Here is a 70,602-nt window from a genome sequence, read left to right as displayed (position 1 = left end):
CACAGACTGAAGTGCACTGCCTCCTCCTCCTGCAACACGTCATTGTGGAAGTCAGACACATACGGTGGGCTGGTGTCCAGCTGGGGAGGGGCAAACACATCAGTATCTTGCTTTTGCCTAAGGACCTTTTCAAGAGCAGTCTTTTCTGGATACAGTTGTTTCTCGAGCCCACACTCTGGGAACAGATGGATGACTCCTGAAGTAGGGCTTTTTCTGGCGCCCATGTGCCAGTAGCAGTCTTTTTCTCCCTTAGACTGTCCATTGAGCAGAAGTGGTCTGTGGTTTGGGGGACTCTTCTGAAAGAGTGGGTCCTTTCTGCAGACCTCCTGGGTCCCTATAGGCCCCTGGGCTTGGCTGTCAGACCCCACATTTGCACATTCTCCCTCCGAATTCAGGTTGTGCATTGGGGGCCGCCTCCTTGAAGGTTCTTCAGGAAATGTTTCTAGAAACTCAGCCTGGGGCTCTCCGCAGCTTCCAGGAGTGTGGGAGCTGGCTTTGGCACTCGAGGGATCCAGTGCCAGCCTCTGAGAACAGATGGGGACTGTGCATCTGCAGGCAGACAGGTCACCACAGGTGTAGCTAAAGGAATAAGTGTCTGGCAATTGGTGACAGATGAGACAGTCATGAGGGATCTGGGCTGGCACCGAATCCAGGGACTCACCACAAAGTGACATGGTTCTCACAGAGACATTCTGGCACATCAGGGGCAGCTGGAGCTGGGAAAATTCCAACAGGGTGCTCCCAGCAGTGGCATCAGCAACCTCTGTGACCTTGAGCCCATCAGCGTACACAGCATAGCCAGTGACCTGGACTCCATTGGATGACCCAGCAGAGTCGATGGTTACAGGGAGCCAGCTGACCACCAGGAGGCCCGGTGAGGCATGGCGCTCCACCAGCACGTCCAGCGGAGGGTCAGGAGGTCCTGCCAGGGGTGTGTCAAAGGTGATGGTGGAGGACATTGTTTCCCAGTGCACCCGCAGCAAGTCCCACGGCAGCTGCACTTCCACTCGTGCCTGGTACCGCGTGCCAGGATGCAGGCTGTGGAAGGTGTAGCAGCTCACACCTGCTGGGGTCAGGGCATGCTCCTGGCCATTGAGGTATACCACGTAGGGGTGAGTGCTGCTGCCGTAGACCCAAGTAATCTTGGCTGAGGTGGCTGCAACACTCTGCAGGTGCAGTTGAATGGGAGCCATGCAAAAAACCCTTGTGGCCCCCAGAAGGGGTCTAGAGAAGCCCTTCTCCTCCCCACACTGCAGCGAGCCCAGCCAGCTGTCTTCTGTCTTGGCATCTGAGATCCCTATTGCCACCTCTGTCTTGGAGCCTGCCCTTACCGTCTGGCATGGTCCCTTGTCCATAGCTTCCTGGGCTTTCCCAGGCAACGAGCTGTGACTAGTGTCTTCCTTCAAAACCTTGCTGTTTCTACCTAGGAGTTGAGTAGGGCCGAAGTCAGGAGACTTGGGGGGCGGGCAGCCCAGGATGTCACTGTCTGGAATCTGCTCCACCAGGTTGGAGGGCACCAGCCCCCGCCGGCCGTCCTTAAGCTCCCCTTCATAAAAGCCATCTTCATCCATGTCCCCCAAAATATATACATAATCCCCAGCTGTGAGGGGCAGCTCACTCTCAGGGTGCTCATTAGGTCCCTTAAAAGGATTGTAGCTATACCGAGCCAGGAAGATCTTGCGCTTAGGGGTCAGGGGGGCCTCTGAGCCCCTTGCTTCCAAGGTAGAGGACACACTGTCAGGCTCCAGATCCTCCACCTCGCTGGCTGTGTCCATATCCAGAGTCGGGCAAGATGGCACTGTGGCCCATATGGACTCCACCTCAGAGGAAGAATTCGAAGGGGAGCTAGTTTTCCTGGCCTGGGACTTGGAGTCCAGAGGTCGGCTGTCTGGCACTCTGTCTGGCACTTGAGGGTCACTGGCTGGCTCCCTGATAGCAGCTGGACTTTCCAGCTGAGAAGCTTCCTGATTCACTTGTTTGTCTGTACTGGGCTGTGAAGATGCTTGGTCTTCAGGCATGGGCTGGAACTTGGTCCTTCCACTCTCTCTGACTTGAGCCTCCGGGCCTTGGGGGGCCTCCCGGAGTTTCTGGGGAAGGTGACCAGTCTGACACTGCAGCGCCAGCATCTCCTCCCTAGCAGCCTGGAGATCGCGCAGGGCCTTCTGCAGGTCGTGCTGCAGCTGTTGCTGCCTGTCCTGCCCGCGCGCCGCCTGCTGCAGCAGCTGCTCCGCCAGCATGCCGGCGGCGTCGCGCTCCTGGCACGCGCGCCCCAGCTGCCCGAGCACATCGTCGTTTTCCGCCGCCACTTGCCGCGTCCAGTCGGCCTGGGCCTGCAACCGCGCGTTCTCCTGCGCCAGCCAGGCCCCTTCGCGTAGCGCCACCTGCAGCCGCGCCTCAGCCTCCTCGCCGCGCCGCCTCGCCGCTACCGCCTGGGCGCCCAGCTCCTCACATTCGCTCCGCCGCGCGCCCAGCTCCAGCTCCAGTGCCTGCACCTGGCGCCGCGCCTCCTCGAAGGGTGAGCTCTGGCCGTCCGTCTCAGCTCGGGCGCAGCCGGTGGACTGCTGCATCGTCAACTGTCTCTGCAGGCGGAGCACCTCCCGCTGCGACTCGCGCTGCAGTCGGTCCAACTCGCTGATGTCGAGCCACTGGGCTTGGGCTTGGGCAGCACCTCCGCCAGGGTGCGGCACACTGCCCATGCCTGAGGCGAAGCGCGCTTGCAGCAAGTGGCACTCCTGCCGCAGCTCTTCGATCTGCTTGTCCTTGGCCAGCAGCGCGCTCGCCTGCTCCGACATATCCCGGGCGCGCTGGCGGGCAAAGGCCTGGCACAGCTCCAGGCCAGTGCTGCTCTCGCCCGGCACAGGCGCGCTCACAGCCCGCAGACTGGTTTCTTGCAGCTTTCGGGCCCGGTCCTCTAGGCGCCTCGCGAGGCCTGCAAGCTCCGCGTGCTTCACCTTGAGCCGCTTCACCTTCTCGTCTGACTTGTCCTGGAAACCTGCGCGCCGCAGCTGCATGTTCTCTTCCCGCAGTCCCGAGCAGCGGCGTGCCAGCATCTGCAACGCCTCTGACAGTTCCGAGTTCTGCTTCACCAGCTCCTGATAGTCCAGATCCGGCGGCAGGGGAATCAGGGCCTGGCAGGGCTGGCTCGAGGAGTCCTCTCCTGGAGGGTCACTAGGTCTCCTGTGCTCCGATGGCGGCGGTGGTGGCGGTGGCGGCGGCGGCGGCGGGGGACTCGAGGAGCCTAAGATGGAGGCGTCTGGAGAGGAGTCCCGCTCCTTGGATTCGGGGGCCTTGGGGCAACTGAGGGTGCTGTCAAGAGAGCGGGAACGCGCTGGTGCCAAGGAGTCAAGAGAGCAGGCGCGCGGTGTGTGGAGCAGGCTGTCTGGGGAGTTGGAGCTCCTGGTTGGCACCACATCTAGGGAGCGGGAGCGCAGGCGGACTCCATCGCTTAGGCTGTCAGCATTCAGGGATTCGAGTCTACAGACGGACTTTGGGGGCCCAGGGGTGTCGCCGGCGGTTTGGGGGGACGGCTCTTCCGAAGAATGCACGGCTTGGGGGTCGGGGGAGCCCGGCAAAGCGGGATGCCAGCGGAAATGCTCTAGGATGTACTTGAGGAAGAGCTGGCGCTCCACGTCGAGCGCCGCCTGCAGGTGTCGGATGCGCGAGGCCTGCTCGCCGTCGGTGTCCCAGCGAAGCTGTCCCAGCACTTCCTGCAGGCGACAGCGGCACTGAGCGGCAGCAACGTCGGGCGCCCCCGCGCGGCCACAGTGGCCACGGTTCATCAACTCCTCTGCCAGCTGGCGCTGCAGCTCCCGGGCCTGGCGTATGACGCCGTCGCGCTCGCGGTGCAGCAGCTGCCGCAGCTGCCGCATCTCGGCCTCCTTCCAGCGCAGCAGCTGCCGAATCTCGGCCTCACGCTCCCGCAGCATGTCCTCCTGCAGCTGCCGCAACTCCCGGTCGCGCTGAGCCTCCCACTTGGAGCGCAGATGGTCAACCAGCTGCTGCCTCTCCCGCTCGGCCGCTTCCCGCAGCTGGCGCGCCTGGGACGCGAAGCGCTGCCTCTCCGCCCGTCCGCGCGCCCGCTCCGCCTCCAGCTCCGCCCGCAGCTTCTCCAGCTCCCGCCTTTGCTCCTCCAGCACCGCCGCCGACGGACCCGGACTACCTGGCTTCTTGGGTGTCGCGCGGCCGCTGCCCGAAGGGCAGGGCGAGTCCTTGGTCATGGTGGCCCCGGCCGGGCCAGACGCCTGACTTCGCCTGGCCCAGGCCGCTGCTCTCCAACGGCCGCCGCCCCCGCTGCGGCCAACCGCCCCGCGCTCCCCTTCCGGTGCCCCATGGGGGTCTCCGCGTGCCCCTTCCGCCTCTGAGCGCGTTCCCCCACCCTCCGGCGCGGGTGCACTGGCCCTAGCTCCTCTCTTGGTTGCCTATCCCGCGACTGGGCTACAGACACCCCTGCTCAACGCAGCCCATGACCTTTCTGGGATGCCCAGGGGTCTCTGATTCCAGGTCTTTCCCTGTTCCTGGTGCCATGTCCTTTGGAACCCACCGGCGATACTCTCCCAGACACTGTACAATCTCTTTCGGGCCAACTGGCACTGTGGGGAGCCTGGGCTACTGCTCTGGCCTCCATGTATGGGTCATGGTCAGGATGGGGTGTGAGTAGATTCTGCCTGGCATGGGTTCAGGGGGCCTGTTTGGCCTAAGTGGCTGGGAACCATAAAAGAAACCCCCCAAACTTGGGGGTGAGCACTGAACCCCTACTGGGGAGTGCATCTGGTGTCTGCATCCCCAAGGCACCTACCCTTCCGAGGACCTCTGGAAGTGTTGGGCATTTGCATGCATTATCCATTTAAACTTCCTATGCCCGTTTTACAGCTGAAAAGTCTTGAGCCCATAGTCTGAGCATGGTGCCGGCTGAGATAGGGGAGAAGGCTTCCTTGGAGAACCAAAGCCCTGGCCTATGTATTCTTGGTTCACTTTTACAATCATCTTGCAAAGACTCTCTGAGAGATAAGGACTTCTCCATGGTTATGCTGCCCAGAAGTAGCTAAATAGGGAGTGAAACCTAGAAAATTCTGCCTCCAGAGTCCATGGGCACTCTTACTCCATCTGCCCAACCTCAGAGTTACAGCTACAAAGACCACTCCCCAGTCTTTCTTCCAGGGCAGGGTGTCGCACTTTGCATATGCAAAAGGAGAGCGGGTCAAGTAGAACCCAGAGTTGGGGGCCAGCTAGGGAGGAAGGTGAGAGAATGGGGATGCTATGGGGGCGCCACCTACCTTTTATCTGGTCCAGGAATGCCCAGGGCTTCCTGCTTCTCCAAAAGGTGAAGTCACAGATCCTTATGGGCTCAGCTCACTCCCTATACCTCCTCTTTGGATGCAGCAAGCCAGAGAATTTTCCATAGCTCTCCAAGGGGCAAAATGGTCAGATGGTTAGGATTGGCACACCTTTGGAGTCAAACAGTCCTACAGCTTCTTGTGCCACTTTCATGCCCTCATCTGTAAAATTGGCTAATAATGCAGCCCTTTTCTGTGTTGTGTGACCTCCCAGAGTTCCCTGATCTCTCTGAGCATCCATTTCTTCTGTTTGTGAGGATTCAATGAGACGAGAGCACACAATGCCTAGAACAGAGCAAGGCTCTGTTTGGTAGCTCACTGATTTTAATCCCAGTCCCTTTTTTGCAGCTAGAGAAACTGAAGCCTGCAAGCAAAGATTTGGCTGAAACCAGTCAGGGCTGCCACGATAGAGGCAGCACACATACTCTTTGTGCTCCCTAGGACTCACTCCGGATGGCTCATGGCAGATGGGAAGCCTCAGAGACATGGGTGTGCATCTAGGCTCTGCCACTTTTTGACTATGGCTGGCTACTTCACCTCTCCTGGCCTCTACACGTGATGTATTGATAACACCAATCTTCCCTGATTAGAGAGACACCAGGACTCTGTCAGCTGATGGCCAGGTCTGCAGGGAGCTGCGTCGAGTCTACGTAAGTTCCCATTGTCTCATCCATGGTTTGGCCCTGACCCTCGCAAGCTTCTTCCAGGAATCTAAAGAATCCCTCTGCCTCAAAGGCCTCTGGGCCTTTGCATGTGTTGTTCCCTCCACCTGGGATGCCTACATTGCCCGACACAAAAATAACAGCAATGCCCATTCCAGGCGAAGAACCTACTGTGGGCCATGCTCAGTGCTAAATGCTTGCTATTCATTATTTAAACCACCCATTTTACAGATGAGAAGTCTCAAGCTCCAGTGGATCGAGAGGGTTTTTTTTCTGTCCACTTACCTACTGGTAACCTTGTTTTGTCCTGTAGCCTCAGCTTAGCAGTTCCTCCTCCAGGAAGGCTTCCCTGACTCTCTGGGATGGGCCTGGACTCCCTAAAACTCTACAGCTCTGATCACCCTACTTGGTACCTCTCCATTTGGAGTAGGGATGTATCTGATATATATTAGTGTCCTTGCCCAGAGTGGTTTCAGAGAAGGAATAAGTGAAAAGTCCCTCCCCAGAAAAGAGGGATAGGGACCTAGGAATAAGCAGGCAGGAAGGGCACAAAGGGTACTGGCCAACCTGGCCACATACATGCAGGTACCACCTGGCATCAAGGGTTGAATCCCCAGGCTCTGGGCTGCCTATCGGGGCTCTGGGCAGATGTCTTCGGCTGGAGTGAGGATCAGGCCTCATTAGAGATGCTGATGGGGTCCAAAGGGGTGGGACACACATACTACACACGTTCATAGCCTCCTAGGCTGGGCCACCTGTGTGGCTTGGGAACTCAGGAACCCTGCTTAAATCTAGCTCCTCCATCCCTGTTCTTCCTGTCCCAGCACCAAGTGGCTCTGTCTATGCTGTCTGTGGCTTCTCTGTGTTTCAGACCCTCTCACTCATACAGTCATGTCCCCAGGTAGGTGGGCAGGTGATCTTAGCTCCATCTCACAGGTGGGAAGACAGAGGCTCAAAGAAGCACGTGTTGTGTTCATGTGGTTCTGTGGCCTCCACTCTTTTTGCTGTACTCAGGTTTTCCTTTTTCTTTTTTTTGTGGTTTTTTTTTTAATTTTTTTAAATGTTTTTTTTATTTATTTCTAGGAGAGAGAGAGACAGCGTGAGCAGGGGAGGGTCAGAGAGAGAGGGAGTCACAGACTGAAACAGGCTCCAGGCTCTGAGCTGGCAGTCAGCACAGAGCCCGACGCGGGGCTCGAACCCACGAACCGCGAGATCATGACCTAAGCGAAAGTCGGACGCTTAACCGACTAAGCCACCCAGGCGCCCCTCCTTTTTCTTTTTTAAATGTTTATTTACTTTGAGAGAGAGTGGGAGAGGGAGAAAGAATCCCAAGCAGGCTCCATGTTCAGTGAGAAGCCTGACACAGGGCTCAGTCTCAACCACGAGATCATGACCTGAACCAGATTGGTTGCTTAACTGACTGAGCCCTCAGGCGCCTCCATACTCATGTTTTCAAACATGGTTCCTCTGAACCACTGAGGTGCTGTGGGAGATAGATACCTTTGGGCAATGATATGTAGCAAGAACACTGAGAACAGAGATTCCAAATGTTCTCTTTGAGAAGCAAGGTGGATATAGGGTGTCAAGTGGGTAAGCAAGATGGAGGGACAGCCTTCCCCTTCAATTGGTGCTGGGCCTCTGGATGTGGTAGCCACAGGCAGAGTATCTTCATGGAATCCCCACTACAGTTCTGTTTGACAGAGGAGAATCTGAGGTTTGGTGGGAGCAGGTGGCTAGCCAGGGCACGTGGGCAGCTGAGGCAGAGCTGGATTGCCACTTCGGGGCAATGGGTGGGGCTTCACAGCCTGGATCTGATGCACCCTTGAGTGGGACCATCAGGTCAGGAAGGCAGTCTGCTGCCAAGGAGGAGGACCCTTGGGTGAGTCTCTGGGAACTCTACAGTCACCATCCAACTGCTGCCTGGGCTGGCACTACCTATGGTGCGTCAGAGGCATTCTGGAAAGTGGTTGAGTGTTTGAGCAAACCAGGGCTTCCCCAGTGCCGGGCTTCTGCCATCCCCATACCCATCACATTGTTCAGTGATTGTCCAGTGACCTGCCTGTCACCCCCATCAACTCTGAGCTCAGGGAGAGCATGGACATGTAGCTGCATGCTCTGGGTCTTGGCTTTCTTGCCTATAATATAAAAGAGATGGATTACATGGGTGGTTTTCAAACTGGGTTCCTTAGGTCCCCAAGGTTCCTGAGAAATACTGTAGGATTGTTAGTGCTGGGGGAATGTGCCCAGAGCTGAAGGGGAAACACTGCCCCTAGCTGTTTCAACAGAGCACATCCAACTGTTAGTATCATTCTTTAGGTTCTAAGGAAGAGTTTGGCTTAATAAAGAGGTACGCTGCTAGAAGCAAGTTTGAAAACTTCTGGGTTAGAGCCCCTCCTATCTATTAACTGCACACACATTGCTCTGACACCCAGTGATTTCACTGATCCAGAGAGAAGATACCTGTCCCCTCACTTTGGTTTGCCCTACATCACCAGCCTTGTGCTCCATGCTGCCTCTCCTCCCAGCACCAATCTGTGACCTTTGGACCATGTAGTCATGGTGTATGGGATCCTGGGCAATCTGGTTCACATCCCTCCTCTGCCAGCCTGGCCTGGCCCCGTTTCAGCTCTGCCACCCATGCCCAGAGTTTTGCAGAGCTTGCCTGGCCTTTGTGAGTGGCAAGGGCTCCATCTAGAGAGCTCACTGGAAGGTTTTAAGCTTCCGGACCACTGTAGCCCCAGCTTCCACTTCACGTCCCTTATTTTTGGGTCAGTAGGTTTTCTTTTTCCTTCCTTCCTTCCTTTTATTTTTTATTATGTTTTTATTTTATTTATTTTGAGAGAGAGAGAGCAAGAGATAGAGAGCAGGGAGAGCAGCAGAAAGAGGGGGAGAGAGAATCCCAAGAAGGCTCTGCCCTATCAGCACAGAGCCCGATGCAGGGCTTGATCTCATGAACTGCGAGATCATGACCTGAGCCAAAATCAAGAGTCGATGCTTAACCAACTGAACCACTCAGGTGCCCCATCTTATTTTTTTAATGTGTGTTTGTTTGTTTATTTTGAGAGAGAGAGTGAGTGAGCAAGATGGTGGGAAGCAGAGAGAGTGGGAGAGAGAGAAAATCTCAAGCAGGGTCCATGCTGAGCTTGGTGCTCCACATGTGGCTTGGTCCCACAACCCTGAGATCATGACCTGAGCTGAAATCAGGACTTAGACGCTTAACCAATTGAGCCACCCAGATGCTCCTCTCTCTCTCTCTTTTTTTTCAATAAAGAGTTTTCTTTACTTTTTCTTAAAGTTTATTTATTTAAATACTCTCTACATCCAACATAGGGCTTTAACTCATGACCTCGAGATCAAGTCACATGCTCTTCCAAATGAGCCAGCCAGGCACCCCTGGGTGAAAGTGTTTTCTATCTGTTCTCTGATGTCTCCTTAGTGTCTAGAACAGTGCTAGTACATAGTAGGTACTCAATAAGTACATGACTGAAGAAGACAGAGGCATATAGGCCAGGTGTGCTCTCTGTCCTCATGGAATTTATAGTCTAAGAGAGGACATTTAAGGTTAAACAGATATAGGGAAGGAGTAGTAAACTCTGATTGTGGGCAGGGACTGGGAGTGAGGGCTATGGTGCTAGTGGGGTGGAGAGCTCTGCCAGAGCAGGCTTCCCTAAGAGCCCAGGTAGGCAGCCTAGAGATCAGATTTCCAGCAGCAGGACCTTGCAAAGCAAAGCCCCCAGCCCTCTGTGGTCTGGCTGCCTTCACCTGCTCTCTCCCATGCCCACCCTGCCCAGGGCATGCCTATACCCGTTCTGGCATTGATCCTTGGCAATTGTGTCCCAGTCCTCAGTTACCTAGAGAGAAACTGGAGTCCAGAGAAGAAGGGTCACTCGGCAGAGGCTCAATCAGGTCTTCTTACTCTAAGTTGTGGGAAGGCCTGGAACCCCCAGGACTGCCCCTTCCTGGATGGGGCTGTGTATCTGGAGAGGGCCCATGCTGTTGTCTGCCTCCACTTCCCAGGCCATGAAGCCCATCTCTGGCCTGCTCCATGCCCTCCTGGGCGGGGAAGGACAAGTGTGTGCCAGCTTTTGGCTCTCCGGTTAGGGCTCCCTGGCATGCTGGGCTGGCCTTTCACCCTGGCAGCCCTGGTCCAGCTGCTTGGGCATGCCTCAGTGGGTGGCCAGCCTGCTCCTACCTACATGTTGCAGGCCTTGGCCCTGAGTCCTCACTAGCCACGGAGGCTGACCCCATCCTCTCCAGAGCAGGGTCACACAGGACTTGGACCTAGGCCTGTGTGACCCAAGTCTGGGCTCTGAACTGGTGCCAGTATAGCCTGGCCCATAAGCTCTGGCAGTCTGAACGTAATTGTAATCCCAAGTCTTCGGACAAATGGCTGCTCCTTCCCGAGGACCCTGTTACTGTTGGCAGCATCACTGTTTCCAGCCATCCACAGTTTCCAGGATAGATCTATCTTCTGTCTTCTGCTGTCTCCACTTCTCTCCCCTCTGGACCTATTCCATCTGCCCTCCCTCCTCTGCAGCCTGAAGCACAAGGCCTGATCTACTTCTTACTGACACCAGTGGCAAGACCCTTTGTCCAGTCATTTGGCCATTGCTCTAGGTCAGGGACAGTCCTTCAAATGTTTGCTGAGCCCCCAATATGGTCAGGACAGGGTGGCTGGGCACCATGTGAATTTCCTCATTCACTAAGCACAGAGTATCCCCAATAGGATTTACTGAAGGAAGGATGGAAAGAAAGATGCTGGGAGGGAGGGTAGAAGGGAAAGGAGGAAAGGGAAAAGACTTTTAGGTCAGCTGAGTCTCCCAGACCTTGGTTTCTCTCTCACAGTCCAAGAGCAGATTTGGACTTGACCCTCTGACCAGCCAGGTGGCTGAAAAGCTGACTGACCCCTTGAGACTCAGTTTCTTCATTTGTAAATGGGGCTTATAACAGCTCTGCCCTTGGAGGGCCATTGAGGGAGTCAATAGAACACTTGTGGGATGCTTGGGTGGTTCATTTGTTTGTGTGTCCAACTTCAGCTCAGGTCATGATCTCGTGGTTTGTGAGTTCGAGCCTCATGTTGGGCTCTGTGTTGACAGTTCAGAGCCTGGAGCCTGCTTTGGATTATGTATCCCCTCTCTCTGCTTTCCCCTGCTCATGGTCTGTCTGTCTCTCTCTCAAAAATAAATAAACATAAAAAAAAAGAATGCTTGCATATTTGCACTCTTGAGAGCCCAGCACACAGCAGGCTGTCAGGTCACCCAAGTAAGCCACCATGGTAAGCTGAATCCTTAAGAATAATCAGCACTTGCCAGATAGATAAGGTAGTATTGTGGGGAGGGAATGACAAAGGCATTGCAGAAAAGGGGAGCAGCAAGGGCAGAGGCAGGGGGTGTAGTGTGGCAGGACGTAGGAAGGGAGAAATGTAGGACATGAAGCCTTGGGCCAGCAGAAGGAGGTCAAGGCAAAGCCTCACCAGCATGAACCAGATCAGGCCCCCTCTTCCTCTGGGTGATGAAGGGCAAGCTACTACTCTCAGGGCATCAGTTTCCTCACCTGTGAAATAGAACATTTTAGAGCTGCTCTGTGGTGACAATGAACTCAATGGTGGGTATAAATGTTCAGGGCCCAGTGCTGGGCATACAGTCAGCCTACCCAGGAGCTGCTTCCATCCCTGGCCCCTCCCCTGGCCACTGTCAGCCCTCTCCTCTGGGCTCCCACACTTCACCAAACCATCACCACATTCTGTTGTTTTCCTTGGTGCAAGCTGGATGAGGGAAGGATGCTGCAAGCTGCTTGAGGGCAAGTGCCACCTTGGTATCTACCTCTCTGAACCCAGCAGGTGAGCATCCAGGACCCTGTGCTAATTGGGAGAAGAAGCAGCATGTGGTAAGTTCTATCTGAAAGTCCCAGGGTCCAGGAGGAGGAGGAGGAGGAGTGGAAGAAGAGGAGGAAGAGGCTACTTTTAATGGAAGGCTCAGGGAAGTGGAACACTAAGGCCAGGTCTGAACAAACACAAGTTAGCTCAGTGGAATGGAGCTGGCATGACCAAATTCCAGGCCTGCCATGGGGCACAATAAAGGTTTTAGAGCAGGAAAGGGGCCCCGAAGACCTGGTATCTTTTCCACTGGGACTAGGTAGATTTTTCTGTTTGTTTAACAGTGGTCCTCTGCTGCTTAGAGCCTTCGTTCCTCCCCTACAATGGGGTCGTCTTGGAAGGTGATGGTGAGGGAATAGGAAGATGCCATAGCAAAGGCTAGTTTTTGTCTCTTGCCCTCACTGAACCCTCCCCTTCTATTCCCAGCCTCACGTGTCCAGGTTGAGGGAATGCACTGTGTGTCTTTAACCACCTCGGAATTCTTCAGGGCAGAGCTCACAATAAAGCTGTGTTCTTTCTTTGACCTGGGGCAATGTATCACCAGGTTCAGTGTCCACAGTAAGATCATGGAGTCAGTCTCCAGGCCAGACTTCCAAGTCCCCCATGCCTCCAGGGAGCTAGCTAGTGGAGTCCCTCACATATTTGTTGAATGTTTATTGAACACCCACTGTGTGCCAGCTCTGGGGGGTGAGGGAGATAAAAGGCAAACAGAACCTTGATGGCATGAGGCTTGTCATCTAGTCCCTCCTAACCCATGTCAGACCTGGGCTCCCAGGACATTGTGAGGAAGGCTGGCTCTATCCAGGCTACATAATCCCCAGTTCTTTCTTTTTCTCCCCTTTCATGGGAAGCTCATTGCTCTTAGGATGAAGAAAAATACCTTCACAAGGCTAAATGTGTACCTTTCTCTTTGTCTACACTGCCACCCTAGGTCCCAACGACCATCACTTTTGCCTGATTGGCTACAACGGGCTTCCAAATGGTCCCTACTCATTTGCTTAACCCCCTCCATTCTCCATTCATAGTACTTTCCTTAAACATGTATATCTCACTATGTGGCTGCTACACACATCCATCAAAGGTCTCTCACAGAGCATAGAAGAAAAAGTCAAATCCCTAGTGTCCCAGTTTGTCACCTATCTCCCTTGCTCCCTCTAATACTTCTCACTCCATTCTGGCCATCCAGACAACCTCATGGCCTTTGCCAGCGCCTTTTCTCCTGCTTGAAATCATTTCCTCCCAGCCTCTCAACTGCACTATGCCATCTTTCAGTTTCCAGCATTGGCCCTGGAGCCAGAAGCTCAGCCTCTGCTCCTAGCTGGCTGCATCACCTGGGGCAAATCATTGGCCTTCTCTTGCTTCCGTTTACGGTGAATGGACTGTTAGTGGGGTAACCATATCACAGGGTGATTTCAAAGATTAAGGAAAATAAAGCACTGGAGGGGGGAGCAGCACTCTGTAGGTTCCAGCGTTAGCTGTTATTAATACTATTTCCTCAGTGAGGCTTTCATTGGAAAAGTAGGTCTCCACAGTCATTTTCTCATCACCTAGTTTCCTTCACAGCACTTATCAGTGTCCGAAATAATCTTTGTTATTCAATTATCTTATTTTATGCAGCCATTATTTGTTGTGCACCTACTATGTGCCAAGCTCCCTTTGTAATTGCCATCGGATTGGACGTCGGTAAAGGCAGGGTCTCCGCTAGACCCGTTCAACCTGTGTTCGCCCAGTACCGTGTCCAGCACACAGTAGGCACTTCGCACGTCGGGGCGTGCCCCGCCCGCCCCTCCCCCGGTCCAGGAAGTGCGGGGGCTCCAGTCGCCGGGCCGGCCGCGATGCATTCTGGGAAAGCAGCAGCACCAGATCCAAGATGGCGGCCAGCAGGAGGCTGATGAAGGTAAAAGCCATTCTCCGGCGCCGGCCGGGCAGGGGGGTGCGGCGTCCCGGGTCCAGGGTCCCCGCGGCGGGCCTGGGCTCCTCGGGGCGCCGCCGCTCGCTCTGCCGCTCCTACGTGGTCCCATTGCCCTCCCGGGCCGCGCGCGAGCTTAGGGAGCTAACGGGGCCGCCTAGGCCGCAGCCTGGGCGGGAGCGCCAGGCCGCGCTGGGAGCTGCCGCTGGCCCCTCCGCCCGGCCCGGGGCGTCCACGCCGCCCTCCGCCCGGAACCGGGCAGGGTCCTCCTCGCGGCGATGGTCTCCCGGACCCGGGGCGGCGTTGATCTGGGGGTCTGGCCCGGAGGTCCCGAACCGGGAGTCCGCGGGAAAGGCCCGAGCGCCGGAGCTCCGGCCGGGAGCCCGCGCCGCGGAGCCGCCCCGCCCTGGGCCGCAGCGCGCTGGGTTTGGTACCCCTCTCAGCGGGGACGCAGCTCCGGAGGCCGGGAGGCTCGGGCTGGGGCAGGAAAGAGGAGGTCGGGCGACAAAAGTTAGGTCAGTTTGTTCGTGGGTCGTTTGAAATTGCTTTGGGTCCTAGCAAACCGTCGCCTTGTGACTGCAGAGTCACACAGCGGGCAAGTTCCAACTCCAGGAAGGCGTGGGGTCGGCCGCATTTGCGGCGCGGTTCTCCTTCCCCGTCTCCTTTCAACCTACCACTTCTAGTTATCCGGATCTCCTTTATTTGCTGAAGCTAAAGTGCCATTTTTGCGGGGTGGGGGGTTGGCTTCAATCGTTCGAACTCAAACCGGCCAAAGTTTATAAAAATAACTTGGTACTTTGTATCTTGAATGCAGCGGGTGCCTCCTTGTTAAGTGGCTCCTTTGGTGAGGATTACCGATGCTAAACTGGTTCAGTTCTTTCCCGAGTATGTTTGCCAGCGCCCTCCGGACCCGACCTCGCCAAGATTTGTGAGCCGGCGCCCGGGTAGTGCTGCCGGGTTGCACCGGGCCGGAAATAAAAAGGCCCAGGAGCTGATTTCCTGAGAGGAGATAACGAGATGGGGTTCCTCTTGGGCAGAGCGGTGCTTGGTGGAACTAGACGTTGAACTTGGAGTTACAGCCTCTGGGCCCTCCCTCTCTGGGAACGTTTCCTTTCTTTTGTTCACTAAGGGCTGGAGACGACGTTTAACTTCATAAAACTGAATTGGAAGTGGGCAGAAAAGAACAGTCAGCAGATTCCAAACTTCTCATCACTTTTCTGCCGGTGACACCACCATTCACCCAGTCATCCAGATGAGAGGACTGTTATTCACTTATTTCTTTGCTCCCCAAATGTAGTCACCCATTAAGCCTTGTGGATTTTACTTTAGAGAGAATTCTTGAGGGTATGCCTTCCTTCGTAATCTTACCGAAATTACCTGAATCCATACCGTCATCTCTCAGATGCCTTTCCAAGTACGTACTGACCTTTTCTGACTCTCCTTCTTGGACACCAAAGTTTTTCTTCTAAAGCAAATATTTAATCCTTTCACTCTTATTGAAAACCTCTCTGATCTTATTGTTCTCAGCAGTTAATCCTGACTTCTTATTTGGCATGCAAGACCCTTCCTAGGCTAGCTGAAAGTAATCTATTTAACCTCACCTCCTGCCCTTTGTTTTCCCACTACCCTTGCAAATCACAAGAGCTACCCCCCTTTTTTTTTTTTTAAACCTTTTACTTTGTGCTGCCCTGTAATTCACATTCATGATCATGGTTAATTCTCACTGAAAAGTAGACATTATTATTCCCATTTTGTAGGTGAGGAAATGGAATGCTGAGGGATTCCTTGGGTTGCCCCAGTTTTCCTAGCTCGGGAGGGTGAGCTGTGAACTCACTCAAGTTGTGACTCCAGAGCCCCCTGTTCTTACTTACGAACTATGTGGTGTTCCTTTACATATGCAGTTTGATCTCCCTGAGAAAGGCTACCTTCCCCTTGCCTCTCCTCTCTTCCACTGAAGTCCTAGGCCCAATTCCAATGCCAGTTACTCTTTGAGGCCTTCTCCCCCATCCCCCTTCAGAACAAGTTGTTTCCTCCTTTATGTGACCACAGCACTTTGTTTTTCTTTGAGCACTTGTCCCAATCTCATTTGTGTTAGTTTTGCCTTTCCTACAGAGTTCTGAGTTCTTCAAGGACAGGAATCTTGACCTAATTCATCCTGGTATCCCCTACTCTGCCCAAGTTGACCCTACTCTACCCAAGTTGACCTAGTTTGGGGTTCCTAGACTTCCAGGGGTCTGAGAGGGAAGTTCCTATGGTTTGTAAATTATGTTTGTGTTTCCAAAAATTGGGGCTTAGAAAGAACATGTATGGGGCACCTGGGTGGCTCAGTTGGTTAAGCATCCGACTTCAGCTCAGGTCATGATCTCACAGTTTGAGGGTTCAAGCCCCACATCAGGCTCAGTGCTGATAGCTCAGAGCCTGGAGCCTGCTTCAGATTCTGTGTCTCCCTCTCTGCCTCTCCCCTACTTGTGCTCTGTCTCTCTCTCTCTCTCTCAAAATATAAACATTTAAAAAAATTAAAGAACATGTAATATTAAGTACTTTTATTAAAATATTTTTTTTTTAGTGTTTATTTTTGAGAGAGGGAGCAAGAGAGAGAGAGAGAGGGCAGAGGCAGAGAAAGAAGGAGAGAAATCCCAAGCAGGCTCTGCACTGTCAGCACACAGCTGGATGTGGGGCTTGAACTCACAAACTGCAAGATCATGACCTGAGCAAAAATCAAGAGTTAAACGCTTAGCCCAGGCGCCCCTAAGTACTTTTAAGTGCTAGGTTATTTACATAAAATCTTTTCCATAACACTTCAAGTTAGCGTATTATCAGCTATATTTTACAAATGAGAGAATTATGAGGCTTATATAGGTTGATTGTTACCAAAGGTGAAGTAGCAAGCAGACCAGGGTGGGGAGAGAGAGGATGTTAAATCTCCTTAGCATCAAATCCTAAGGTCTATGCCTCTTTCTTACTCCAAGGATGCATGGAGGACTGTGTAGTTTCTTGAGTTGTGGACGGAAATTCTTTCAATTCAGTAGAGGAATGCTGGCTACATGACTGAGATCACTGGCTCTGGGAGTCAGTGTTTAAGCTGATTAGTTAAAAACAACTACAACAACAAATTAATTGATGCATGTTGATCTGTACTTGGGGTGGAAATAAAGGGGGTTTTGATGATGAAAGAAACATGTTGAATAATCAAATGAATTACATCTTAGAGAACTTTAGATTTCCTCAAAAACTATTTTCCAGGACACTCAAGAGTCAAAGATTTCTTTGTAACAATGGACTGTCTGCTGATAGTATAAAATATATTATTGGAAGTAGAGGGATTTGCGTATATCGGCTAAGAAGTTATTTTAGGCAAAGTGAGTATGATAAAGTTTTTAATTTAAAAAGCATTTGCCAGGGGCACCTGGGTGGCTTAGTCGGTTAAGCGTCCGACTTTCGCTTAGGTCATGATCTCGCGGTTCGTGGGTTCGAGCCCCGCGTCGGGCTCTGTGCTGACTGCCAGCTCAGAGCCTGGAGCCTGTTTCAGTCTGTGACTCCCTCTCTCTCTGACCCTCCCCTGCTCACACTGTCTCTCTCACTCTCTCCTAGAAATAAATAAAAAAAAAATTAAAAATAAATAAAAAGCATTTGCCAAAAGAACTAGCCTTTTTTCAGAACCCTTTTTAGGAATTACAATGTTAATAAGACATTAAATACATTTTAATTTGCAAGCAGCAAATCCAGCATTGATGGCAACGACCAGATTGTAACCACTGCTTCTATCTGGAAGGGAAATAGCTACAAAAGTGAAACCTGTAGGTGTGGCTAAGGAAATTGATTGCAGTCTGATCATTTCTTTTCAGCCTCTCAATTGCACACATCTCTCCTAGGGGCCCTCCAGCTGAGTATCTTCCCAGAAGGGCTTTTCTCAGTGGGGAAAGTTGTGGATTTAAGAAGGGGGTGTGTGACATTTTACTTGTTATTATGGTGTAACTGTTGAGATGAGGAATTGAGATTTGTAGCAACCTTTTGATGCTACTTAAATGATGTTCAGTCAGAACTCCTTAATGGTATGCTCTCTCTCAGACCATAACTACAGGTGAATAAGGAGGAGTCACTAATAACAGTTCTTTCCTTGGAAAGAATAAGCAATAAACTGGTTTGCTTTTGAATACAAGTTTATGTTCTCTGAAGTTGGGTAATTAACATGAAAGAGCAGTGAATGTGTCTGGTACGTGTGTGTCAGAAAGTGAGGGGAGTTTTTCAGATGATGTTATACTGATATAAATGTCCTGAATCCATGGGGTTTTAGGGAATTGAGAAAAACATTGTATTTTTTTTAATCCTAAATGTAAAATCTCAGTACGTTGGGACTATTTCAGCTTCCCTTAATGCTTTTCATTGTAAATGTTTCCCTATTAAAAGAAAATTGGGACAGGCCCTGGGAAAGAGAATGGACTTGGTTGTTGTAACATCTGGGACCTTTTCTTAGGGTATATACTAGAACAAAAACATTCGTCTCAGGGTACTTGGTGGCCCTATTCTGTCTTTGTTATAACTGTAAAGAGTTTGTCAAATTAGCATCGTATTGTACCAAGTCACTTGGAAATATTCTCATTCCATTGAAAAGCATCACTAAATGTTCAAGAGTGATTTCTGTTTTCTTTACTGCAACAGTAAGTCAGGGATTAAAGCTTACAGGACCCCAAGATATCTCTCCTGAGCCCAGACTTTGTATCTAACAGCTTGGAGAGGTTCCCTTTGAATGGCACATAGACCTGTAGTCGTCTAAGCTTGTGCCCCCACCAGCCCTCATGCTTCTCCTGTCTTGCCATCTTCAGTTATGATCCACTTGTCTACTCAGCCACCCAGGGAAGAACCAGGGGAAGCCCACTTAGCCTCTTCCTTCCACACCTAGCCACTTGCCAGATTCTGCTGAACTAGGCCTTTATCTCTGGCCTCTGCCCATCTTTTCTCCACCCGCTCTACCATCCCCTTAGTTCAAGCCATCCATCTGTGGTGGGCCACCTGCACTGCACACCTTGGTAGTTTCTTCTTATTCCTCACCAGTCTATCCTCAGTCCCACATGATTCTTAAGTGAGTCCAAGAGAGGTGCACTCAGGCCATGCTCTCAGAGATTGGAGCTAAATTCAGGAGGTCAGAGCTCTGTAGTTTAAAACCTATATTCCTTAGCATGCTCTTTCAAAGTCTGATCTCACCAGTCTTTTCTCTCTGCACTTGCCCGTGGGATCCCCTAAACATGCTCTGCACCCCCGGGTCTCTTGATGGGTATCCCTGTCCCTTCTCTACATCAGGGTAATTTCTTGTCCTTTAAGACTCAACTCACAGGCACCTCCTCTTAGCCTTGAACTCAAGGAGCTCAGTGAGGGAGGAAAAATGGCATGCGCCTAGAACAAAAGAATCCTGGTCTGTCCACTGTGTGCTGGATGTCTGCCAGCTGAATAATGGAGTACAGGGGGAAAGATCCTCTGACATTGAGAAGAAGGTGGAACTTGGTTTGGGCCTTGAAGAATAGGCAAGGGTTTGGGCTGTTGAAGAGAGGAGGGGCCTGGCAGCCAGTGAAGTTGAGTAGCTCTCATCCCTCAGTGGATGTGGTCAGTGGCTAGGAGAGATGCCCTGGGGAACAGGAGTGACAGTTCACCTCCCCCAGTCCAGCTGCCTGCTTCTGACCTTGTGCAATCCCTTCCTTTGGTTTCAATTAGGCCAACCCCGAGGCGGTTTCCAGAAGCACTGGGTAAGTGGCCTGGTTTTACCCTTGGTTGGTACATCCAGTGCACCTGACCCTCCAGAACTATGAGCTTTCCCTCTCCCTCTTCCCTGTAGTGCTACATTCTCTGGCCAGCCACTGGAAGACTTGTCTCTCTATGAAGGGGTATTGTGGAGGGTGACGCTGGTGAGTGTAAGGACAGGTGGCAAAGAGATGTCTGGGCCTTTCAGTTGAGGGGGTCAGATGTATCCTCAGCTGTAGCATCCAGGAGAAGCAGCAGGCTGCTCACATGGGAGAGCCTTTGCCACTGGGTTTCCTCTAGCCAGTCTCGTCCTGCCTCTTCTTGAGGGCATAGGAGGAAAGGGTGTTTCCTTCAGGGCAAAGCTCTCTACTGGTTGAGAGCTCAGGTTCTGGAGGTTGTGTGCTGGGCCTGCCACATCTTAGTTGGAGGAACTTGGGCAAGTTACTTAATCTCTGTGCCTTAGTTACTTCATCTGTGTGTGAAAGTGAAATGAGTTAATATATGTCACATGCTCCAGAGAGGGCCTAGCATATCCTAAGTGTTAGATACACATAGATTGTTATTATCGAGAGTGATCAAGACGTGTCCCAGGGCAGTGACGAGAGCAGCCTGGCAGGAGGGTAGGGGCTTAGAGATGGTGCTAAAAAGGTGGGTTGGGCCGTGCCTGGACATGACCTCACTACCCAGGCAGAGCCCATTCTTTTTCCCACCCTGCTTTCTTGCCTCCTGTTCCATAGGGTTAGCAAGAAGTTTCTTGAGGAAGCTGTGTGAATGTATGTGTCTTTGTTCAAAAATGTGTGCTTTCTCCAACAAAATTAAAAAGCTCTTCAAAATTTTGTCTTTCTGGTATCTCTGAATCTCACGCTTATATTATCTCTTTGTGTCCTGCATGTATGCGCAGTGCAGTGACCATCACTGTGTCCAAAGATGAGCCCAGGTGCTGTGGAAGACACGACACAGAAATTTGCTGAGCTGGCAGGAAGGGGTGGGAGTTTGCAGGAAATACTTTGAAGAAGTAGTTGCAGTCCCAGAAATAAACTGTTGTTTTATTCTCTTCTCTTTTAGCCCTGAAGCAGAAAGTTAAGAAAGGTTGCTTCTGGTGGCTGATCCGTTTTTTCTCCTGGCCCTCGCCACAGTCTCTTTAGATTTCCAGAGCTGAGAGGAGCCCTCTTGACAGACAAGAGGCTGAGGCTTGCAGGGGAGGGGTACCACCCACAGGCTCGCAGTGGAGCCAGGCACACTCACTGCCCAGGCCTCCCTGTTCTCAGGGTCTTGCTCCTGCTCACATGGCTGCTTTTGGTTTTTAAGGAGACAGGGTGGAGAGCAGAGGAATTCATTTCAGGTCAGGTGATGGTTTGGGTTTTTTGTTCAGTTTGTAACAATTCCAGGTCTGTATCGATTATAGTTTTCTTTTACTTCATAATCTTGTCAGATTTTGTCTCTGTTTTTTGCCAACATAGTTCCGCAGCAGGGGGAAATGCTGTTTTGACTGCCCCTGAGCCCAGTAGGCACATTTGCAAGCAAAGCAGTCAATAATGTCAAATGCAGTGCTCATGGTGGTTCTCTGTCTTTCTGAGTGGTGACGGTGCCTGACTCTATCACAGGATCAGGGAGTGGGATACGCCTCAGAAGTTGAACAGCCTCTGAGTGCTTTCCGACATGGTGTGTAAAATATCTGCTTTGCAGCAGTGTGCGCCTTGTTAAGAAAGCTCAGCGCAGGAAAGCTAACCTTGCAGAAGGAGATCTGCCACGTGTTTGACACACGCAGTCCCCATTCTGGTCACTCGTGCTAAGATGCTGGACTCACGAATGCCATGCACAACCATGTTTAGATGGAGACAGAAACATATTCCAGGACCCAGGCTGACATCCGAAGCTGACCGTGTGTGGAGCTGGCATCAGAGCCTCCTCAGCTGGGGCTTGGGCCACGCTTGCCCGGAAGTGTGTGAGTAGTGCATTCTTATAAGCTTGTGCTGAGGGTTCTCTTCAGCCATGCCCTCTTAGAATGACCTCTTGATAAGTGGCCCACCATACTGGATCAGTGTGTGGTGGTTGAGTTCAGATCTTAACTTCTGCTGTGGACTCATTTGTGTCGTCACCTTGAGCCTCAGTGTCCTGATTTCTGGAGTGGGATGATGAAACGACTTCATAGAGTTATGATAGTAGTCAAATGTATTAGTTGTGTTAATAACTAAGGGTAAAATGGTATACTGCCGACCCATGGAAGGGGTGATGTGCTGTTGTGGGTCCTGCCTCCTTTGCTAACTATTAATTGAAATAGAATCATGTTTGCAGGACTCTGAAACCTTCTCTTTAGATTTACAGTATTTTGATAAAAAATTTTTAACTTTTATTCATTTTTGAGAGAGAGAGAGAGAGAGAGAACTGTGAGCAGGGGAGGGGCAGAGAGAGAGGGAGAGACAGAATCCAAAGCAGGCTCCAGGCTCCGAGTGGTCAGCACAAAGCCCGACATGGGCCTCAAATCCACAAGCCCCTAGATCATGACCTGAGCTGAAGTTGGATGTTCAACCAACTTAGTCACCCTGTCACCCCTACAGTATTTTGAATTAAAGTCATGATGTAATGTCCTTGCCCCTGATTGCTTTGTGCGAGCATGGAAAGCACATTTCTGTCAAAATTAGTTACTTGGCTACCATCACAACAAAAAAGCAGGAAGAGGCTTTTTCAAAGAACTAATGTCCTCCTAGTTATGTAGCTGATATTTGAGAGTGATACTGCATTTAGATTTTTTTTCTTAAAAGAGCTTATTTATTTGTTTTGAGAGACAGTGTATGTGTGAGCAGTAGGAGGGGTAGAGAAAGAGAGGGAAGGAGAGAATCCCAGGCAGGCTCTACACTTAGCTCGGTGCATGACTTGGGACTTGATCTCACGATCAAGCCAATATCAAGAGTTGGACACTTGGGGCGCCTGGGTGACTCGGTTGAGTGTCCGACTTTGGCTCAGGTCATGATCTCACCTTTGGTGAGTTTGAGCCCCATGTCGGGCTCTGTGCTGACAGCTCAGAGCCTGGAGCCTGCTTCAGATTCTGTGTCTTCCTCTTTCTCGGGCCCTCCCCCGTTGGTGTTCTTTCTCTGTTTCTCTGTCTCTGTCTCTCTTTCTCTCTCAAGTAAATTAAAAAAACATTAGGGGCGCCTGGGTGGCTTAGTCGGTTAAGCGTCCAAATTTGGCTCAGGTCATGATCTCATGGTTCGTGGGTTCAAGCCCCCCATCAGGTTCTTTGCTGGCAGCTCAGAGCCTGGAGCCTGTTTCAGATTCTGTGTCTCCCTCTCTCTCTGCCCCTCCTCCACTCATGCTCTGTCTCTCTCTGTCTCAAAAATAAGTAAACTATAAAAATTTTTTTTTTTTAACATTAAAAATTTTAAAAAAGACGGGGCGCCTGGGTGGCTTAGTCGGTTAAGCGTCCAAATTTGGCTCAGGTCATGATCTCAGTCTGTGAGTTTGAGCCCTGCACTGGGCTCTATGCTGACAGCTCAGAGCCTGGAGCCTGTTTCAGTCTGTGACTCCCTCTCTCTCTGCCCCTCCTCCACTCATGCTCTGTCTCTCTCTGTCTCAAAAATAAGTAAACTAAAAAAATTTTTTTTAAATCTAGTTTTATTTCATTTTTGAGAGAGAGAGAGCACAAGCAGGAGAGGGGCAGAGAGAGGGGGAGACACAGAATTTGAAGCTCCAGTCTCTGAGCTGTCAGCATAGAGCCCAATGCAGGGCTCAAACTCACAGACTGAGATCATGACCTGAGCTGAAGTGTGATGCTCAACTGACTGAGCCACCCAGGCACCCCGTCTTGTACTTAGATTTAAGGCAGGTTTGGGTAACTTCTCCTTAGACATACAGCTCCATCTACCAGGTTTTATTTTGCCTAGACAAACCTAGAAACGTTCCTTGCACAGCATAAACAACTTAACGACCAGCTGTGAAGGGCTAGGGCACGTGCTGTATATGTTCATGCCTTTGTCATTATAAATTTTGGGAAGCTAAGCTCTGCCAGGATCCTGTTGAAGAAATAGGAGCCCCTGCATTGCCTGTTTCCAGTGGAAGCCCTCGCCACCCTCACCCACTGCTTTGTGTGGCTGAGAGACATTCTAGGTTTGTCACTGGTCCTGGACGTACCCTGTAAAGGGTCTGTGATTTGGGCCTCTCTCAACTTCAGCTTTACCATCCGTAAGATGCAGCTAATATGCCTGACTTGCCCATCTCTGAGTGTCGTGAGCTTCCAGTCCTATTCTGTGTGCTGTTTATTGTAAACACTGCAGTGTTCTCATGACAGGCTTCGCTCTGCGTCTTGCTCTTGCTTTTCACATGGTTGCTTTTGGTGTATGCCACCTGCACCAAAGGTACACACCTTCCCTAACATCTTCATTTCTGGAGATTGTCCCCAGAAATAACTGGCTCTTTCTAGAAGACTACATCTTCTCTAGCATCTCTCCATTTGTTTATTGTTGGGATTTTGAAGGTGGTGACACTAAGCTATTGCCCTCCAAAGGGGAGTGTGGTGGTGATGGGTTCTTAGCAACTCCTCTGCCTTATGTTTCTTTCCTTTTCTTTTCTCTTCTCTTTCTCTTTCTTTTTTTTCTTTTTCTGAGAGAAAGAAAGAGAGCACAAGCCCGGGAGGGACAGTGAGTGGGGGAGACACAGAATCTAAAGCAGGCTCTAGGCTCTGAGCTCTCAGCACAGAGCCCGATGCCGGGCTGGAATGCACAAACTGTGAGATCATGACCTGAGCTGAAGTCAGATGCTTAACCGACTGAGCCACCTAGGCGCCCCTTTCCCCTCCTCCCCTCCCCTCTCTGTTGATCAGATTATTTCTGAAAAAGCTTTGTGCCAACAACTATAAACATTCTTTTTTTTTTTTTTAAGTTTATTTTTGAGAGTGAGAGGAAGTACAAACGGGAGGGGCAGAGGCAGAGGGAGAGAGAGAGAATCCCAATCAACACGGGGCTTGAATCCATGAACTGTGAGATCATGACCTGAGCTCAAGTTGGATACTTAACTGACTAAGCCTAAGCATATTCATTTCTAATTTAAGACCCCATGAGTTCTGGTCATAGGCTGTCAGCAACATATCATATCTGTTCCCTGTTATGTAGAGTGTCTTGACACTGTCTTGGATTTTTAAGAACTGTGGTGATACATTATGGAAGGGGGGAATGAACCTAATGTTAATTGACTTCCTAAGAGGGGTGTTAAATGTTGTATAAAGTTTCTTGTAATTCTCAGTAGTGCCCTGTGAAGTCGCTTTTCTATTTTTCAGGTAAGATAGTAGACTTGGAGCTTCAGGTAGTATGAAGAGTGGGGTCGGGCTTTAAGCCCAGGCCTGTCTGACTCCAGGGGCCTGTGCTCTTTCTAATCCACTGACAGTTTGACAGCTGTTGAAGCAACTACTTGCCCAGTCAAAACATTGTGTTTCTCTGTATAATGTATAAATTAGTGTTGAAGAGAATGTTGGGATTGCAATATCTGATTTTTTTGTCTATAAGTGTCTTCAGAATAGAGAACAGTAAAATAAGCAATGTAAGTCATAGTAAGCATTCACATTTCATTTATTTATTTATTTTTTAAAGTTTCATTTATTTAACCTGCATACCCAGTGTGAGGCTCGAACTCACAACCTGGAGATTGAGTCACGTACTTTCCCATGTGAACCAGCCAGGTGCCCAGCATTCACTTTTTTTTTTTTTTTAAAGTGCGTAAAGATTTCTGGGTTTCTGTTATCACAAACTTGTTGCAGCTAGAAGGATTCCTTACATTGCTTCTGTGTGCCTGGCTTAGTGGGAGGTGTTAGGTCTTTTAGGAGCTTATTTCTAGTCATGGAAATGACACTGAATTAATCAGGGCTTCAGTATCTTCCTTTCTAAAAGACAGGATTGGGTGGGCATGGTAGTTCGTGAGCAGGAGTGCAGCTCACGGTCACCAGGGGATCCCCTGGCACAGGTGACCAGCCTTACCGGAGACTGCTTCTGCAGGTTTAGAATGAGGCCTCAGCACAAATCAGGGTTTCTCCCTCCACCCTCCTCCCTCTCTGCCCCATCTATCTCTCTGCATGTGGGTGTTGAACAACTCCCCCTGGGCCTTTAGGCATGCTCTCTGATTGAGAGGCTCATAACATTAGTTAACACTCCAGCCAAACTTGGCTCCCAGCTGGTTCCCAGACACATGGGGTGATTTCTTACTTCCATGTGTTCGCATACATTTCTTGTTTTCTTATTATTTTTTATAGTTTTTATTTATTTTGAGAGAGAGAGTGCATGTGGAGGAGTGGCAGAGAGAGAGAGAAAGAGTCTCAGGCAGGCTTGGTGCTGCTGCCACAGAGCCCAACATGAGGCTTGAACTCAAAAAACCGTGAGGTCATAACCTGAGTTGAAATCAAGAGTGGGATGCTTAATCTCCTGAGCCACCCAGGCACCCCCATCTGTCTGCTGTCTGGATTTCTTAAGGAGGACCACAGCTAGTTGAGAATCACTGGCTTCTGAAGGGTTCTCCATCAGTGCTGCACGAGGGTTGCCCAGGGAGATTTTGAATGGCTGCTTTTCCAGGAACCATCATAGATCTCCACAGAAGAAGAAGAAAGGAAAAAAAGACTTTGTTAACTACTTTGCTCGAACTCAGATGCGTACACTGGAGTTACGTGACCAGAGCTCACTGTGTATAGCTGTCTCCTGCTGTCCTCGCAAGGATAAGCCGAGGTTTCTGTGCAGGATGTGGAGTAGTCCACTTCTGCTGGGGCCAGGACTGTCTCCTGTTAGTGCCTGTGAACTGTTAAGCAGCAGTCTGTTTCTAGAGTGTGCCACACTCCTGCCTGGCATGGGCATCAAGCTCGCTGGGCTACAGTCTGGGCAGTGGGCTTTTCCCGTTTTGAAGAGCTGGGCAGCACACCCAGGCTCTTTCAGTTTCCCTCAATACACTGAGATCCACCTCTGGGCTCAGAAATGGACCTCATTTTGAGAAGCATTGCTGTCTTTCTCCCTTATCACTTGCTCTGGCTGGGAAGCCTGCTCTGACCTACTGGGAGAAGGAATGAGCTCACTGGCTGGTTCTGCTTTCCCTCGCACTCTTCTCTTGGTTTGTCAGTACTGGCGCCATCAGCCTGGAGCAGCTGACCCAGGACAGCTTCTTGCTCCTAGCAGAACTGAAACAAACTTTTGTGGCCTTGTTTTGTAAGCTCCTGTCGTTCTTGGCTTTGGTCTTCCTGACTCTATTCTAGAGCTGGGCCACTCACAGTTTTCCTTTGTAAGGTCCCTTTTTCCCCCATTGTTTATAATAATATCCTTTTGAATTTGAACTTAAAAAATTTTTTAAGTTTATTTATTAGAGAGAGTGCGAGCACTCGGGGGAGGGGCAGCGAAGGCAGGGAGAGAGAATCCCAAGCAGGCTCTGGCACTGTCAGCATGGACCCTGACCCAGGGCTCAAACTCACAAACTTCAAGATCATGACAGAAGTCCAGATCAAAACCGACTGAGCCACTCAGGCACCCCATGCATTTGAACTTGGAATTTACATTGATTTCTTTAAATTCCTTCTCCAGTTCTTCCACCTCAGGATTATTTATTCTCAGTTATATGGGTGCACTTTTGCTTGAGGGTTTATTAAGCCTCTTGAACTATCTTGCGTTTTCCAATCTCAGACCTTCAGATGAGCCTGTCTTTTCTTTGAATGACTGGAATCTATCATCTCAAGTTGTTCCCCTTGGTAGAGGTGTGATTGGCATTTTGGGCAGAGCAGTTCTTATCTGGAAGACCTGCTTGTGCAATGCAGGACTTTTAGCATCCTGGCCACCAATGATGCCAGTGGTTCTCAGCAGCTGGGGCTCTAGAGGATGTTGGGAAATAGGGTGGGGTGGTGTCACAATGCTTGGCATGTAATGGGCAGGGCTCGAGATGGTCAAGTATAGAGTCCTGCCTGGATGCCTACGCTGCCCAGCATTCCCTGGAGATTACAGGACTTGCTTGCTTGTTTGTTTGTCTTGGTTTGTCTCACTTCTGCCTTATAATCAGTTCTTCCTCGTTGGTTAGAATTATGCAAAGGAGGTTGCCTCTTCTGCTCTTCGGTGAGCTTAACTTGACAGCAAGTTGAGAGTTTATCTGATAACTAGTAACTGATAAACCAAGCTTTGGATTTCTATGAGCCTCCCAGCTCAGCGACATTAGCCATTAGTGTCGCCCATTCTTCTCTGGCAGGGGGTGGGAGGGATGGCATCTTCCACCACAGTTTTTGTTTCATGTATCTCTTGAAATTAGAGCATTAGTATGTGCCCTTTCTGCACCCCTGCCCATAGTATCCACTCTTTGCTCCCCTTTTTCTTGAGCAAGATGCAAGTTTTCACTGTCATATTACAGTTGAGCCTCATCTTGCTGTATTTTTGTAATTCTTTTGAAATTTATCTTGTGTTTATTACTGATACTGCCTATTATTAGTAAGTGGATTTCTCAAGCCATAGAGTATATTTACAGATTATTATTTTAAAATTAATATTCTCCTATGAAAATTGAATATAATCTCATTTGTTGACCAATTTCAAAGTTCTGTCTGAAATTGTTTTCCTACTTGTATGTGGTTTAAAACATTTCTGATAGCTTGGTAGGATTCAGCTCTTAAGTGACATACGATATCTTCTGTCTTTAGCCAGGAATCTTAACTTCAGTTGTACCAGAGATCACAAAATCAAAGTACATGGAGAGCGTTTCCCATCCCAGAGCCTTTTCTTTTCTTCCCCAAGCCCCAGCTTCCCGTCCCTGCACTGTCCTGAAAATTAAGCAAGTGAGCATGACCATGAGCTCCCGAGGCTTTTGGATCTGTGCTCTCAAGCTTACCCTCATGGAACGTATATGCTTTTTGGGGAGTGGGGCAGAGTGATAGAGTAAGATTTATTTATTCCCCATCCTGAAGGCTTCATTGTCCCCAGGGAAGCATTTCTGATGAGTCCTGGGCATTAGAAGGAGGACCAGATGGCAGTTGGCAGGTGAGTGGTCTCTCAGGTTCCATGCTGTCCTTCCTGCAGGCTCAGGAAGACAAGCCAGGCCACACTTTCCCCACTGCAGTGGCCACAAATATTGCAACCAGCTTCCTTATGGGAAGCTGACCATGGCTTAGAAGTGGAGCTCATCTCCCGGTGGCAGTGGCTCTCCTCTCACTATGTGGTTTGTTAAAAATCCCCATTTCAGACTCCACCCCACAGTTGCTGGACCAGAATTTCCAGGGCTGGGGCCTAAGCCCAGATGGTTGTGGTGGGCAGCTAGGGTTGACAAGCAGCAGCACCCTGTAGAAGAAGCGTGGTCGGGTGTGTCACCTGCCATGAAGCACCAGCACATCCCGACTGCCTGTTCTGTGCCTTCATTTGACACAAACACTGTCCTTCTCCGCCTATTCCATGCCAGGCACACCATACATCCTCCAACTTAGAACCTGTAACACGGGCTCACTTCCTACTTTCTTTGGAATTGTTTTCCCATGGAGCCTTGTAAACTGTTGCCTATGTGATGGGAATGTGGGGTGCAGAGGATCTTTTGGGCTTATTCAGAGCCTCCGGTGCCAGCGTGAGCCACAGCACCACACATGGAGGGGGTTCTCAGTTCCAAAGGGATGCGTGGACTGGACCAACAAGGGAGGAAGCCAGGGGCTGTGAGGAAGCTGTTCTGCCTGCTCAGCAGAAGAGGCTGAGCTCAGCTAGGTGGTGCTCTGGGGATGCCGAAAAGCGATGTGGAGGAGGATTTTGTACCAAGGACAAGAGGCCAGGTTGAGACATTGGAGGGATTGTGTCACTCCAGGTACCTGAGAATGAAGAATATTGGGAACATGGGCAAGCCGGAGCAGTGGGTGGCTTGGGTCAAAATGCCTGTTGACGTTGACTGAGTTGTCAGAGAAGCAGTGGTGCACAGTTGAGAAAACGAGGAGCAGGCAATTGTAGACTGAAGACTTCTTAGGCAGGGCCCTGAAGTAGTCATGGTGGTTGTGCTTTCTGGACCAAATGGCATTTGCAGCATGGACTGTTTGTATAATCATAATCCCTCATTTGCAAAGGGTTCTGTTGCATACAATGTGGTTTGGTTTCCCCTTTGTTGTGTTCAATTCTGGGTCTTGCTGCTTCTGTTTTGAAGCCGAGGAAGTGAAGGCTCGGTGAAAGGCACATGTCCCCCTCCCCACCCCAGACTGGATAGTTGATCTCTTCTCTGTGTGTCCGTGCTGAGGCAGAGTTCTGAAATTACAGCTACGGCACTGGCTAGAAAACCTGGTAGGTATGTGTTTGGTCCTAGTCCCCAGTTTCGTTTATCTTTATATCCTCAGCACCTGACTCATAGCTTAATAAATCTTGGTTGGAAGAAATCAGGTCTGTAACACCTTTCTTGTGCCCCTGTCATGTGGCTGCCCCTTGCAGGGGTCTGAGGGTGTTCAAACAAAGATCTGGTGACCAGCCCAAAGAGGAGGCAGTATGTCTGCAGAAGAGTTATTTGTCCCACCGAGTTCCATGGGGTCACCAAGGTGGGGGTTTGTCTTGGTCTGGGGCAAGGGTTGAGGGGACCACTGTTGCTCTGGGCCTCTTAACCAGACCGGGCGCAGTCTAAGTCCGCACTTTGAAATTTTATCATCGGTGGTGTTGGCACTCGGTTTAATTTGAGGGAGTCAGGAGGGATCTTTAATGTGTGGTGCTTTCCCCTGTTTGACACCCCTTTATGCTTTGTTAATCAACAGGAGCTTGAAGAAATCCGCAAATGTGGAATGAAAAACTTCCGTAACATCCAGGTTGATGAAGCTAATTTATTGACTTGGCAAGGGCTTATTGTTCCTGTGAGTATTGAACACTTCCACTTCTTATCAGATTATTCTTCAAGGTGATGTGTGTGCCGGGCTTACCTCTCTGCTCCCAAGTAGGCTCTTAGGTGAGGCAGCCAATAGACGCATAGAGGCGGGCTGTCACTTGAGGGTACAATAAGGAAGGGACCTTAACTTCGGGTTCCTGAGTAGAATCCTGTCTTTGCACTGGTTTTGTAACATTCTGGGGGGCCTGAGCTTTCTACTTCTTTGGTTATAGGCCTGGGAAAGGAGTGTGTGTTTGTGCTCCTGTCTTCCCTGCCTTCTCTCTGTCTGGTCCCATTTGTTCAGACGGGGCTGCCTTCTCCGACCTCTCTTAGGAGATGGTGGCCATTCCCATCTAGATCTTTTCTTTGCTTCTCCACCTGGTTTTGCATCTGGATATCTAACCCTCTGGACACTTGCGTTCCGGGCTTTATTCCTGGTCCCCTCCGATATGTGCCTACCATTGGTCTCAAATCCCTTTGCCTAATGGCCCACCTGGTTCCCTCAGTGTCTTGTCTGGGCCTTCTGATTCCACTGTGAACCCCACAGCTCATGCTCCCCCTGCCTTATGGACTTCTGCCTACAGATGGGCTTGGGCTCGCTCCTGGCAACGGCCTTCCCGTGGCCTTACTGTCCTCTCAGTAAAGTGTCTGCTCTTTCTCCATCCTCTCATCTCCTCGCCCCCCCAAGAGTATCCTCCTGTACTAACTCCAATTTGCAATTCCAGTTTCTCCTGCCCTCCTGGAACCACCTCACACTGAGCACATGGGCTCCCCTCTGTCCATATGCCTCGGGCTCGGCAGCCCTGGAGCCCACTTGCCTCCTGGGCCTTTGGAGCCCGTGTGGTGTCCCAGCCCCTGGTTCTGTGGCCTTGCGGCACTCACACCTGTCTTCTGCTGCTTCCTCTGCACTCTTAGACAGGGACCTTATTAATTACTTAGTCTCTAGCCTTTCTCTCATGCTGTTTCTTGGGGCCCCTGCTTCTTCCAGCATCATAGCTTACTAGGTTATTGCTGTACATGAAGGAGTCCTGTCTTTGCCTCTCTTCCTGTCCCCTCTCCAGAGACACAACATCTGTCTGTGAGGTAGCCTACTTGGACACTGTGTGCTTTCTAGTCTCCCTGGCTCCCAACTGGGACTTCTCCATGAGTGCCCCCTTCCTGTTCTTCCACCTCCACTGCCTCCTCTTTCCATCCCCACTTTCCCTGTGAGCCTCAGGCCCTTCTTCTGTGTCTGTCCCTGCCCTACCCTGTTGTACAGAATCTTTCCTTATGGGCAGAGTGACTACTTTGCCAAAGCAGTACATGGAACATGCTTACTGCAGATACTTTCTTAATGCTGGTTATGGGTCATGGCTTTTTAAAAATCCTTGCAGTTTGAGCAGTAGATAATTGGATTCCTGCTTTATTTTCGTAATCACTTGGATAACTAAGAAAAAATATGCTTTTGTAGCATTTCAGTACACACTCAAAAATTTTAAACCTGGGAGCATCCAGTCTGGCTTTGAGGATGACTCCTTTAGATTTCTCCAGGCTTGGTGATGGTGGGGCTCAGGGCACAGTATGTAGATGGTGGAGGAGCCTCTGGCTGGGAAAGTTCAGCCAGTGACCTCAGGCCTTGCCTGCTGTAGAGAACTCTTAGGTGCTAAGTGGAAGGATGGCCAGGACCATCTGACTAGTCTCTTTTCTTTCATTAAAAAAACATTTTTTTTTAATGTTTATTTTTGAGAGAGAGAGGGACAGAGTGCAAGCAGGGGAGGGGCAAAGAGAGAGAGGGAGACACAGCACAGAGCCTGACGTGCGACTCGAACCCACAAACTGCGAGATCATGACCTGAGCTGAAGTCGGACGCTTAACTGAGTCACCCAGCTGCCCTTGACCTGTCCCTTTTCTTTCTTTTTAAAAAAGTTTTTAAACATTTTATTTTTTTTGAGAGACAGAACACAAGCAGGGGAGGGGCAGAGAAAGGGAGACACAGAATCTGGAGCAAGCTCCAGACTCTGAGCTGCCAGCACAGGGCGTGATGTGGGGCTTGAACCCACAAACTGCGAGATCATGACCTGAGCTGAAGTCAGACGCTTAACTAATTGAGCCACCCAGGCGCCCCCGACCTCTCACTTTTCTAATTGAGATTTTTTATCCTACTGCTAGAAGAAGTAAAGAGTTAGTCCATGGATCTTTTGAAAGAATGATAAGAATGAATGGGATGGTTTTGAGCAGTCAGACTTGGGCAGTCTACCCTGAGATCTCAGTGGCCTCAGAGACACAGCCCAGCCTCAAGGGTAGGTGGCTGTCATCAGGGTCTGCCCAGAGTATGCCCCGAGGCCTCCCTCTGGTGTCTTGTTGGTGGAGCCTGTGGAACTAGCTGTGATCTCATAAGTCCCAAGGTGGAGACTGGCTGGTAGAATGTAGCCTGCTTGGGTCCAGACTCTGGGGAGTGTCTAGGCTCAAACTTTGCCTTCCATTTAGGGGAAGCTGGTGCCAGAGACCATAGGTCATGTCTACATTCCATTACCTCTTCCCACCACTCTCTGTGTCCTTATTTCAGTTACTGCCCAGGGCTCCTCGCTTGGTGTGAGGAGTATTTCAAGGAAGCAGTTAGGATGCTCTTGGCAACTGACCCCTCCATGGTCCTCAGTCTTACCCTACATCTGGGCCTCAGGTAGTTCTGCACCACGGTGGCTGGGTCAGCATGGGGAATCTTCTACCTAGACTCACCTGGGCCAGCTGGGGTGAAAGCAGAGTCAGGCTAATAAAGACATAGTAGTCCAGAAGCATGCTTTGACCACAGGGTCCTGGTCTTCAGGGAGCCACTTAGTAAATAGGCCCTAGCTGTAGCTCAGAGAAGGGACAGACCAGGATCCCCCAGAGAGGGAAGGTGGGAGTGAACTGGGTTTGGTGCTACCTCAAGACACTTCATTGTTGCCATGGCACTTCAGGCTTATTCCCCTTAAATGCTTATTTTTATGTAATTTTTTTTCATTTGAAATTCAGAGGTAATATCTAAGGAAGAAAAAAAATCCCATAAGCCTATCCTGAAGAAATTCAGTAAGATTTTGGGTACCTGCCCTTTAGGAACTGGAGGCATGGTGGTAGCCTTCTTGAATTTCTCACCCGATGAACATGATCACTCTTAACCATTAGCAACTCCTTGCAGCCTTTTTACATGCAAGTTTTAATGAACCATTTGATAATTTCATAATTATCACAAACTTTCATCATTTAGTCATGGCCTTGAAACTCTGTGAACGTAATTTTTGATAACTGTACAATATCCCATAATGTATTTATTCAATCGTTCCTTTAATTTTTGTCATTTGTATTGTTGTTTTTCCAGTTTTAAAATAATTTATCCTTGAAAGGGGTGTCTGGCTGGTTCAGTCCGTGGAGCGTGTAACTCTTATCTCAGAGTTGTGAGATTGAGCCCCACATTGGGTGTAGAGATTACTTAAAAAAGTTAATGAATTAAAAAAATGTTTTTTTAAGTGAAATAATTTGTCCAAGAACATCTTTATGTGAAAATCTTAGTGTGTATCTTTGTTTATTTTATTTTTTAATTTTTATTTATTTAAAAAAATTTTAGTGTTCATTTATTTTTGAGAGACAGAGGAAGACAGAACATGAACAGGGGAGGAGCAGAGAGAGGGAGACCTAAAATCCAAAGCAGGCTCCAGGCTCTGAGCTGTCAGCACAGAGCCCAATGAGGGGCTTGAAGTCAGGAACTGTGAGATCATGACCTGAGCTGAAGTCAGACGCTTAACCAGCTAAGCCACCCAGATGCCCGTTTATTTTAGATTTGATCTTAAAAATACAGTATGACCAGGAGGAGGAGGATTAATATAAGTCTGTGTATTGTCAAGTTAAAGGTTGTGCCAATTTATACTTCATGAGCACTGTCTACACCAGTGCCTGCACATGTCCTTGTCTGTCATGAAAGTTGCTGGGTGGTATTAAAGTGGGTTCTAATGGCAGTACTTCAGCACCAGGCTGTGGGGTCTGATTGCCCCAGGTGAGAATCCCAGCCCTGTCCTGACCAGTTTGGGGATCTTTAGCAAGTTAATCAGTTTGTCCCAGTACCCTCACATCTGAAAGGAGTACTTCATCTCACTGATTGTTGTAAAAGTTAAGTAAGTGCATGTGTGTGAAGTGATTAGTCTCATCCTTATTATTAAAGCCTTTGTGGGGCTGTCTGCAAAACTATTCGGCAGTTATGTAGTAAAGAGCGTGTGAAACAAGCATATAGAAAGAAATCATTGTTGCCAGTTTGATAGGTGCAAAAGTACTCAATTGGATTTGTGTCTTAGTCCCATTCAGGCTGTTATGTGACAAAATACCAGGTACCAGGTACTGGTTAGTTTATAACAACAGACAACAAAATTAAATATCTGGAAAAAAAATTGTTTTTCTGTATCTAGTTTATAACAACAGAAATTTCTCACAGTTCTGAAGACTGGGAGTTGGAGATCAGAATGCCAGTCTGGTGAGAGCTTTGTTCCTGGTCACAGACTTCCTTTGCATCCTCACTTGGCAGAAGGAGCAAGCTAGCTCTCTGGGGCCTCTTATAAGGCACTAATCCCATTCATGAGGGCTCTTCCCTAATGATCTAATCACTTCCTAAAGGCCCCACCTCCTAAGACCATCACCTTAGGCATTAGGTTTTGAATATGTGAATTTTGGGCGGGTGCCTGGGTAGCTCAGTCTCTTAAGCATCAATTTTGGCTCAGGTGATGATCTCAGCAGTTCGTGAGTTCAAGCCCTGCATTGGTCTCTGTGCTGACAGCTCAGAGCCTGGAGCCTACTTTGGATTCTGTCTCCCCTTCTCTCTGCTCCTCCCCTGCTTGTGCTCTGTCTCTCTCTCTCAAAAATAAGCAAACATTAAAAAAAAAAATTAAAAAAATATGTATGAATTTTGGAACCATACAAACATTCAGACCATAGTAATGTGCATTTTTAATTTTGTTATTGTAGTTGTAGGTCTTTCTTATTTACTGACTTTATATTTCTGTAATCTGTTATCTTTCAGAGTTTTGGTGTGCTTCTTTATTGAGTTAGTCCTTTGTTTCTGGGAAAAAATATACTGGTTTTTTTTTATTCAAGAATTCTTAAATTTGTCCTAAAATTAAAAAATTTTTTGCTTCATTTTTTAAAATTGTGGTAAAATATACAATATAAAATTTATCTTTTTGTTTATTTTGAGAGGGAGGAGAGCACAAGCGTGAGTGAGTGAGGGGCGGAGAGAGAAGGAGAGAGAATCTCTAGCAAGGATTAAGGTGCTCACTGTCAGTGCCTTCTTGGGGCCCAGTGTGGAGCTCAGTCCCATGAACCCTGAGATCATGACCTGAGCAGAAGCTCAACTGACAGTCACTGAGGCGCCCCTTCATTGTGGTTTTGATTTGCTGTTTCCTCGTGACTACGTATGTTGAACATCTTTTCATGTGCTTATTGGCTGTTGTTATATGTTCTTTGGGTAACATTTCTGTTAATTTAAGCAAGGCTTTTACCCTTTCTTTTTTTAAAGACTGAAGATTTTTAGAGCAACTTTAGCTTCACAGCAAAATTAAGAGAAGAGTATAGAGCTTTCCTACACATCTCTGGCCCCACGCATGCATTACCTCCCCCATTGTGGACATTCCCTACCAGAGTGGTTCATTTGTTAAAATTGATGAACCTACACTGACATCATCATCATCATCATCATCATCACCATAGTTTACATTAGTGTTCACTGTAGGTGCTGTATGTTTTGTGAGTCTGGGAAAATGTGTGATGGCATGTATCCGGTGTTACTGTATCTTACAGAGTATCTTCACTGCCCTGAAATCCTCTATGTTCTGCCCTTCTCCCCTCGCTACCACCTTACACCCACCCCCAGCAACCACTAATCTTTTTCTTCATCCTTTTGCCTTTTCCAGAATGTCATTTGTTTGGAATCATACAGCATGGAGTCTTTTTCAGACTGGCTTCTTTCAGTTATAGTGATGAGCAGTACATTTAAGTTTTCTCCTTGTCTTTTCATGGCTTGACAACTCCTTTTTAGCATGGAGTAATATTTCATTCTCTGGAGGGACCACAGTTTATCTATTCATCTGCTGAAGGGCATCTTGTTTGCTTCTAGGTTTTGGCAGTTATGAGTCAAGTGGCCATAAACATTTTTAGTTAGATGTTGGTCTTCTCCTTGTTTTTGAGTTGTAGGAATTCTTGATAAATTTTAGATATTAAACTATCACATACATAATTTACAAATAATTTTCTCCCATTCTGTGGACTGTCCTTTCACATTCTTTTTTTAAATTAATTTATTATATATTTTAATGCTTTTATTTATTTTTGAGAGAGAGAGAGCACAAGTGGGAGAGCGCAGAGAGAGAGGGAGACACAGAATCCAAAGCAGGCTCCGCGCTCCGGGCTCCAAGCTGTCAGTCCAGCCAGATACCGGGCTCACACCCACAAACCATGGGATTATGACCTGAGCTGAAGTTGGACACTTAACCAACTGAGCTACCCAGCCACCCCTCCTTTCACACTCTAAATAGTTTATTTTTTATTTTTTTATTTTTTGTTTTAATTTCAAGTACTAGCTGACACATTGTTACATTAATTTCAGGTTGGATAGTATTCTTTGCACAAAAGTGTTTAATTTTAATGAGGTCCATTTTGTTGATTTTTTTTGTTCCTTTGCTTTTGGGATCATATTTAAGAAACCATTGCTAAATCCAAGTCACGTAGGTCTTCCCAGTATTTTTCCCCCAAAGTTTATCTGTTTTTGAGAGAGAGAGAGCGAGAGAGTGCGCACTTGCAAATGGTGGGCGGAGGGGAAGAGATAGAGGAAGAGAGAATCCCAAACAGATCCTGAGCTATCAATGTGGAGCACAGTGTGGGATTTGAACCCACGAACTGTGAGATCATCACCTGACCTGAAACCAGGAGTTGGATACTTAACCGATTGAGTCACCCAGTTGCCCCTTCCTGGTTTTTTTTCTTTTTTTTTTTTTTTAAAGTAAGCTTTATACACATGAAGGGTTTGAACGCACAGCCCTGAGATAAAGAGCCTCATGCTTTACAAACTGAACCAGCTAGCCCCCACCCCTGTTTTCTTCTAAGAATGTTTATAGTTAAGGCTCTTAAATTATGTCTTTGACCCATATTAAGTAAATTTTTACATATGGTGTAAGGTAAGGATCCACCTTCATTATTTTGCATGTGGATATCCAATTTTTCTAGTACCATTTGTTGAAGAGACTCCTCTCGATCTTGGTCTTGGTTGGCATCTTTGCCAAAAACCAGTTAAACATACATGTGAGGGTTTATTTTTTCTTTTTTTAAAAATTTTTTTTATTTTTATTTTTTTTACAAATAGTTTATTGTCAAGTTGGTTTCCATATAACACTCAGTGCTCATCCCCACAAGTGCCCCCCTCCATGCTCATCTCCCCCTTCCCCTCCACATCCATCAGTCCTCAGTTTGTTCTCAGCATTCAAGAGAGTCTCATGATTTGCCTCCCTCCCTTCCCCAACTATTTTTCCCCTTCTTCTCCCCCATGGTCCTCCGTTAAGTTCCTCCTAATCCTCCTATACGTGCAAACATATGGTATCTGTCCTTCTCTGCCTGACTTATTTCGCTCAGCATAACACCCTCAAGTTCCATCCATGTTGCGACACATGGCCAGATTTCATTCTTTCTCATTGCCATGTAGTATTCCATGGTATAGATAAACCACATCTTCTTGATCCATTCATCTGTTGATGGACACTTAGGCTCTTTCCATGTTTTAGCTATTGTTGAGAGTGCTACTATGAACGAGGGTTTATTTTTGCTAGGCTCTCATTTCTGTTCTGTTGGTCTGTATGTCTTTTTGCCAGTCATACTGTTTTGGTTACTGTAGCTTTGTAGTAAGTTTTGAAATCAGGAAGTGTAAGTCCTCCATCCTCTAACTTTGATCTTTTGTTCCCTTTCTTTTTTTCTTTTCTTTTTTTTTAATTTAACTCTACCCCCAACATGTGGCTTGAACTCACGACCTCAGGAGTCCCATGCTTTACCAACTGAGCCAACCAGGCACCCCTTTGGTCTTCTTTTTCACGATTTTTTTTTTGGCTATTCAAGGTTCCTTGAGATCCCATATGAATTTTAGGGTGGATTTTTCCGTTTTGCAGAAATAATGCTTGGGATTTTGGTAGAGCTCACATTGAATCTTCAGATCACTTTGGGTGGTATTGTCATTAGAATATTATGTATTTTAATTCATGAACCCAGGATGTCTTTTCATATATTTAGGCCTTTAATTTCTTTCAGCAGTGTTTTATAATTTTCAGTGTGTAAGTCTTATTCCTCTGTATTATTAGCTCAGACTGCTGTAACAAAACACCATAGACTTGGTGGCTTAAGCAACAGAAATTAATTTTTTCACATTTCTAGAGACTAGATGTCCTAGATCAAGGTCTGACAGGGTTAGTTTCTGGGGAGGACTCTTCCTGGCTTGCAGATGGCTATCTACTTAACTGTGTGCTCACATGGCCTTTCCTGGATTCATGGAGAGGGAGAGCAAGGGAGCTCTTTGGTGCTCTTCTTGTAAGGTCAGTCCTCCCTGCCCCAATCTGCAGCGTCAGTTATCTGTAGTCAGCCATGGTCCCACAGCAGATGATCTTCCTTCCAACATGTGTTTAGGTCAGCAGTAGCCTAACGCGACATAATGCCTGTACCACTTACCTCACTTCATCTCATCATGTAGGCATTTTATTGTCTCACATCATCACCAAATGAAGAGTACTATACAATAAGATGTTTCGAGTGAGACCATATTCACATAACTCTTATTACAGTATATTATAATTGTTTTACTTTTTTATTGTCAGTCTTTTACTGTGCCTAATTTACAAATTAAACTTTATCATAGGTATGAGTGTATAGGAAAAAACATAGTATATATAGGGTTTGGTATTATCTGTGGTTTCAGATATCCATTGTGAGTCTTAGAAAGTATACCCTGCAAATAAAGGGGAGCTACTGTACATTAATCCTATTGGGTCAGGACTCCACCTTATGATTCCATGTAACTTTAATTGGTTGCTTACCCCAAATATAGTCACGCTGGGGGTTAGGGCTTCGGTATATGAATTTGGAGGGAACACATTCAGTCAGTAACAGCCTCCGTGGTTAAATTTGTTTTAGGTATTTTATTCTTCACAATGTTATTTTGAATGGACTTGTTCATTTCTTTTTTGGATTATTCATTGTATATAGAAATGCAACTGATATTTTCATGTTGCTTTTATATCTTGCAGTATTGTTGAGTTCATTTATTTTTTTAAAAAATTTTATTTATTTGAGAGAGCATGTGTGCACATCAGTGAGCAGGGGAGGGGCAGAGAGAGGGAGGGCAGAGAGAGAGAGCCTAAGCAGGCTCTGCATTAGGGTGAAGCAGAAGCAGGGCTTGATCCCACAAACCATGAGATCATGACCTGAGCTAAAGTCAAGAGTCAGATGCTTAACCAACTGAGCCACCTAGGTGCCCCTCATTTATTAGTTCTAATGGTGTGTGTGTGTGTTTAATCTTTAGGGTTTTCTATGTATAAGATCAGGTCCTCTCTGAATAGAGGTAGTTTTACATCTTCCATTTCAATTTGGATAGCTTTTACTTCTTTTTCTTGCCTTTTTTCCTGGCTAAAAGCACCAATACTTGTTGAATAGAAGTGGTAAAAGCAAGCATCCATGTCTTATTTCTGATTTTAGGGGAAAAACTTTCAGACTTTCACCATTGAGTATGATGTTAGCTGTAGCTTTTTTATATATAGCTTTTGTTGAGTTAGACCTAGTTTATAAAGTGTTTTTATCATGAAAGTATGTATTTTGTGAAAAGTTTTTGTCAAATGCTTTTTCTACATCACTGGAGATGATTGTGGTTTTTCCTTTATTAATGTGGTGTATTACATTGATTTTTGTGTATTTAGGCATTCTTGCATTCTCAGAATAAGTCATATATGGTCATGGTATATAATCATTTTAATATGCTACTAAATTCAGTGTGCTATGTTTTGTTGAGGATTTTGGCTCAAAATTCGTAAGATTTTGTAATTTTCTTATAGTGTCTTTGTCTGGCTTCACTGTTAGGCTGATGTTTGCCTGAGAGAATGAGTTATGAAGTGTTCGCTCCTCTTTGGAAGAGTTCTAGAAGGATCGGTGGTAATTCTTTACACATTTGGTACAATTCATCAGTAAAACCATCTGATTCAGGACTCTTTTGATGGGAGGTTTTTGGTTATTGATTCAATCTCTCTCCTTAGTCATTATAGATCTAGTTAGATTTTTTCTTCTTGATTCAGTTTTAGCAGATTGGCTCTTTCTAGGAGTTTGTCCATCTCATCTAAGTTATCTAATTTGTTGGTGTACACAATTGTTTATATTACTCTCATATAGGGGCGCCTGGGTAGCTTAGTTGGTTAAGCGTCCGACTTTTGCTTAGGTCATGATCTCGCGGTTCATGGGTTCGAGCCCCGTGTCGGTCTCTGTGCTGACTGCCAGCTCAGAGCCTGGAGCCTGTTTCAGAGTCTGTGACTCCCTCTCTCTCTGACCCTCCCCTGCTCACGCTGTCTCTCTCTCTCTCCTAGGAAAAAAAAAAAAAACATTAAAATATATTACTCATATAATTGTTATTTCCTTAAAATTGGGTGTAATGTCTCCACTTTAATTTCTGATTTTAGTAATATGAGTCTCCTCTCTTTTTCCTTAGTCTAGGCAAAGGCTTGTCAGTTTTTCATTGCTCTTTTCAAAGAACCAATTTTTGCTTTCATTTATTTTTCTCTACTGTTTTTCTCTATTGGTATTTTTTTTTATGTTTATTTAGTTTTTGAGAGAGACAAAGCGCGAGTGGCAGAGGGGCAGAGAGAGCCAGAGACACAGAATCCAAAGTAGGCTTCAGGTTCTGAGCTATCAGCACAAAGCCCAGTGTAGGACTCAAACTCATAAGATGTGAGATCATGACCTGAGTCGAAGTTAGACACTTAACTGACTGAGCCACCTAGGCACCCCTCTACTCTGTTTCATTTATCTCTTCTGTAACTGTTGTTATTTACTTCTTTCTGCTAGCTTTGGGTTTATTTGCTTTTCCTTTCCTCATTTCTTTTAAAAAAATTTTTTTTAACATGTATTCATTTTTGAGACAGAGACAGAGCATGAGTAGGGGAGGGGGCAGAGAGAGAGGGAGAAACAGAATCTGAAACAGGCTCCAGGCTCTGAGCTGACAGCACAGAGCCTGGTGTGGGGCTCGAACTCCTAGACTACAAGATCATAACCTGAGCTGAAGTTGGATGCTTAATCGATGGAGCCACTCAGGCACCCCTCCTTTCCTTATTTCTTAAGTTGTCCAGTTAGATTATTGATTTGAGATCTTTCTTGTTATTATAGCTGTAAATTTCCCTCTGAGCACTATTTTCACTGCATCCTTTAAGTTTTAATTTGTTGTGCTTTAAATTTCGTTAATCTCAAGGTATTTTCTAATTTCCCTTGTGGTTTTTTTTTTCTTTGACTCATTCTTTTTTTTTTTTCTTTTTTAAAGAATATGTTTAATTTCTGGGCACCTGGGTAGCTTAGTTGGTTGATCATCTGACCTTGGCTCAGGTCATGATCTCCTGGCTCGTTGGTTCGAGCCCCACATTGGGCTCTGCACTGATGGCCCTGAGCCTGCTTCAGATCCTCTGCTCCCCTCTCTGCCCCTCTCTCTGCTTGTGCTTTCTCTCAATAAAAAACATTCAAAAAAAAAGAAAAAAAATATATATATATGTTTAATATTCTGGGTGCCTGGGTGGCTCAGTCAATTAAGTGTCCAATTCTTGATTCAGCTTAGGTCATGATTTCACGGTTCATGAGATTGAGCCCTGCATCCAGGCTCCTTGTTCACAGTGCTGGAGCCTGCATGGGATTCTCTCTTCCTCTCTCTCTGCCCCTTCCCTGCTCATGAACAGGTATACGCTCGTGCACACACTCTCAAAATAAATAAACAAACATGTAAAGAAAAGAGTATGGGGGTACCTGGGTGGTTCAGTTGGTTAAGTGTCCAACTTTGGCTCAGGTCATGATCTTGAGGTTCATGAGTTAAAGCCTTGCATCTTGCTATGTGCCTACAGCTCAGAGCCTGGAGACTGCTTTGGATTTGGTGTCTCGTCTCTCTCTGCCCCTCCCTGATCATGCTCTGTCTTTGTCTCTCTCTCTCTGAAAAATAAACAAACATTAAAAAATAAATAAAAAAGAGTATGTTTAATTTCCACATATTTGTGAGTTTTCCAGTTTTCCTTTCATTTTTAACTTCTAGTCGCATTCCACACTGGCCAGTAAAGATACTTTGTGTGATTTCAATCTTTCAAAATTTATTTAAAGACTTATTTTGTGGCCTAACATGTGGTTTATTGTGGAAAATGTTTCAGAGGCACTTGAAGAATGTATATTCTGCTGTTATTAGATGGAGTGTTCTGTATATGTTAGGTCTAATTGGTTCTAGGACTCCCATTTCTTTGTTGATCTTCTGTGTTTTTCTGTTATTGAAAATGGGGTACTGAAATCCCCAAATATTATTTAGAACTTGTATTTCTTCCTTCACTTCTGTCAATTTTGCTTCATGTATTTTGGTTTATGTTTGTTAGTTGTGTATAGGTTTATAATTTTTCTATCCCCTTGATGGATTGAACCTTTATCAGTATATAATATCTTTTGTTATCCTTTTTACTTAAAAATCTATCTTGTCTCATAATAATATAGTCACTGTAGCTCTCTTTTGGTTATTATTATTATTATTTTTAAATTTTTAAATGTTTTATTTATTTCTAGGGGAGAGAGAGAGAGAGAGACAGCGCAAGCAGGGGAGGGTCAGAGAGAGAGGGATTCACAGAATCTGAAACAGGGTCCAGGCTCTGAGCTGGCAGTCAGCACAGAGCCCGATGCGGGGCTCGAACCCCCGAACTGTGAGATCATGACCTGAGCCGAAGTCGGATGCTTAACTGACTGAGCCACCCAGGCGCCCCTGTGTAGTTACATTTATTATTGTTCTTTCTTTTTTTCTTTTTCAGGTTGTTGGTATCATTTATTATTATGTTTTACAACTAATTGTATATCTACATGCATGAAACTTTTTAAATCCATTTTATTGAAATTTTTTATGATGAAATACTTATTAAAATAAATAATTGATAAATATACACATGCAAATATTGCTTGAGGGTTAATTCTCATAAGTGAAATTATAAATCTAAATTTTTTCATCTTTTTTGCATTTTTTTAAATTTATTTTTTAATTTACATCCAAATTAGTTAGCATATAGTGCAACAATGATTTTAGGAGTAGATTCCTTAATGCCCTTACCCATTTAGCCCAGTCCCCCCTCCCACAACCCCTCCAGTAACCTTTTGTTTGTTCTCCATATTTAAGAGTCTCTTATGTTTTTGTCCCCCTCCCTATTTTTATATTAATTTTGCTTCCCTTCCTTTATGTTCATCTCTTTTGTATCTTAAAGTCCTCATATGAGTGAAGTCATATGTTATTTGTCTTTCTCTAATTTTGCTTAGCATAATACCCTGTAGTTCCATCCACATAGTTGCAAATGGCAAGATTTCATCCTTTCTGATTGCTGAGTAATACTCCACTCTGTGTGTGTGTGTGTGTGTGTCTGTCTGTCTTTATCCATTCATCCGTCGATGGACATTTGGGCTCTTTCCATTACATTGGCTGTTGTTAACAGTGCTGCTATAAACATTGGGGTGCATGTGCCCCTTTGAAACAGCATACATGTATCCCTTAGATAAATACCTAGTAGTGCAGTTGTTGGGTCGTAGGGTAGTTCTATTTTTAATTTTTTGAGGAACCTCTATACTGTTTTCCAGAGTGGCTGCACCAGTTTGCATTCCCACCAGCAGTGCAAAAGAGATCCTCTTTGTCCGCATCCTCACCAACATCTGTTGTTGCCTGAGATGTTAGTGTTAGCCATTCTGATGGGTGTGAGGTGGTATCTTATTGTGGTTTTGATTTGTATTTCCCTGATGATGAGTGACCTTGAACATCGTTTCATGTGTCTGTTGGCCATCTGGATATCTTTGGAAAGTGTCTGTTCATGTCTTTAGCCCATTTCTTCATTGAGTGTTGAGTTTGATAAGTTCTTGATAGATTTTTTTTTAAATATTTTTTATTTATTTCTAGGAGAGAGACAGACAGACAGACAGACAGCGTGAGCAGGGGAGGGTCAGAGAGAGAGGGAGTCACAGACTCCGAAAGAGGCTCCAGGCTCTGAGCTGGCAGTCAGCACAGAGCCCGACGCGGGGCTCGAACCCACGAACCGCGAGATCATGACCTAAGCGAAAGTTGGACGCTTAACCGACTAAGCCACCCAGGCGCCCCAAGTTCTTGATAGATCTTGGATACTAACCCCTTATCTGATTTGCAAATACCTCTCCCATTCCCTCCAGTTGCCTTTTAGTTTTGCTGATTGTTTCCTTTGTTGTGCAGAAGCTTTTAATTTTGATGAGGTCCTAGCAGTTCATTTTTGCTTTTGTTTCCCTTGCCTCCGGAGACATGTTAAGAAGTTCCTGTGTCCAAGGTCAGAGAGGTTCTTGCCTGCTTTCTCCACGAGGATTTTGATGGCTTCCTGCCATACATTTAGGTCTTTCATCCACTCTGAGTTTATCTTTGTGTGTAGTGTAAGAAAGTGGTTCAGGTTCATTTTTCTGCATGTAGTTGTCCAGTTTTCCCAGCACCACTTGCTGAAGAGACCGTCTTTATTCCATTCAATATTCCCTGCTTTGTCAAAGATTAGTTGGTCATACGTTTATGGGTTGTTCTTTATTTCTTCATATGGCTTTAAGTTACTGTCCTTTCATTTAGCTCGAAGCATTCTCATTTGTATTTCTTTTAGGGAAAGTGATGATTTGGTTTTTTTTATTTAGAGCACGAGAGAGGGAGACAATGCACATGTGAGAGAAGCGGAAGAACAAAGATAGAGAATCTCCCAAGCAGGGTCCACACTATCAGTGCAGAGCTCTCCTCGGGCTCAATCTCATAAACTCATGAGTTCGTGACCTGAGCCGAAACCAAGAATCAGTTGCTGAATAGCCTGAGCCACCCAGGCGCCCCTCTCTCAGTTTTTATTTATTTAGGAATATTTTAATTTCTCATTCATTTTTGGAGGATAATTTTTGCTGACAGTCTTTTCTTTTCGGCCTCTTGAATATGTCATCCCACTGCCTTATGGCCTCCATGGTTTCTGGTGAGAAATCATTTGTCTTACTGAGAATCCAGACAAATCACTTGTTTTTTATGGCTTTCAAGATTATCTCTTTAGAGATTTGACTATGTGTCTTAGTATGATCTCTTTGAGTTGATTTTGCTTGGAGTTCATTAAGCTTCTTGGATGTGTAGATTAATCTTTCATGGAACTTGGGAAGTTTTTGCTCATTATTTTTTCAAATATTCTTTCTGCCCCTTTTCTGTTTCCTGGGCTTCTAGGGCTCCCATAATGTATGTGTTGGTCTTCTTGATGGTGTCCCATATATTCCTAGGCTCTATTCACTTTTCTTTATTCCTTTTTCTTTCTGGTCCACAGACTGGATAATTTCAGATGTTCTAACTTCAGGTGCCTGAAGTCTTTCTTCTGCTTACTCAAACCTACTGTCAAATCGCTCTGCTGAAATTTTCATTTCAGTTATTGTGCTGTTCAGCTTTAAATTTGTTCCCTTTTTTACAGCTTCTGTCTATTGGCGTTCTCATTTTGTTCAGACATCATTTTCCTGGTTTTATTTAGCTCTTTGTCCATGATTTCCTTTACTTCTTTGAACATGTTTTAGACTGTTGATTTTAATTCTTTGTCTAGTAAGCCCAGCATTTAGATTTCCTCAGGAATGGTTTCTGTTGATTTGTTCTACTCTTTAAATAGGTTATACTTGGGCTCCTGGCTGGCCCAGTTGGTAGAGCATGCGACTCTTGATCTTGGGGTTGTAAGTTCAAGTTCCATGTTGAATATAGATTTTACTTAAAAATCTTAGGGGTATCTGGGTGGCTCAGTCAGCTCGTGTGTCTGATGCAGCTCAGGTCATGATCTCACGGTTTGTGAGTTTGAGCCCTGTATCGAGCTATCTGCTCTTAGCATAGAGCCTGCTTCGGATCCTCTAAACCCCATCTCTTTCTGCTCCTCCCCCACTAGCAAGCCCTCTCTCGGTCTGTCTCAAAATAAATAAACTTTAAAAAAAAACCTTAATAAGTAAGTCATGCTTTTATTAAGGTTTTTTAAAAGTTTATTTATTTTGAGAGAGAGGGGGCATGTGTGTGCACGAAAGAGGGAGAGAAAAAAAGATGAGACAGAGAGGGAGAGAGAATCCCAAACATGCTCCATGGTGTCAGCACAGAGCGCACTTCGGGGCTCTGTCCCACAAGCTGAGAGATCATGATCTGAGCTGAAATCAAGAGTTGGACACCTTACTGACTGAGCCACCCAGGTGTCCCTTTATTTATTTATTTTTAAAGTTTATTTATTTTGAGAGAGAGAGTGTGTGTGCATGGATCTGCAAGCAAGGGAGGGGCAGAGAGATAAGGAGAGAAAATCCCAAGCAGGCTCCACATTCAGCCCAGAGCACGAGGGGCTAGATCGCCTGATCATAAGATCATTGCCTGAGCCAATAACAAGAGTCAGATGCTTAACCGACTGAGCCACCCAGGTGTGCCCCTAAAGATTTTATTTTTGGGGGGGCACCTGGGTGGCTCAGTTGTTGGAGCACCTGACTTCAGCTCAGGTCATGATCTTGCAGTTTGCAAGTTTGAGCCCTCTATGGCGCTCTGTGCTGATAGTTCAGAGCCTGGAGCCTGCTTTAGATTCTATGTTTTCCTCTCTCTGCACCCCCACCCCACCCCCACCTTGTTCATGCTCTGTCTCTGTCTCTCCCTCCTTCAAAAATAAACAAACATGAAAAAAAATTTTTTTTAAGTTATCTCTATACTCAATGTAAGGCTTGAATTTACAAACCCAAGATCACATGCTCTACTGACCAGGCCAGCCAGGTGCCCCTCTTTTTCTTTGTATACTTTGTGATTATTGTTGTTATTGGAAACTGGACACTTGAATATTGTAATCCGGAATCAGATTCTCCCTCTTGCACAGGGTTTGCTGGTTTGTTTGCAAAAAACCTTTTTTAAAGTGTATTTTTGAGAGAGAGATAGAGCGTAAACAGAGGAGGAGCAGAGAGAGAGAGGGAGACACAGAATCTGAAGCAGGCTCCAGGCCCTGAGCTGTCAGCACAGAGCCTGATGCAGGACTTGAATCCATGAACTGTGAGATCATAACCTGAGCTGAAGTCGGATGCTTAACTGACTGAGCCACCTAGGCACCCCTGTTTGTTTGTTTAATCTCTGCACCCACCATGGGGATTGAACCCCTGACACCAAGATCAAGAGTTGCATATTCTACTGACAGAGCCATCCAGGCTTAGCCTGGAGTTTGCTATTCTTGATTGTTAAAGGTTTCACTTGTGTTCTGCCAGTGTTTGGGCTGAAATTTCCTTGATTGCCAGAAGGTTTAAAAAAAGAGTCTCAGTCTGTGCAGATTGGCTCTGTGCTAGAGTACTACTTAAACACAGAGCCAAAGCCTTTACTTGTCGCTTGTGTTGAGGCTGTAATTAGATAGTGGGTGAAAGTTTCAAATCTTCTCTGGACTTTTCTGAGCATGTAGCCTGTCCGAGGCGTGTGCATGGCTTTCTCAATTCCCTAGTATAGTTGTACACTTTGGAATGTCCTAATTTCCCTAGATTTCTTCTTGGCTTTTCCTCCATTGCTTTAGGGAATCTTAATCATTATCTTTTGCTCTGGGTGGCCGTGGGTTTTCCATTGCCTTACAATGTTTTGGAGCAGTGCCTGTGATTTTTCACCCTGTATGGATTCTGAATTAGGTAAAAACAGAGATGACCACCCTGTGTCAGCCCCTCAGGTAGCCCCCAGACACGGTAGAACAGACAGACACAGTAATTTGCAAGTAAAGTCTGCTCTGCATCCTCTGGAGCTGGGGACCAGGGCCTCACACTGAAAATAGAGGCTGCCATCTGCAAGACTGTCTATTGCCCAGCCAGGGAGGAGGTGGAGTGAGGGCAGGGAAGATTGCCACAAAGCTTTCCCACCATTTGTCAGTTTTTTTTTCTTTTTCTCTTTTTTAATGTTTTATTTATTTCTGAGAGAGAGAGAGACAGCGTGAGCAGAGGAGGGTCAGAGAGAAAGGGAGATACAGAATCCGAAACAGTCTCCAGGCTCTGAGCTACCTGTCAGCACAGAGCCCGACGTGGGGTTCGAACCCACGAACTGTGAGATCATGACCTGAGCCAAAGTCGGATGTTTAACCGACAGCCAGCTAGGTGCCCTTAATGTTTTTTTTTTTTTTTTTTTTAAGTTTATTTACTTTGGGGGCGGAGGGGCAGAGAGAGAAAGAGAAAAGCAAAAACTGTTGTTTTTTGCAGGCTCTGCTCTCGAACCCAGGGACCTGAGATCATGACTTGAGCCAAAATCAACAGTTTTTGCTTTTTTTTCCTTGATTCTTCATTCATTTGGTTGCTATAAACCTTGGACTGCAGGGGCCCCTGGGTGGCTCAGTCGATTAAGCATCCGACTTTGGCTCAGGTCATGATCTCACGGTTCATGGGTTCGAGCCCCTTGTTGGGCTCTGTGCTGACAGGTAGCTCAGAGCCTGGAGCCTGTTTCGGATTCTGTATCTTTCTCTCTCTCTGACCCTCCTCTGCTCATGCTGTCTTTCTCTCTCTGTCTCTCTCTCAGAAATAAATAAAACATTTAAAAAAAATTTAAACATTGGACTGTTTTCCCAAGTTCATACAAAGTTGGTTCTGACAGCTTCTGCGTGCATATTTTGTTTTGTTTTATTTTATGTTTCTCTGGAGGAATAGGAGTTTGGAGCTGCTTGCTTTGCCATTTTGTTGATGTTGCTTTCTAAATTTTTTAATTTTAATCAGGAATGAGTGGATTTCGTTAAAGGCCATATTACTTGTCAATTAAATTTTATGATACAGGTTTTCACAGTGGCCTGTTAATTAAATCTCTCTTCCCTTTCTGGATTAACCCCTCCTTAATTGTGGACAATTTTCAAAAAGTATTCCATTGTATTAAGTTTACTAGTCTTTAGTATTTTTACATACGTGTTCATATGTGACATTGTATTGTATTTTTTGTTTGGATTGGATTTAGGTAAGATGGTCATGCTAGTTTTAGTATTATGAAGTAGAAATTTCTTTTTCTGTGTTGTGAATAGCTAATATTTGCTTTCGTGTTAATTTCTGCTTTTATTTTATGATGTCTTCTCTTTCTTTGGTGTTTGCTCTTTGTCCTTTTCTAATTTTGTGATTTGAGGGGTGCCTGGGTGGCTCAGTCGGTTAAGTGTCCAACTTCGGCTCAGGTCATGATCTCATGGTTCGTGGGTTCGAGCCCCGCGTCAGGCTCTGTGCTGACAGCCAGCTCAGAGCCTGGAGCCTGTCTTCAGATTCTGTCTCCGTCTCTCTCTGACCCTCCCCTGCCCACGCTGTCTGTCTGTCTGTCTGTCTCTCTCTCTCTCTCAGAAATAAATAAAACATTAAAAAGAATTTTTTAAAAATAATTTTGTGATTTGAGTGCTTAGTTCTTTAAGGCAGGAATTCATTCCATCTTGAGTTCCTTTCTTGCCTGGGCTGCTCCTATCCCATGTCATTGTCACCCTGAACTTGTGATGGTACTGCTGCTAGTTTTACCTTTTATTGAGAAGGTAAGATGTGCACAGGTGGAAACATTCCAACAGTGACATTAGGTCTTCCTTCTAATAGTCTGTGTCTTGGTTCCTTATTTGTAAAACAGAACTCACATGTGTCTGCCTCACAGTGGGCAGGGGACTAAATAGGTTGACGGTGCTCCCAGGCCTAGCGCAGAGCAAGTGTTCACTTCAGCCAATGTTGTGGTTCATGCTCCATTCAGCTGCCCTGAATGTCCTTGCCTCTGGGCTTCAGAACCACAGACCTGTGAGTCATCTTTGTATCCCTGAGGCCTTGTACATCAAAGGCTGCCCCAAGAATTGTTTTTAAAATTAAATGAAGGCTCTCTGGAGAGGCCTTGTGCTTCCTTGCTGTTCCCTACCAGCTGGTGGGAGAGGAAGTAGTCTCTCTGACATTGCGGTTTCTCTGGCCTCCATGCTGGCTCCTGGACCTCGCTGCTCTCCTTTCAGTGCCCACACACACCAGGTTCTGGTGAACCCCTCCAGAATATTTTTGGGGATTGGCATCAGTTGCACTGATTAATATCGTCTTTTGAAAACTGGAAGTACCTTGGTCTCTGTGCAGGGTTTTCCATTTCACAAGTTCTTTGCAGCACCTCATAGGCTCATCATCAAATCTTCCTGACCTGCACTGGATACCAGCCCCTTTTGAACAGCTTTGCTCCTTTGTTGGGGAGGCTATAGGTCAGTGCCCTCCACCAGTTGACCCTAAGTTGGGCTGTGGCTAAGGTACTCAAAACTAACCGTTGCGTCAAATTCCTGTTTGTTAACTTTTAGGGAGAGACCTTGCTTTTTCTCAGGAACATGACCTCTCTTCTGCTTAGGAGGCCACCCCTTCTGCTTAGGGCACCCATCCTTCTCCTCCTGAGTCTCCTCTGAAACTCCCCATCTCCTGGTCTCGGTGAATCTTGTCCTTCTGTGTTCTCTTCAGTCACCATTTGTACTGGTGAGGTCACTTTTGACTCCCAAGTAAGGAAACTCCCAACTCAGTTTAGCTTTGAAAAGGGCAAGTTACTGCACCTGACAAAATCCTCTGAGCTGGTTAATCCAGCAGCTGAGTGATGTGAGCAAGGACCTGAATTCTGCCTGTCCCTCTTTTCCTGACCTTGGTTCCATTCAGTCCAGCTTTCACCCAGTTGTCAGATAGCTGCTGCAGTACTGCAGACTCCTGCAGGGCCCTAGTGTCCAGGGTCGGAAGGGGACCTTCTCTTCCCTTCACTTCTCTGTCTCTGAACTGTTTGTTTTGAGGTAGTAGTCAATTCTCATGCAATTATAATATAGAGAGATCAGGAGTACCCTTCACCTATTGCATAACTATAGCACCGTATCACAACCAGAAGATGAAGTAATACAGTCCGCTGACCTTATTCAGATTTCTCCAGTTTTAATATGTGTGTTTATGCTTCTGCAGTTTTTTTTAATGTTTTTTATTTCTGAGAGAGAGAGAGATAGCACGAGCAGGGGAGGGTCAGAGAGGGAGACACAGAATCTGAAACAGGCTCCAGGCTCTGAGCTGTCACCACAGAGACCAGTGCGGGGCTTGAACCCACGAACTGCGAGATCATGACCTGAGCTGAAGCCAGATGCTTACCAACTGAGCCACTCAGGCACCCCAGTATGTTTCTGCAGTTTTATCATACATGTAGTTTAATGTGACCAAGAACAAAGGTACTTATTCCAGAAGCTGCCCACAGACTCCTCACATCTTATCCAGAACCAGGACATGTGGCTTACCCCCACCCCCTAGCTATCACTGGCTGAAGTAGGATAGCACTGTCCAATGGGGACATTTTAAACTTTAAAATGTTTAAAAAGTCATTTGGGAGTTCATTTTGATAAATAGTTTACATAATGCAGTATATTAAAAATATTGTTCGACATCTAATCACTATCAGTAATTGTTACTGAAATATTTTGCATTCTTTTTTATTTTTTATACAAGGGTCTCAGAGATCCAGGTGGTGTTTTGCACTCAGCACTTCTCAACTCAGAAGATTCACATTTCAAGTGCTCAATAGGCACTAGCAGCTGGCAGCTACCTGTCAGACAGGTTCAAACCAGTCAGGTTTTAGCCCTGGGTCACAATGAGGGAGCAGTGAGACTGCATACAAAACCTGGGGTTTGCCAGCAAGGAAATGGAGGGAAGCCTGTTGGCTGGACAGCCTGTTGGGGTCTGCTGTGGCCCACCCATCACTGTACCCCCCTCTATTTGGGCACTGCTCACTGTGTGACTTTGACTGTATTGTGATGTTGATATCTATCTCAGTGAGTTCTGGATCAGGCGGGAGCCTGAAATCTGTTTCCCTTTTACTTCCTGTTCCCAGCACCATGTGTCACACATAGTAGGCACCTTACAGTTTGTAAGCTGAACTTGTAGTTCTCCTAAAGCAGTATTTCTCAATGAGGTTGTGTTGTACACTGCATTTTGGTATGTGTATGTGTATTATTTGTGTACTATTGTCCCTGTTTCTTGTCCACTAGATGCCAGCAGCCAACTTTGTCATTGGGACAATGTAAGGACACCTTTAGGCATTTCTAAACCTGTCTGAGAGGGACAACATTGCCCTTAGTTGAGGATTACTGTTTCTGTGTTTGCTTTGTTTTTTTTTTTTTAAGTTTATTTATTTATTTTGAGAGAGAGAAAATTCCAAGCAAGCTCTGTGCCGTCAGTGCAGAGCCCAGTGCAGAGCTTGAACTCATGAACCGTGAGATCATGACCTGAGCTAAAATCAAGAGTTGGATGCCTAACTGACTGAGCCACCCAGGCGCCCCTACCTTGCCTGTTCTTAAAATTGGTTATTTGGGTCTATTTTGGGTTTTTAAATTCAGTTGTAACTAGCTTTTTTTTTTTTTTTTAAGTGTTTATTTTTGAGAGCATGAGTGCGTGAGTGGGGGAGAGACAGAGAGAATAGGGGACAGAGGATCCACAAGTGGGCTCCACGTTAACAGCAGCAAGCCTGACGCAGGGCTCGAACTCACGGACCATGAGATTATGATCTTAGTCAATGTCAGACATTCAGCTAGACTGAGCCACCTAGGTGCCCCTAGCTTTGGTTTTTAAAAAAGCAATAATAATCAGATTTTCTTTCCTAACAAGAACTTGTTTTCTTTCCATGTGAATGACCTGGAATTGACTCCCTACCACCTAGATTGACTGTGAGGTTCTCATATTCCTACTTTACTAGCCACTCTAAGCTGTGACTCGTGCCTGGGATATCCAGAGATGTGGAAATGTTTTCTCTTCTGTGTACAAGCTCCAGGCTGGTTCTGGCTTCTGGGGTCATTGTGTTTCAGGTATGTTAAACCATTATTCTGAGACCTGACCCATTCTTGGCCGTATTCAAAAGAATAACATAAATACTGGCATTGACGGTTTTGTAATCAAGAATAGAATCTGAATTTAGGCATGGTTCTAAGGCTGCCTTAGAACCTCAGGCATCTCCTGGACTAATGGAGAAGACAGGTGATTAAAATGCAGCTATCAGTGCTCTGAGGAGCCCACCAGAACAGCAAGGCTTCCTTGCAGCCACTTTCCTCTGTCTTAGATAAGCCCAGGCTTCTTCCTTAGATGAAAACATCACTGATCTTGTGGCTTCCCGGAGTGGGTGCTGCCACCATGTCCTCACCGCTCCCTGCAGCCTTGCCTCCCCTGCTTTCCTGTGGTGAAGAAGGGGCGTTGGCCAGTGATGTCTTGGGAATACACGATAGCTTTGTTTTTTAATTAAAAAAAAAAAAAGTGGGGTTTTTAATGCTCCCACGGGACACTCAAGATACTTACTATTGATACCATCTTCACAAATGTAACGGAGTTCATGCCCTGCCGTTGGGGGTAGCAGTAAAGAAATTGTGGCACATCTGGACGTCAGAATCTGCTGCAGCCATTAGGAAGATCAAGGAGATATGTGTACCCGGGTGATGAGGGTAATGTCGGTGGCAGCCTGCAAGGTAAATAAAGGTGGTTATTGTACTGTGCGCACAGTTCCCCAGCATGTGAGAGCCTCGTGTGCCTTCACCTAAAAGAAGGGGCAGGAATGCCATCTACTAGGGTTCTGGCCCCAGTTCTCTGTCAGGCAGGGGAGACTAGGGCACCATGTTTTCTCCTCTGCCTGCCCACATCTCATGTTTTTTTTTTTTTTTTTACAACAAATGCGAATTTCTGTCTCTGTTGGTATTGAATGTTCTTTTAGCAACTCTTGAGGCCAGTTGTAGAAAGCAGTGTATGTTCTTGGCTTGCCTGCCCTCCACCTGAGGGTCCGTCCTTCAACTTTGAGCTCCTCCTGGGAGAAGTTAGCCACCTCTGGCCAAGCCCCCTCAGTCTCGAGTGAGACAAAAATGTCATTTATCCAACAAAGTTTTATTGCCTCGATTTCCCATTTGTTACTTAATGGATACAGAGTGTTTGAGGGCAAAGAAAGTCTTGAAATTAGAGGTGGTTGCACAACATAATGAATTCACTAAATACCACTGAATTGTATGTGCCAAAATAGTTCATTGTACGTTACATGAATTTTGCTTCAATTAAAAATCTTTCTTCCCCACTTAAAACAAAACCTACTTTCTGAAACTAGTAGGGTGTTCCGATGTCTATGACATAAGCACCCTTCCTTCCTTTTTTTCCCTGTTGCCCTCTGGTGATTGGTGTGGTTCTTGATTAAAAGTATTTGACAGTCTCCCAAGCACAGTATAAAAGCTCCTTTAGTGTTAGGTTATTTTTTGTCAAAGAAGAAGGAAGATTTCCCTCAGCTCTACCCTGGCCTCCAGGAGCCCATGTGAGGCTTTGGTTTCCTTCTTTTACCTTTTTGTTGCCACATTTGTAGTTCTAATCTCTCACCTTCCTTTCTGGATCCTTATTCACTTTACAGCCCATTTCACCAGAAATCCTCACCCACCAGGTGCCTGCCCTCTTTCCACATTGTCCCTTGGGACTGAGGCGGAGCCAAGTCCTGCCTCTCAGGGCCCAGCCCTGATCTGTTTTCTGCTCTTCTCTGCTTTCCTCCTGATTCTCCTGTAGCTTTTTCCTTCTGCTTTTCTGTAGCTGTAGTGGTTGAAGCCAATGAGCGGAGCCCTGGTTTCTGACCCCGAGCCATACATAAAAATATTTTGCCACCAACCTCAGAGGACACTGGGGATGTTCTTAGGGAGAAGAGTATCCCTCCATGTTGGTGGGAACTGTTGAGCTCCTGTCCAAGCCAGGCACAGGCTTTGTAAACAGAAGCTACCAGGGCACTGCCCTCCATGGTCTCTTTAACATTGAGGGGGGCTCCACCTGCAAGGTGCTCTGGCCTAACAGAAATGGGAAATGTCTGGATTGCAGAGTGAAAGACAAGGTATAGCAACATGAGCAGAAGTTAGACACTATGACTCCAGTTTTATAATTGCTTATAAAAAATATGTACAGCAGAAGTCCAGAGTAAAACGCCTTTGTTTACATATGCATAGAGAACATAGCAGGGCCATGCAGCAGGGACTAACAGCTGTTATCCTGGGGGATGGAATGTTTAATACTTTTTTTTTTTTGGTTGAATGTTCCACTTTTATGAAGATTAACAATAAAGCTACTTCATTCTTGGGGATAGTGGATTGTGTACATAGGAGTCCAGAGGAGAGAAAGTTCTTTATTGAATTCAGTTCATGGAGATCATGGTTTTTAAAACTTTAAAAAAAAAAAAATTTAATGTTTGTTTATTTTTGAGAGGGAGAGACAGAGTGCACGTGGGGGAGGGGCAGAGAGAGAGGGAGACAGAGAATCCGAAGCAGGCTCCAGGCTCTGAGCTGTCAATAGAGAGCCCAACACAGGGCTCGAACTCACAAATTGCAAGACCATGATCTGAGCCAAAGTTGGATGCTTAACTGACTGAGCTACCCAGGTGCCCCATAGAGCATGATTTTTAAATTTAGATATAATTCAGAGCGTAGTTTGGTCATGAGAGATTAGAAAACCAGTTCTAAAATTACTTCTAATACTTTCAATATGATGGAATTCTATAGTATTGAGGTCTTCATTGAAAACTATACTGTGAAAAGCCCTATGAACTGAATTGTTGGAAATGGTACAAACAACTCATCCAGAAAGCAACATTAGTGCAAACTCAACCTACTAATTGAGTAGATTTCATGATTTAGGCAGTCAAGAAGCTTATTTTCAGAATAGCTTGAAAGAATAAATACTTGACAATTTACAAAGGGTAAAAAGACATCATCTGTGTTGAGACCCATGAGCTTATCTCAGTATTTGACAAAATTCTAGATTTTTTTTTTAATGTTTATTCTTGAAAGAGAAAGTGAGACAGAGCATGAGCAGGGGAGGGGCAGAGAAGGCAGGGCAGAAACAGAATCTGAACCAAGCTCCAGGCTTCAAGCTGTCAGCACAGAGCCCAACGCTGGGCTCGAACCCACGAACTGTGAGATCATGTCCTGAGCCAATGTCAGACGCTTAACCAACTGAGCCACCCAGGCGCCCCAATAGACAAGATTCTAGAGTGGACCCTGAAGGCATGAGAGCATAGAAAGCTCCCCTTTAACAACACAGTTCAACTCTGGGGGGTGGGTAGCCAGCAGGGCAGGTCTGGGCTTGGCATCCTTGTGATAGTAAATCTCGGGCTTTGTTAACTTGCTGGGTGAGGCGTGAGGAAGGGATCTGATGCAGCTTAGGGGTTGTCACCAAAATGGACAGAAGTGGATGTGAAACAGACCCTTTAGTTCATCTTGGAGTGAAGAAGGGACAGCATGTTCATTAGCTCTGCACCAGGATCCACCTGTTCGCATCAAGTCAGCCATGAATTCTGCCTGTGGTGTCAGACAGTTAGCTGTGTATGTGCTGTGGGGACACACCGTGTGGCAGCAATCCACGTCAAGGAGTGCAAGGATTGGCCTGACTTCCTCTGTGGCTGCCAGAGAGCTGGGTGGCGTCCTTACCTCATCACAGAGAAAGCAGTCACAGCAGTGACACAAACTGGACTTCTGTGAGGAAACAAAGTCAGGGCTATCGCCCAAGGAAGGGAAGACGTGAAATGCAATGGGGTCTTGAGACATTTGAAGGGTTGCCCTGGAAAGGAAAGATTAGGTTTGGTCACAGGATTAGGAGTAGGACACTTTGGGTCTGGTGCCATCTGTGGAGGGGCTTCCTCTTGGTCTTAGTTGCCACAGAAGGACTTTGTGCCTTGCCAAGTTGGTGTCGAGAGAGTTGGTGTGAAGGATCTGAAGTTTTTACTCTACTTGCCAGCTAACAAGGTAGCCTGCCACAGCTTATTGGATGCTGGCAGGAGACATAAGACTTCTCTTGTACAGGGACAGAGAACAGTCCACGGTGTCAGCAAGCCACGTGAGCATCAGCACATTCTCGTCAGTGCCCATGCCTACAGGTCCCATGAGAATGGGCCCAGATGGATGCCTGCACATGCAGCAAGTTGTGTTACAGGAGAGGAAGTATGCGTTTAGGGTCTTAGGCTGATGGCTCAACTTCCACCCCACTTGTCACGTTTCCAGATGTCAGTGACAATCTGCCTGAGGTTGCCGTTGTGGGAACTGAACTGGAGAGAAGAGTGGTCGAATCTTATTTACATGCCCGTGTGTAATGACTAGAAGCAAAGGCAGAAAGGGGGAGTCTTTTTTTTTAAGTTTCTGTATTTTGAGATAGAGAGGAAGCATGAGAGGGGGAGGGGCAGAGAACAGAGAGAGAGACAGAATCCCAAGCAGGCTCCCTACTGTCAGTGCAGAGCCCCCAAGGTCATGACCTCAGCTAAAGTCAGACACTCAACTGACTGAGCCATCCAGGTGCCCCAGAAAAGGGGGTTCTTAGCACAAAAAGTGATACTTTTTCCTTCTCAACTATGCTTTTGATAAAATATACGCATGTAGAGGGAGAATGGGTACGTGTTTGGCCAATCACCTATAGCATCTTCAGGAGAGTAAAATTTAAAGTCTGGGCAGTTATTTATGGTATGTTAAAATTATTGGAAGAAATTAATTTTACATTTAAAAACTTTCCTTGACACAGCAGTATGAGCTGAAGGGATGCAAGGCATCCATAAAGGTGGGGATGACAGAAAAACCTTGATCAGGGTTGTACATGAAGATAAAAATACTGAAATCTTTGGTTAGCTTGATAGTGAAATGGTGTTACAGCTTGGTCTTGGTGTGAGACAAATTCCTGGAAAGTCGTATAATAATTTTCTACAACAAAACCATGTTTTCTCATTAAGGTCCCTTGTAGTTTCTGAGCTGCCTTTCCACAGAATAAGTTTAGGTCTGAAATGTCAAAAACTCACATATGGGGCTTTAGACCTTTATCCAGAAGGTATATCCTGTGTTTTAATTTTTGCACACCTTCAGCAAAAATCCCTAGGACCCGTGGACAGTCTGTGTGATTGGCACACATTTGAGCTACTCCTTTTGTCATTCCCAGAGCCCCAGACAAGGACACAGGCTCAGAGAAGTTAAGGTGAGCTTAGCCATGCTCCCTGGGTTGTGGTGAGAGGCTCAGCCTGTCCTGCTTCTGGTAGCAACAGAGCTGCTTTTCTGGATCTTTTTGCCCAGGTACCAGTCTCATTGGACTGTACATGCTCATATATCATTAGTGCAGACTGCTGCTATACTCCCATTTTACAGACGTTCGGGAATGTCCCAGGCTTACCCAGCGAGGAAGAGGTAAAGGCGAGGTTAACACTGTTAACAGGGACCGGCTATTTCTTGCCTCCCAGCTCCTAGCATGGGGCCCAGCATAAGGCAAGGCACAAGGGTGGTGACTACTCTGGGGCAGAAATCACCAGCAAACAAAAGTTGTAAAGGACAACTCTTTTCACATTGCTCAGGCAGTATAAGTGAACATGATTTTTACTTAGAAAATTTAAAACTTTCTTAAAAACCAAAAGCAGTATTCTCTGAGTTCCCCCTATTTTTAATTTGTACGAATTTGTTTATTTGTAAGAGTGAGTTGAGCTGTCCTAGGTAGTGACTCAGGGGGCACAGACAGGGTGAGGCCTGGGAGAGGTCTGCTACCACTTTACCTTCTGGACAGTGTTATAGAGAATTCTGTCTTCCTGAAGAAGGGATTAGGGAAGGATTTATTGGGATAAAAATTATTTCCCAATCCTGTCTTCTCCTAATAGCCTTTCCCAGGTGTGTGCAAATCAGTCTCCTCACATAGGCATATGGCCCAGACTGTTAGCATCTCAAACCTTCTTCCTGACCCTGAGTCTCCAACTCCTTACAAGCTTCCCCACAGATTAATCTTCTGAGAGCGTATCCCACTGTTCAGGGGGAGTTTGGAGCCCTAAACGTGGCCCCCAGCTTTCCTCAGGAAGACCCTCTGCAGCCCCTCGGCCACACTGTCTGCTCCCAGCCTCTTGTCTTCCCCAGACTGCCCCTTCCAAGCCCCACCATCGTAGTCTTTAGTCCTGTCTGTCTGGAAGTCCTCTCTCACCCCTCAGCCTTCCCTAACTTTACCTGTCCTCCAAAGCCTCTGCCCCATGCCTCCCTTGCTTGGACAGGATTAGAACATAGGGCAGTGTAGAGACCTGGTACAAGCCAGACTTGCTTCCCAGCAGAGGAGCCATGTTTAGAGGATGCCCAGGTGGTTCGGGGCTTGAACAGGAAGAGCTGTGGTGTGGGGGCTGCCAACAGCATCTGTGGGCACTTTGCGAAGCTAAGCTTTCTCTGGGTTGGGTGTGACATGGCACGCCTGGATGGGATGCAGGAGAGTCAGAAAAGGCAGGCTCAACTCAGGGAAAAGGCAGTAGGTGAAAAGGGTTTGCTCAACTCTGGAGGTAAAGGGAGGGGGCAGAGAGCCTGGGGCCCTTTTTCTTGGAGTATCTCCCAGAGGCTCCTGGGCCCATCAGGGTGTCCAGGCCCTGAAGTCTAGCTCTTCAAGCTGTCCTAGGGACAAGGACATGAAACATGATTCTGGCCCTGTCTGGATAGCAATAGAGGCAAGCTCGGTTCCCCAGAGTCTGGCTGCAGTTCCGCCACCTCTTTGAACTGTCAGCACTCAGTGTAGTCTTGGTTTGGTTGTTAATTACCCCTGGTATGACTCTTCATATTTTCAAAAAAGATAAAGAGATATTTGTAAAAGACATACCTGATAAAGGGCTGCTATCCAAAAATATACAAAAAATTTCTTAAAATTTGATAATAAGAGTCTGATTTTCAGATGGGCAAAACATCTGAACAGGTACCTCACCAAAGAAGATATATAGATGGCAATAAGCATATGAAAAGGTAGTTAACATATATTGTCATTAGGGAATTGCAAACTAAAGTAACAAGATACTATATACACCTATTAGAATGGCAGAAATCTAAAACACTAACACCAACAAATGCTGGGGAGGATGTCTTGGTGAGGAGCTCTCATTTGTAGCTGGTGGGAATATAAATACTGCAGCCCCTTTGGAAGACAGTTGGTGATTATTTTTAATGTTTATTTTTGAGAGAAAGTGTGAGCAGAAGAGAGGCTGAGAGAGAGGGAGACACAGAATCCAAAGCAGGCTCCAGGCTCTGAGCTGTCAGCACAGAGCTCCATGCAGGGCTCAAACCCACAGACCTCAAGATCATGACCTAAGCCAAAGTCGGGCGCTTAATTAACTAACTGAGCCACCCAGGTGCCCCAGTTAGTGATTTTTAAATGTTTGTGTGTATGTGATACACACACACGAGAGAGAGAGAGAGAGAATGAGAGCACAAGTGGAGAAAGAGAGAGAGAATATCTTACGCAGGCTCCATGCCCAATGTGGAGCCTGCTAGTGGGTTCTGTCCCATGACCTGAGCCAAAATCAAGAGATGGTTGCTTAACCAACTGAGCCACCCAGGCACCCCGGACGGTGATTTTTTGACAAAACTAAACATAGTCTTAACCTAAGATCCAGGAATCATGCTGCTCAGTGTTTACCCAAAGGAGTTAGGAATGCATATCCACACAAAAACCTGCACACAGATGTGTATAGTGGCTTTATTCATAATGGCTAAACGTGGAAGCAACCAAGATGTCCTTCAGTGGATGAATGGAATAAGTGGTGGTAAATCCAAAAAACAAAATATTTAGTGCTAAGAAGAAATGAGCTATTGTGCCATGAAAATCATGGCAAAATCTTAAAATGAATATTATTAAATGAAAGAAGCCAATCAGAAACGGCTACGTACTGTATGATTCCACTTATAATGTGTGATGCCATACCAGACCAACAAAACACATACCAAGAGTGAACCCTAATGTAACTGGACTGTGGGTAATAATGAGCTGTCAGTGTAGGTTCGTCAATTGTAACCACTCTATGGGGGATGTTGATAGTGGAAGAGACTGTGTGGAGGAGGGGACGTACAGGAATTTGGTACAGCTTTCCCCTGCTATGAAGGGAGCATTCTGGGGCACCCAGCTGACTCATTTGGTGGAGCATTCAACCCTTGATCTCAGGGTTGTGAGTTTGAGCCCCACATTGGGTGCAGAGATTACTTAAAAATAAAATCTTACACACACACACACACACACACACACACACACACACACGAGCATTTCTAGGAAACCTTATGTAAGCCTAAATGGTATAAAGCAAAGAAGCAGTCACCATTAAAATGTTTAGTGTTCCCAGACCCCAAAAATAACCTCTCAGGCTTGTTTGATACCTTAGGACACATCTTGCTAACAGATACACAAAAGAAGTCAAGGTAAAGTGCAGATGTTTACAGATAACAGTTCAAAGCTCTGGTGGTTTGACTCTGAGATGCCGAATTTAGTTCCTGAAGAAGGCACTTGGCAGTGCCACCACTCTGGCCGCTCCAGATGCAGTGCTCTCTCTGTAAATAATTGCTGCAAAACAAATACTGAATGCTGTTTTCACTTTTTACCTGTTTTGGTAAAAGTGAAAATCCTCTTCACATTTCTTTATGTTGGCTGGCAAAACAGGTACTAACATAGGTCTTTCATGAAAGCAAAGTGGCATCACTCAAACTTCTAGAAAGTGGGGGATACCCTTACTTCCCTCTCAGTTTTGCTGTAAACCTAAAACTAATAAAACAAAGCCTATTAAGGATACAAAGATAAAGAGACCACACGGTCAGTTGCAGACCTTTATGCAGCTTTGTGGACATCCTGCTCTGGAAACATTGATCGATTGTTGGTTGCCCTGAAGGTAACAAGGCTTCAGTTGGCATACTACTTGAAATAAATAGATTTTTCAAGTAAACAGGACAGTCCTGTCTGAGCTACAGGTGTTTGAGTTGTTGCATGTTCATTTTGATCTTTTCTTGTTCCCTGCAGGACAACCCTCCATATGATAAGGGGGCCTTCAGAATCGAAATCAACTTTCCAGCAGAGTACCCATTCAAACCACCGAAGATCACATTTAAAACAAAGATCTATCACCCAAACATCGATGAAAAGGGGCAGGTCTGTCTGCCGGTTATTAGTGCTGAAAACTGGAAGCCAGCAACCAAAACCGACCAAGGTAAGGCATGCTTCTTGTGTCTTTCTTGGGTGGTACTCTTCTGGGGATGCTGTCGCAAGGCAGGGGCAGCCCCTCAGTCCTTTCTAATGCCATGTCTGAGTTTCAGAGAAATCTTAACCTGACCCAACTCCAGTGCATGCACAAGTGCTACTGAGGTCCTGCCATTCCTTGTGGGCAGGGCACATCTCAGTCAAACTGTTGACCTGCACAAGTATTTGAGGAGGCCCTCCTGTGCTCATAGACCACTGGGGACATGTAACAGACCAGACCAGCCTCTTGTGTGGTGAGGGGGTCCCTGGAAGTTTTCATGAAGGATTGTGGGGCTGCTTTGAGTGGGAAAGGGCGGATGGTGTTTAAGGTGACCTGACACAGCAGTTAGCACATGAACTCAGACTTGAGGGAAGGAGGTTGGAGAGGCCCTGCCAGGCTAAAAGAAGGGTGCAAATCAAAGCAACCTGGCGGGCATCACAGTGCCAATGGCTCAGAGTGGGTGGTGCTGGGGGGAAGGGGCATGGTCAAGGGCTTTGTGCCCAGATGAAAGCACAAAATTGGTTTTTGTGGGCCTGGAATTCCTTGCAATTGGATGTGGCATGTGTCCGGGTACCTCTGTGTGAACATACACGTGCTCATATTTCTGGGAAGGGTACTTGATTCATTATTATGATTGGCCTTCTCTTGCCCCTAGATTTTGTTACAGACTGTGTCTAGTTTTTATTTAACTCCAGAACTTTGTTTTGAACTTTTAATCTTGTACTTTTGTGGCTTGCTTATTCGTAGCCATGTGAACCACTATACGGTCTTTGTAGATTAAAAGGAGTGAATGAGGCTGGAAGGCCTCAGATGGTTTTTCAGTGACTGATACAGTCATATTTCATCTGAACCCTTGAAGATAGACTTGAAATCCTTTTGCACTGAAGTTGAGCCTCTCTTGTTTGAAATAATTGCCACGAAAGGTGGCTGGCCATCAGGCTTTCACAGCCAAGTAGTAGAAAGGGGTGGGTCTAGATGTTGAGTCCGAGTAGAGAGATCTCCAGTGGATGTGACATTCAATCATGGACAACATGATGTTTATGAGAGCTAATGAAGTTCTTAAGTGCACATACTTGGTTTTGTTTTGTTTTGTTTTTCTATACAAATTCCTAGCTCTGTGTTGGAAGGCCGTAGCTGCATTTGTTCAGGAATGCCTTGTCAGCCCCTCACATGACTCCAGGAGCCCTTGACGAGTTGTGTGTATCAAACACCATGCCTGGGGAGGGAATATCCTTCCAGGGCTGGCTGCCCCACAGCTCAGACTGCAAGGCCTCAGAGTTATAAGATCTCCCCCCTTACCTGAGAACTGGAGGGGGACCAGGGATATCAAAGCTTGTAGGAGATACAGTCACAAATAAAAGTGCTCTGCTCCTCTTCAGGGGCTAGCTGCTCAGGATGGGAAGATGTAGACACATAGCCAAAATGCTGGGCTCCCTTCCACCCTGAAATTAGATATCTGTCAGATACCAAAGGTAGGCTTTTTGTCCTTGCTGGCAGGCTTTTTAAGATAAAAATTTTGGTACAAGGTACTGTTGTGTGTGAAGTGATGGGCAGACTTGTTATTTTGTGAATTGGGGCAGTTAGGGTTTCTTTCTGGAAAAGCATTTTGTAGCTTGTCCTCACATACATCACTGATGCATGTTGTCCCTGGCGCTTGCTACCATGCTTCCTTGTTTCTGCTATCTATTACTGTGGTACAAACCACCTTAAAACTTCATGGCTTAAAATAACAATAATTTGGTATTTCTCATTCTATAGATTGGCTGGGCTCAGCTGGATGGTTCTGTAGCTGGTCATCCCTGAGGTTACTTGTGGCTGAGTATCTCTGTGTAATTCAGTGTTCACAGCAACTTTACAGTACATAACTATGGCACACACACACACACACACGCACACGCACACGCACACACACACACACACACACACACCAAAAACAAAAAACTAGGATCAGCTGTACCTGGAATGTCCAGAATAGGCAAACCTAGAGCTAGAACATAGATTAGTGTTTCTCAGGGGTGATATGAGGGGATTTGAAGTGACTGTTTATAAGAGTGGGTGTTTTTGGAATGATGAATATGTTCTGGAGTGAAATAGTAGTGCCAACTTCTGTTTTTCTTTTCTTTCTATTCTCTATTCTTCTAGTTTTGTGAATCTCCTAAAAACAACTTAATTGTATACTTAAAAATTTTTTTAATGTTTGTATATTTTTGAGAGAGAGAGCAAGAGCAGGGTAGGGGCAGAGAGAGAGGGAGATAGAATCTAGGGGCTTGAACTCACGAACCTTGAGATCATAACCTCAGCCAAAGTTGGATGCTCAGCCAACTGAGCCACCCAGATGCCCCTTGATTTTTAATTAGAAAGTAGAGAAGCATTAAAAATGAGCAAAAGCATGGAGCAGTGTGCCTGGGTGGCTCAGTCGGTTAAGCGTCTGACTTTGGCTCAGGTCATGAACTTGTGGTTCATGAGTTTGAGCCCCATATCAGGCTCTGTGCTGACAGCTCAGAGCCTAGAGACTGCTTTGGCTTCTGTGTCTCCCTCTCTCTGCCCCTTCCCCGCTCATGCTCTGTCTTTCTCAAAAATAAATAAACATTTTTTAAAAAATTGAGCAAAAGTAGCAGGAGAAAAGTCAAGAAACAAAGCAAAATTGTATCAGAGAGGTAGTAGAAGTTGGCAATAATAATACCAGAAAAAAGGAATGTCAAAACAAAGTTTTGTACAGCAGTGTATCTGCTTCTAGTAGATATCTTAGAAGTAGAACAAGGGCTTAGTGTGGTAGTTGAATAAGATTTGCCATATAAATTGGAGTCTGTAACAAAGCAAGCATAATATGGATTCTGTGTGTACTAAACAATAGTGACAAAATATATAAAGAGTAAAATCAAATAATTCCTTATTATTTGAATTATCTTACAGTGTAAGATTAATTAGATTTTGTAGTGCATTTTGTGGAAGCCTACTGGATCAGACAGCCTTTGGGAATGGGGGAACATACTATTCACATTTTACTTTGAGAATGGAGCCCCCGGATCTCCATGAAAAGGGGAGGGGGGCCATCATGGATATTGTTTATATATCCAATTACAAAGAAACTAAGAACAAAAACAAGGAAATGTTAAAGCCTTTATTCTCTGATTGTATTCATTGAGAGTGGGAAGTAAAATTTGATTATGTTCTTTAGCTCCTACATTTTGAGGGGAAAAAAATACTTCTGAGGAGCATTTGGGTCAAGGAAGAGATTTTTAAAAAAGCAAGACCGTACCATTTGTAAAATATGAGTGTGCTGTTTTATGTATGAAAAATGCTGGGATGGGGCCATAGTTGTAGTTTGAAAAGCTGTTGTAGCTGTCAGTGTCCTTACTATCAAAGCAAGCTAAGCTCAGTTAGATTTTATTACAGTTTAGCTGAAGAGCCAGAAGTATACCCAAAGGAACAGAGAAAGAATGAAATACTCCTCAGAACAACTGAATAAACTGGAAAATATTTTGACTTGATCAGATAAGCAAAAGCAAGTTCCCAGACAAGAATTAAATAGATGCAGCAAACTTACAAATTGATCATTTTTGACAAACCAGTGTTGGGGTGCCTGGGTGGTGCAGTTGGTTAAGTGTCTGACTCTTGATCAGATCCCACAGTCCGTGGATTTAAGGGCCCTGCATCAAGCTCTGCACTGATGCTGCTGGAGCCTGCTTGGGATTCTGTCTCTTTTTCTCTCTGCCCCTCCCTGCTTCTGCTCATTCGCTTTCTCAAAATAAATAAATGAGCTTAATAAAAAAAAGAAAAAGAAAAACCAGTCTTAATAGTTAACAAAATGGTTTTTATACCGATACATTAGGTGTTACGATGGGTTAGTGAACAGCAGAGAGCCTGAATATCCCTCACAAAGGGTGAGCAGGAAAACTTGAAAAGTCATCAGTACCTCCCACAAAGCACTCATCCAGGCAAGAACCCTCTGAGGTTCCCGGAATGCTAATGAAGCATCGATTCTGCTACAGAACTGTTTCTGATCATGGGAGAAGACAGGAAGCCACCTGTTTATGCAGTGAGTCAGATGTGGTTCAGTTTTCCAGCCTGAAGTCAAGAGCAACAAAAGAGTATGGAGCAGTCTCAGGGACTCAGTATGGAGCTGAGCACAGGGTGGAGATTCTGGGAGCTTGCTAAAGTAGGGCCTGGCCTGCGAGCTGGGGTAGCATCTGGGAGAAGATGTGAAAGATCCTCTCTGGAAGAGGGTTCGTCTCCCAGTGTACGCGCTTTCCCTGGCTGGACAGGAGGGAGCCGTAGGTGCTTATTTTAATATTTGTTGATGCATGCCTTCTGTTTATGGCAAGTGAAAGTGATTTCCCATTGGAGTTAACGAACATTTACTTTTCCCTTAAAAAATGTTTACATTTTTAAAAGTGAGGTGATCTAGAGAAATAGGTAAGTAGTCACTTGGGCTATATGTGGAAATACAGCAAATAGTGGAATACCAGTGGTTGAAGTTGGGGAAATAGGGACAAACTGGCGTTATCATTGTTTCTGCTGTTACACAAGAGTAAAATATAGAAAGGATAAATCTTAAATACACAGACAGAACTATACTTCCAGGGCCTGCTTTCTCTTAGAGATATTTACAGGTGGGAGGTGATAATGCCTGCCCCTGAGGGTGATGTGGAGATTGGGTTAGAAACTGCCCTAGCCTACAGAGATGCTTCCAGGCCTTTCATTCCTGCTTGCTCTCCCCGGTGGATGCTTTCTGCCCACCTCCTCCCTACTCGGTGTGGATTCTGTCGGCCTCGCCTGTGCCCAACCGTGATCACAGGAACCCTCAATTGCCCCATCTCACCTGGTAGCAGTAATAGGCAGAGGTGAGGGCAGGTGGTATTTGGGTGCCTAGCCAGGAGTACTTTGTGCTGTTCCCCCCACTCAGAGAACAGCTGAGTTCTCTGGTTGTGCTTGTGCCTGACTCAGCCAGCGGTAGCAGGTAAATCCATAACTTGTAATGCTAGGGTGAAAAACACAGCCCCCAGCAAAGGAGTCCATGGCTTCAGTAATCCGGAGGAGAGATGCCTTTTTGCTAGGAACATGGCAGTGGGAAGGAACATGGCATTCTGGGGGTGCCAGTCCTAATCAGGACTGGGTGAGGAGAAGTATGTGGGAGAAGGCAAGGTGGCTGCATGTACCCCACTTCTGAGGTGAGGAGGCTTGGGGCTCCTGGACCTTCTGTGCTCCCCTTTGATCTCTCTTTCCCACCTTTTGTTGGCTCTTTCATCCCAGGGCTAGCCTTCCAGTACGTCTAGGACTTACTGTACTTTGGGAGAGCATTGTGGAACCCACGTTGAGCTTTGTGATTTCTGCCTCTGGGATTGAGAGTGTAACACTGCTGCGGGTTATCTGCCTTCCAGCAGCTCGGGTGTCAAGTGAAGCTTTTTTAGCTGGTTCAAAAGCTCCTAGCAGTCTTCCAGGATGGGCATATTATGTATTCACACCGTGTAGACCTGTCCTGCACCTTTGATTGTCATGCTTTCTCAGTATACTTTTATGGAAACTCCCCTGACCCTATTGTAGTGAAGAACATGTCACCTAGTCCCTACCCTGGAGAAGCTTCACCTGTGTGTGCGAATGTGTGTATGTGCATGTGAGGAGGTGTCCTTGCTAGGCTCAAGAGCTCCACAGTTTGGGAGAAACGGGGAGTGAGAGTGACTGGGGGCTCCCCAGGGTGTCAGGTTCCTGGAAAGTTCCCCAGAAGGTTCCTGGAAGAGGTGGAGGTGCCAGTTAACCGCTGTTGCATTAGCTGCTTGAGGCTCAGCACCTTCTCCCAGCTACAGAGAAAAGATGGATTGCACCCTGGTGGTTAGAATTTTGGATAAACGGGAGGCCACTTTCTCGTAAAAGCACGTCGATATAAATCATAAATCAATGTTGCAGTCAAAGTTGCCCTTTCTGAGATTTTTCTAACCAGCGGTGCCTGGTCCTTTTCTTGGCAGTAATCCAGTCCCTCATAGCACTGGTGAACGACCCCCAGCCCGAGCACCCACTTCGGGCTGACCTAGCTGAAGAATACTCTAAGGACCGTAAAAAATTCTGTAAGAACGCTGAAGAGTTTACAAAGAAATACGGGGAGAAGCGACCTGTGGACTAAACTCTGCCGCGACTGATTCCAGCGAGTGTGAGCGGAGAACCTGAGCAGCCGCATTCAGACACCCCGCAAAGCAGGACTCTGTGGAAAATTGACACGTGCCGCCGCCTGGCGTTTGCTTGTGGCAGTTACTAACTTTCTACAGTTTTCTTAATCAAAAGTGGTCTAGGTAACCTGTAAAGAAAGGATTAAAAATTTAAGATGTTCTAGTTCTGCTTTCTTTGTTTTAAAAATCACTGCTTCAATCTACTTTAAAAGAATGGTATTTCTTTTCTTGTCCAAATTGATCCAGAATTTTCAATTTACATTTAGCCCTTAAGGTTCAGAAGAAAAAAAAAAAGGTTGCAGTTCCCTTTCTTTCCCTGTCCTTACAACTCCTACCTTCTTGCATTTGGTTTATTTTTCATTCATTCACTTCCCCAGACCCAGGCCTGTCTCCTCTGCAAAGAAGAGACCACTCCTGGCGATTCTGGTAGCTTCCCTACTCCCATGTTGCACTGCCCTGTGTGGGAGTTGGTTCAAATTCTCCTGGCTCCAATTTATAACATCCTTTAAAGAAAATTTAAAAACAAGCAAACTAGCACTCAACCACCCCCCCACACACCCCCTCATCACCAGAAAAAAAAAACCGTGAAAAGGGAGGCCCAGTTCTTATGTAAAAATCTGGCCGGTGTTACCACAATAACGTTGATTAAATGGGCAAACCCTGATGTCTGTGTGCGTGATTGAACTTTGGCTTGGCCTGCTTGGGGTAACCCAGGTCTGTGGTTACCCCAGGGGAGGGCCCGCCTACCAGAGGACCTTGGCACTTGTGTGAGCTGGCACTTGTGTGAGGAATTTCTCGCCAGAGAGGCTCCTGAGGTCAAAGGTTGACGCTCCTCCCTGCAGCCATTGTAGAAGATGTGCCGGTCATTGCAGGCAACAGCGCCAAAGCCAGAATGTCCATGTGAAATTCCACGCTCACCTGTCACACCTGTCACCGAGCTCCATCTGAATGTGCCACGGAGCTCACTCTCCCAGCTCCTCAGTGCAGCGCAGCCCCACTGCGACCCTCCCTTGGCACAGTTTGAGCCTTTGCGGGGTTGGAATTGGCTGGAGTTGGCGGGACTCGGCTGTAGCCAGCACCAGTCTGGGGTTGCCAGCGCCCTGCTGGCCCCCTTCTTCGGAGCAGCCGGCCAGCCCAGGAACAAGACGGCCTTCCCCCTCCCTCTGGACTCACAGCCTTTGCAGAGTCAAGCTCCACTTGAAGCTCACTCAGTAATATCCTTTACATGTGTTTTATATTGTTTTGACTGCCTTTTTTTGTAGAAATAAAAATTGACCTTAGAATTTATCATCAGATGAACTTGTAAGGATTTGAATGTTAATGTCTTTTTGAAGCAAGCGGGACTTCCCCTGAAATAGAGAATACGTGTCACTGACACCCAGAGGAAGCCGATGGTCCAAACGCCGTGTGTCACCAACTCCTCTCCTGCCACTGGCGGCTGCNCCTGTGAGATGACGTAAAGAAACCTTGCTTTCTGTTTTTAGTTCTCTTACTTGAGATCTTTCTAGGGTTTACAAACCTGTAAGATGGTTTTACCTGTGCAGAGGTGGGTGTGATGGGTAGGTTAGGCAGCAGAACGTTGTTTAGTTGTCTAGGTGTGTGGCCCCTGCGGTGTGGCAATGAACTCGGCTTCTTTAGTCCTAGGTACACCAGGGGCAGGTTCTGGAGACTCCCGTGGGCCCAGGAAGGCAAGAGTGCTGGGCCAGTGTTTCCATATCTGTCTCTTCATTAGCAGAAAGGTGATAATGGACTTTATTTCACTCATACTCAGATTTGTTAATAAAACGCCAAATTCTGTCAGAAGCTATCCAAATAAGCCACCATTTGTTCTTGTTGCTTCTCTGAATCCAGAAATATTGCCATTCTTGGAAACTGTCCCGTTGCTTCAGATCTCTACCA

At 46.5% G+C, this 70,602-nt stretch overlaps 2 protein-coding genes across 2 annotated transcripts in view; one reads left to right on the top strand and one right to left on the bottom strand.

Annotated features, from left to right (window-relative positions):
- LOC144216547 (RIMS-binding protein 3A-like) overlaps window positions 1-4,278 on the bottom strand; it is a 6,637-nt gene extending 2,359 nt beyond the window's left edge. The window contains exon 1 of the mRNA XM_077745954.1: window positions 1-4,278. This exon is cut by the window's left edge and continues 2,359 nt beyond it. Within this exon, the coding sequence (XP_077602080.1) occupies window positions 1-4,217 (4,217 nt within the window). The 5' untranslated portion in view covers window positions 4,218-4,278.
- A 9,388-nt stretch (window positions 4,279-13,666) lies between these two features.
- On the top strand, window positions 13,667-69,990 carry UBE2L3 (ubiquitin conjugating enzyme E2 L3). Its single transcript, XM_077745955.1, has 4 exons — window positions 13,667-13,767; window positions 30,215-30,310; window positions 62,326-62,512; window positions 68,506-69,990. The coding sequence occupies exons 1-4, from the start codon at window positions 13,741-13,743 to the stop codon at window positions 68,658-68,660; spliced, it is 465 nt and encodes a 154-aa protein (XP_077602081.1). The 5' UTR covers window positions 13,667-13,740; the 3' UTR covers window positions 68,661-69,990.
- The last annotated feature ends 612 nt before the right edge of the window (window positions 69,991-70,602 follow it).

Source organism: Crocuta crocuta, unplaced genomic scaffold, assembly GCF_008692635.1.
Source record: "Crocuta crocuta isolate KB4526 unplaced genomic scaffold, BGI_CrCroc_1.0 scaffold344, whole genome shotgun sequence".
In the NCBI taxonomy this organism is placed as follows: Eukaryota; Metazoa; Chordata; class Mammalia; order Carnivora; family Hyaenidae; genus Crocuta; species Crocuta crocuta.
This window is presented reverse-complemented; position numbering and strand designations above follow the sequence as displayed.

Excerpts from the sequence above, each read along its gene's own strand:
- UBE2L3 (XM_077745955.1), top strand. The coding sequence starts at position 13,741 with ATGGCGGCCAGCAGGAGGCTGATGAAG. Across the intron at positions 13,768-30,214 it reads CCAGCAGGAGGCTGATGAAG|GAGCTTGAAGAAATCCGCAA; the intron begins GTAAAAGCCATT and ends GTTAATCAACAG. Across the intron at positions 30,311-62,325 it reads GGCAAGGGCTTATTGTTCCT|GACAACCCTCCATATGATAA; the intron begins GTGAGTATTGAA and ends TGTTCCCTGCAG.